This window comes from Lampris incognitus, chromosome 5, assembly GCF_029633865.1.
Source record: "Lampris incognitus isolate fLamInc1 chromosome 5, fLamInc1.hap2, whole genome shotgun sequence".
Lineage (NCBI taxonomy): Eukaryota > Metazoa > Chordata > Actinopteri > Lampriformes > Lampridae > Lampris > Lampris incognitus.
The window spans coordinates 27,206,541-27,278,096 of NC_079215.1; the positions used below are offsets into that span (position 1 = coordinate 27,206,541).

At 44.9% G+C, this 71,556-nt stretch overlaps 4 protein-coding genes across 4 annotated transcripts; 3 read left to right on the forward strand and 1 right to left on the reverse strand.

The window, feature by feature from the left end:
* Positions 1–6,013: 6,013 nt before the first annotated feature.
* On the forward strand, positions 6,014–6,721 carry LOC130112226 (uncharacterized protein K02A2.6-like; the record flags this gene model as incomplete). The annotated part of the gene is made up of 1 exon (XM_056279501.1): positions 6,014–6,721. A coding segment is annotated over exon 1 (645 nt), but the record flags the coding sequence as incomplete, so codon positions are not given.
* Positions 6,722–11,333: 4,612 nt separating this feature from the next.
* On the forward strand, positions 11,334–35,168 carry krt99 (keratin 99). Its single transcript, XM_056279678.1, has 9 exons — positions 11,334–11,618; positions 24,204–24,332; positions 31,252–31,334; positions 31,603–31,759; positions 32,174–32,332; positions 32,516–32,641; positions 32,983–33,206; positions 34,096–34,142; positions 34,601–35,168. Exons 1-9 carry the CDS (start codon positions 11,334–11,336, stop codon positions 34,705–34,707), a joined length of 1,317 nt encoding a protein of 438 aa, XP_056135653.1. The 3' UTR covers positions 34,708–35,168.
* An 11,379-nt stretch (positions 35,169–46,547) lies between these two features.
* krt15 (keratin 15) lies at positions 46,548–49,612 on the forward strand. Its single transcript, XM_056280043.1, has 7 exons — positions 46,548–47,126; positions 47,523–47,605; positions 47,803–47,959; positions 48,206–48,367; positions 48,552–48,677; positions 49,000–49,217; positions 49,394–49,612. The coding sequence occupies exons 1-7, from the start codon at positions 46,623–46,625 to the stop codon at positions 49,497–49,499; spliced, it is 1,356 nt and encodes a 451-aa protein (XP_056136018.1). The 5' UTR covers positions 46,548–46,622; the 3' UTR covers positions 49,500–49,612.
* A 1,749-nt stretch (positions 49,613–51,361) lies between these two features.
* Positions 51,362–56,211, reverse strand: krt98 (keratin 98). Its single transcript, XM_056280045.1, has 8 exons — positions 55,796–56,211; positions 55,203–55,285; positions 54,460–54,616; positions 53,250–53,411; positions 52,861–52,986; positions 51,933–52,153; positions 51,632–51,642; positions 51,362–51,508 (listed from the first exon to the last, which is right to left on the reverse strand). The coding sequence occupies exons 1-8, from the start codon at positions 56,138–56,140 to the stop codon at positions 51,408–51,410; spliced, it is 1,206 nt and encodes a 401-aa protein (XP_056136020.1). The 5' UTR covers positions 56,141–56,211; the 3' UTR covers positions 51,362–51,407.
* Positions 56,212–71,556: the final 15,345 nt, after the last annotated feature.

The following is a 71,556-nucleotide window of genomic DNA, read 5'->3' on the forward strand; positions in this document are numbered from 1 at the left end:
GACGGTTCTTGATTGCAAAGCCAACTCCATGAATGTGTTGACCGGGTATCCTTTCCAATAGAATGTATAGCCCTCTCCCATTTCATTGAGCGAGCCCTCTTCAAGGAGCCTGGTCTCACTGACTGCCACCACGTCCACACAATAGCGCTCCAGCTCGCTGGCAATAAGTGCTGTTCTGCATTGAGGTCAGTCTGTACCATGGCTGATGTCCAGGAGTGTCCTTATGTTCCATGCTGCAATTCTTAATGGTATAGTGAGTGTTTTTCAACTGCGTAGTGGAATGGCCCAGCAGGTGCAGTTTCCTGCCCAGGCACAGTGTTGAGTGGGCAATTTTTGAGCCACCTTTTCTACGCCATTCCCCAAATGGGGTGAGCAGTGCAATCTTTAAATAGGGCTGCTCAGACGCACAGGGGTCTGCCAGAAACAGATGCCACGCAATCCCAGCTGCTAACGACCCTTGCCCTGTGCCGCTGGCGTGCAGAGTTCCAGCTAAGAGCTCCCAGCTCATTCAGATCTGCTCCCGTCACTGGATACTTCATCGCCACCAGACTTTGTGAGGTCAGGAACTCAGGTAGCAGAAGAAGATACCTGCACAGAGATGGTTTTTAAAGTGGCATGGGGGGTGCGTTTCTCCCAATGCCACTGACTTGATTATAGAGGAGATGGTTCTGATGGCAAAGGGGACCCCTAGATGACCGGCACCTCCACACAACTGCAGGAGGCTGCCAGAAATTCAGTTTTTTGGAAACTGCCTCGAAGCATGCCGCCACAGCTTGCTTTTCTGTTGGAGTAAGCTCCCTAAGCCTTTTGTCTCCCCAGACTCACCCACAAGGCAGCAGGGCAGTGGTTTATAGGTGCCAGGGCATGTCCACTAGGGTGGGCCTGCACACCATATCTCTGGGGCCCCCGAGATCCCCTGCCAAGTTAGCCTGGGGCCGCAAGACCCCAGTTACCATGTGTGGCTGCGGGGAGGCCTGGCAGGAATGTTGTTGAAGGAGAGGCTATGTACTAGCAAGGGAAGGCTTGCACGCTAGGATGCTTCCCTATTTGCCACAAGGGCTAGCCAGTGGTAGTGAGCTAAAAGCAGGAGGGTTGCAAGCAGGTTTGAAGAACACATGCACCTTCCCTCCAACTACGTGCTGCTGCACTAGACATATCTCAGCACCCTGTGGGCAGCCACACTGCCCCCCCCACACACACACAGTAATTAACAATAAGCCTGGGAAAATAGGAAAGTTTTGAGTGTGCTTTTGAGCGTGGACACAGTCCTCAGGTCAGCAGGCAGCTTGTTCGAGAGAGCAGCACCACAGTAACTGAAGGCACCCTCACCAGACTTGCATCTAATTCTGGGTACAGCTAGAAAACCTGCCTGATGACCTGAGAGGCCTGATCAGGTTATAATCAGTGAGCAAGTCAGAAATGTATTTAGGAGCCACCCCATTAAGAGCTTTATAGACCATTAGCGGGATTTTGAAAGTGATTCTGTTTTGCATCAGGAGCAAATGAAGTGATTTCAGAACTGGAGTAATATCTTCAAATTTTCATGTATGTGTAAGGACTCTGGATGCTGCATTTTGAATGAGCTGACACTGTCCTGCTGATTGTTTGGATAATTCCGCAACTACAGCCTTACAGTAGTCTAACCTGCTTGAGATTAATGCATGAACCAGTTTCTCAGGGTCAGTTTGAGATATGAATACTCTTGAGTTTTGATATATGTTTTTAAGTGATAAAACACTCTTCTGGTGCCATTGGCAATGCGATTTTCAAAATTGAGATCAGTATCCAAAATAATGCCACAATTTTTGACTTTCTCACTGTATTTCAGAGGCAGTGGTGCCAAGTTTGAATAAATATCTTGTCTCTGACTTTTAGGACCAACTATGAGTATCTTGGTCTAGTATGCATTCAGCTGTAAAAGTTTTCTGGACATCCAGCAGTTAACATCATCAGTACAGTTCACTAATTTATTAATAGGACTGAGATCACCAGAGGAAAGGGAAATGCCCAACTGTGTGTCATCGGCATATGTGTTTGTTCGGCAGTGTGTTTACTTTAATCTACTACACTATTTTCCAATGAAAAATAGCTTATCCTCGGTTTAACTGGAATCCTGACTACAATAATTAACATCTGTCATGCCAAAAACTCACAGGGCAAAGCCACCATTGAGAAACAAGTTCGACAAGTGTATTTAATTCACTTGCACAACAAACTTTTTTTCTTGAGCTCCAGAAAATAATGCTTACATTAAGTTAAAAAAAAAAATTGCCTCCTGGCTGTCTACAAAACAAGTTTAAAATCAGAGAGAGTCAGTACGGACTAGAAAAATATGTTTAAAAAAAACAAGGGCTAGGGCAAATACAAAGAATAGATGTATAGATTTTTTTTAATGTACACCGGTACATAATGGATACGACAATAAATTAAATATTGAATCTTGAATGACTTAACAGGGTTGGGAGGGTGGTTACTTTATAAATATATTCTGTTAAAGTTAATAATTCCCTGTTGAAAAATGTATTCATCAACGTACTCTAAGTAACACAATATTAAAGTAATGTAATCTGGTTACTTTTGGATTACCTCAGTGCCCAATATGAAAAAAAGACAAAAGAAAAGATATCAATAACATGACTTTTACTTCAGCGCGTTTTGTAAGACAACAAAAGAATGTAACCTCAGAAAAGACAGTGGGGACACCAAGCTTTTAAGCATCAAAACATGTAGCAAAAAGGCAAACAGATAATGCTGTTTTAGTTTAGTACATAGATTAAAGGCACCCACACCCACCCTCTCTTTTAGGCCTGCTACATGAAGTGCTTTTAATCAACAAGTCAGGTGTCCACCTACTGAACTGTCAAAAAGTGTAATGTATTGGGACTTATGTTAATGCGCATGCTCTCTGGTTAGTCTTTGATGGGGTGCTCTCGCGAGACGAGACCAGGAAGTAATGTTAAGTATGAGCCGAACTGGAAGAAACGCAGATGTAGCCTGATGGCTGAGTATCCTAAATTTGCTAAGTTCTAAGTAAAGAGTTCATTACAACCAATGTCTCTCTCGTCTCTAAGTCGAATCTTACACTGGCGACGACGCGGATCCGAACTCCAACAGTTCTGAACAGTTGATTGATGGAAATCAGCAACCTCCGATATTCTACTACAGCTTCGAGGAATCTGTGAGTAGCCTGTGAGTAGCCTAACGACATCACCATGACCACGCTGGGTCGCATAGCCATAGGAGAGTTTGATGAAGGCTCCGACACTGCCATTGAGGAGTACTAGATTGAGAGACTGGAATGTTTTTTCCTGGCAAATGGAGTAGATGGGGAGGAGAAGAAACGCGCTATTTTGCTTAGCGTCTGTGGGGCTGCAACGTATTCTACACTACGTTCGGTGGTCGCTCCCGTCCTTCCTCCGGCCGTCACCTATGAAAACTTAGTATCGGCCTTGAAGCGCCACTACAGTCCTCCTCCATCACAAATTGTTCAGCGTTTTCAGTTTCACAATTGCAAACAAAAGCAAGGCCAAGGAATCTCCAGCTACATTGCTGAACTCCGTAAACTCTCAGTGCATTGCGCTTTTGGTGACCAACTGCAAGCCATGCTGCGTGACAGAATTGTCTGTGGGGTTGCTAGATGAAGCGCTGCAGCGCCACCTACTGGCTGAAAAGGAACTCACATTCAAAGCAGCAGAGGAGAAAGCCCTTGCAGCGGAAACAGCCACGTTAAATGCGCGAATACTACAACCAAACCAGCTGGGACCATCACAGCCAGCAGAAGTTCATCAAACTGCATAAAGTCAAACCGTTTTGAAAGTGAAACAAACAGTAGCAGAAGGTGGTGCAAAGCCATGTTTTCGTTGTGGAGGCACACACAACCAACAACATTGCAAATTTACCTCTGCTGTATGCCACTATTGCAAAAAAAGGGGGCACATTTCTCGTGTTTGTTTTAAAAAGAGCAGGGATGTCACATCAGCAGATTCTTCTGACATAGTTCCTCAAGCCGAACAACACACACACACTGTTAGGCAACAAGAAGAGGAATATGACATTTACACAATGGGCAGGCAGCTGTATGCTCACGTAAAAAAGCCATATCAAGCCACTGTGATCCTGAATAACAAAACACATGTAATGGAGGTGGACTCTGGAGCCGCATGCTCCTTGATCAGTGAGGGCAGTTACAACACCTTGTGGCCTGACCAGCCGCCTTTACTGCACAAGGACAGTAGTGTGCTTAGACAATGGTCACAAGCAGAACTACAAGTTAATGGGAAGATTTTTGTGGATGTGCAGTATCAAGGCAATCGCAAGACCTTGCCACTGATTATTGTTCGAGGTCAGGGGGCAAGTCTACTGGGCAGGGACTGGTTTGAGGCACTGGGCATTTCTGTAATGGGGGTGCGCCGAGTATGCTTACATTCTGTGGAGTCCATCTTAATGGAATATGCAGAAGTCTTCCAGGACCTCGGGGCTTCACGAACCCCTCCAATTGCTATTGATATTAATACGACAGCATCACCCAAGTTTTTTAAAGCACGTTCGGTGCCCTTTGCCCTTCGACCAAAGCTAGATGAGGAGCTTGACAAGCTAGTAGCTCAGGGTATTTTTGAACCCGTGAGACACTCAAGGTGGGCCACACCCATCGTACCAGTAGTTAAAAAGGATGGCAGCTTAAGAATTTGCGGTGACTATCACTGCACTGTGAATACAGTTGTGAAACCTGATGTATACCCCATTCCTACGGTGGCTGAACTGTTTTCCAGACTGGCAGAGGGGGTGCTTTTCAGTAAATTGGACCTCAAACAAGCTTACCAGCAGCTGGTGCTGGATGACGAAGCTGCAGAGCTTCTCACTATAAACACCCATCGCGGGCTGTTTCGGGCCCGCTGCCTGCAGTTTGGAGTATCGACAGCTGTGTCCATATTTCAGCGTTTCATGGATACACTCCTCGCCGGTATACCAGGCGTGCAACCGTACCTCGACGATGTCTTAATAGCGGGAAAGACTGTTGACCAGCACAATGACCGTCTTCGTGCAGTGGTGGAACGATTCGCAGAAGCAGGATTGCAGCTACAGAAGGAGAAGAGTGTGTTTGCTGCTGACCAAGCTGAATTTTTAGGTTTTCGTGTGGACAAGGATGGCGTGTGGCCGACTATGGAGAAAGTTGAGGCTATTCAGAAGGCGCCTTCACCCCGGAACAAAACGGAGCTTCAGTCATTCCTAGGCCTACTCAATTTTTACAGCTGTTTTTTGCCAAACAAGGCTACCATCTTAGAACCGCTGCACCGCCTCCTGGATCAGTCTGCACCCTGGCAGTGGACTGACGCACATAAAAAAGCTTACACTGCTGCAAAACAACTGCTTCAGGCTGATGGCGTGCTCACGCACTATGACGAAACAAAGCCATTAGCCGTTGTTTGTGACGCTTTGCCTTATGGCTTGGGGGCGCTGCTCTTCCATATGGAGTCTGATGGCCGGGAGGCTCCCATTGTCTTTGCCTCGAGGACACTATCCTCCACTGAAAGAAATTATGCTCAAATAGATAAGGAGGCCTTGGCGGTCATTTTTGCAGTCAAAAAATTTCACCAGTACCTTGCTGGTCGCCACTTTGTGGTTTTTACTGACCGCAAACCTCTTTTGGGCCTGCTACACCACTCAAAGCCCATGCCACCTGTCCTGTCCCCACGCATGCTACGCTGGAGTGTTCTTCTTGGGGCCTACGATTACGAATTGTGCTACTGCCCTGGCAAACAGCTAGCAAATGCTGATGCCCTCACGCTTACCACTGCCCGCTGGTATGCGTGAGACCCCTCCACCCATGGAGGTGCTCTTACTGGAAATGGCGCCTGAAGCCCCACTGAATGCAAAACACATTGCCGCCCTTACTCGGAAGGATCCAGTTCTGTCTTGGGTGCTGCACTGGGTCCTGCATGGCTGGCCAGTGGATACACCCGACAGCCGTTTCAAGCCGTTTTTCACCCGGCGCCATGAACTGTCCGCACACAAGGACTGCCTATTATGGGGGAGTCGTGTAGTTATTCCTAACCTGGCGAGGGAGGAGGTACTAGCCATGCTGCATGATGCACACCCAAGCATTGTGCATATGAAGGGCCTGGGGAGGAGTTATGCCTGGTGGCCAGGTATGGATTTAGCAATAGAACAGACAGTAAAATCCTGTGAAACCTGTCAGAGAACTCATCATGCACCACCAACAGCACAGCTGCACCCTTGGGTGTGGACAACTAAGAAATGGTCCCGGCTACACATTGACTTTGCTGGTCCATTCCAGGGGAAGACATTTCTCATAATTGTGGACTCACACTCTAAGTGGTTAGAGGTTGCCATGGTGAGTTCAATGTCCTGCTCTGCAGCGATCAGCACACTGAGGCTCCTCTTTGCAACTCACGGGTTACCAAATGTCATTGTTTCTGACAACGGTGCAGCCTTCACATCGGATGAATTCAAAGAGTTTGCCAGACGGAATGGCATCAGAGCAGTGACTACGGCCCCTTACCATCCTCGTTCAAATGGCCAAGCAGAACGTATGGTCCAGACAACCAAGGAGGCCCTATCTAGGATCACTATCGGTGACTGGCAGACATGCCTGGCGAGGTTTCTGCTGTCACAGCATGTGACTCCCAATTCAGCAACAGGAAAGAGCCCTGCCGAGCTTCTCATGAACTGGCGTCTTACCACGGCCTTTGATCACCTTCATCCTGACTATGAAAATGAGATGCACCTCAAGCAGGAAGTGAGTGCAGAAAAGCTGCAAGGCCCAAACAGATGTTTTAGGCCACAGGACACTGTGTACATGAGGAGCTACACTGGGGGACCCAAATGGGTCCCTGGTGTGATAGCCGATCCTACTGGCCCAGTTTCATATAGAGTGCAGACTCCTGATGGGCAAATGCATCGACGCCACGTGGATCAGGTGCGTGGTAGAGCGACTGCACGCACAGATGTGGTCGCTGGAGAATCCATTGTTCCCGGTGAGCAGTCACCTGAAGATGGGCCGCTTGAGTCTACCTCGTCGGAAAAGCCACGACCAGAGACCAGCGGGTCTGTTGAAGATCCCTCTGGTCCTGTGTCCATTCCTGTGCCCACTACCCCTCTACAGCATCCGGCAAGAGACCGGCACCCTCCACGCCACTTGGCGGATTTTGTTGACTGGGGGAAAGGGGTGTAATGTATTGGGACTTATGTTAATGCGCATGCTCTCTGGTTAGTCTTTGATGGGGGGCTCTCGCGAGACGAGACCAGGAAGTAATGTTAAGTATGAGCCGAACTGGAAGAAACTCAGATGTAGCCTGATGGCTGAGTATCCTAAATTTGCTAAGTTCTAAGTAAAGAGTTCGTTACAACCAATGTCTCTCTCGTCTCTAAGTCGAATCTTACAAAAAGAATATCATAAGATAAATGCAGTCAGTAGGCCTATAGATTCCACATTAAAGTATAGGCTTTATTTTCCAATGCAAACATACTATTTGTCCCATGTTTGGTTTGTTGGCATCTGGTCACCTTGCATGCAAGCCATAGTAAAAGAAGGTGCCACAGAGACAAATTTGGGCAGCCGTCAGTAGGGTTGCCACCTTAACCCTATCCCATCTCGGCTCTCACAACCACCACCTAACCAGGGCCCATGACCCCTACCTCAATGGAAAGGGTTGGGATTTTTTTAATTTATATATAATTTACCTGATTCTATGGATGCACACATGGTGTGGTATTAGTTCAGAAAGTGCCAGGCTTGAAAGGTTCATGTAAAGTGAAATATACAGTAGGCTAGACAACTGCCTACAGTAAGTAGACCAGTCAGAGTAATATGTCTGTAGAAATCAGACATGTAGCTACATAATGTTTCAGTTAAGTGCTTTATTAGCAAACAAAAGCAACACACAAAGTAAATTCAATGGTCATAACAATGCAGTATTGTACAAATGTACAACATACTTTTTTATTTCTTAATAAAACTATATTATTTGATTTAATAATAAATGTACAATTTTAGGACCTAGGCTATGTGCGCCTGGTACTCCGGGAAACTGCTCTGGTAAACCACCGCAATTTTCAGGTGACGGAGAAGGGAGAAATACAGAGGTACCGCCTGTGTATTTCTCCCTTCTCCAGTTGTGAGAATATGGAACAAATCACACTGTTTTGGTTCAGCAAGGAACATATTATTTCCTTCTAAAATACAGGACGATTCTGTATTTTAAGGGATGGGTGGCAATATAAACAAGCACAAAACTGTCCAGACCCACGGTGCACCCGTCAAGTGTGGAGTCAATTGGATGAACGGTTGCTGGCAAAATCAAAGGACAAACAGACAGACAGACAGACAGACAGACAGATAGACAGACAGAGACTTCTTCCATTTTAGTTAGATTATTATCATTCCGAGGAATTTTGGCACGTGCACAAGGCTGGGCTCAAATTGTCCGAGCAACAGCTCATTTGCCCTCTTTAGCTGAGCTGCCCCTCTGGAGGAAAAAAAATTGTTTTATTTTTGCTGTTGTGGCTGTATAAATACGAGTAGCCCATAATTGCTAAAGTTAGACCAAATTAAATCACCATATCATCCAAACTTATTACTTTTTGACAGGCATGCCTCCGTTGGACACAGAGATGGAGCGGCACAGAGCCGTTAAAAATAAAAATAAAAACACGTGGTGGGGTCTGGGTAGCTTGTGGTCTATTCTGTTGCCTACCAACACAGGGATTGCTGGTTCTAATCCCTGTGTTACCTCCGGCTTGGTTGGGCATCCCTACAGACACAATTGGCCATGCCTGCTGGTTTGACGCCAGATGTGGGTATGTGTCCTAGTCGCTTCCTCTGGTTGGTCGGGGCACCTGTTCAGGGGGGAGGGGGAACTGGGGGGAACCGTGATCCTCCCACATGCTGTTGGGTGAAAAGAAGTGGCTGGCGACTCCACATGTATTGGAGGAGGCATGTGGTAGTCTGCAGCCCTCTCCGGATCGGCAGAAGGGGTGGAGCAGTGACCGGGAGGGCTCAGAAGAGTGGGGTAATTGGATGGGTGCAATTGACAATTGGGGAGAAAAAGGGGGGACCCCCCCCCAAAAAAAACCATATAACGCAAAGCGATGCCTTATGACCCCTGTCATGTCACACTCTAGCATCGTTTGCTGATGTTGTGTGAGGGCTCTGGGTGAGTCTTTTGAAGTCGTGGAAATGATTAACGAAGAATGGTATAACCAATGGGGTTCCCTGTAATACAAATCTCCACAAATGCTTCCAAACAATGAGCAGCTTGTCACGTTGCGCAATATAGCCTTATATTATGCTATAGCACATGAACCAATCTTAGCTCGGACACACGGTGTTCGTTAGCTGACTGAACTCTGTTATCATTTGTAAGCCTTTACATTATAATATTTTATACAAAGCAAACATGATTTATGTTTAGTTCAAATAGTAATATGTTCCTGAAGGATAACATCTTGACTGCTACCACCTACAATTGTAGTCATTCTTGCAAAGTTCTGAGTTTTGCTCTTATTCTTATAGCAGAACCAAATATTTTCTTCTTTTTTTTAAGGCTGATTTCAGTTGCGAAACTTTGAGGAGCATGCACAGTCATTTGAAATATGAAACGGTTCATAGTTGTGTGGGTTGGGGGGGGGGTGCACAGCCACAAATGGGGTTTTCAGGCTGGAATACTTGGAGATGGTAAGAAAGCACACACAAACAGTCCTCATAATGTCATACACAAGTCATATCAATAGGCCTTGTTGTAATAGCCTTGCTATTGTTAGGGCTAATGTGTTGATCAATAACTTAATAAACAAATACAAAATTGAGGTATGAGCATAATGGAATGACATGATGATGGACGTATGACATGACATGAAATATTTGATTTTGTATTTTTGAACTTGTTTTGTATTGTTTGTTTTTTTGTATGAGATAAAGGGTAGGCATAATAAGCTAAAGCTTCAGCCTACACCTTTCGGTAAATAATGTTTCTTCGATATAATTTGTTATGATTTATCTATGTGCATGTGCATTCTTTTGTAATACTATTAGAATAAGGACTGAATATATAAATCGAATTCAAAATCAGATCAATTATTATCATAACTATAACTATTGATGATATTTATGAGGGTAGATGAGAGTGCTCTCGTAAATGGTAATAAATTGGTTGGTTCACTGCTATTTCCCACTATGCCAGAACTTCGTAATTAGTAGCTGTAAACATAAATTAATGAATGACGAACAGGGCACTTGAACGCTCTTCTAATACACTTGTTGATAAAATATAACCAATTCGTAAGGCTTGGAATATATATCTCGTGCCTTATTCTACTTTCATCTAACCTATTCCTAAAAGCACTTTGACTTTCTAGATCAAAATATTTGTCCTAACCTTGACCATTTCAGACTCATACTTAACCCTGTAATGCTATTATTAACATTTATCTAATAATTATAAGACAGTGATTGGTATTTGTAAAGTATCTGCTACTGTTAATAAGTGTGTTGGAGGAGCTTTTAAGTGCCAAATTATTCATTCACTAGGTACATAATATTTAAAGCTTGTCGTTGTAACACAACATCCAGAAACAACTGAAAAGTTGGAAAATTGTGACGACAGTGTGATATGTGTGTGTTGCTGATCTGTTCATCAATAGGTAAAGGTAAAGCAACGAGTACTGAAAATTGATTGCAACTTTCCTCTTTTTGTGTCTTTCAGGCAAGGCTTGCAGGAAAAAGTGGTTCAGTGTATCTTTTATCAAACATGCACAGACTTGCTTGGCAACATGATCCCTATTTTTAAGACTCATATCAACTGTTTTGCAGTGTTGAATTTCAAAATAATTTCATCAGAGGGGCCCCTCAAGACGGCTCTGTACCCTCTGTACTACTAGCCGACCTCACCGGTCAACCCAACACACAAAAACATTAAATTCAAAATGCCATGATTTGTAGACCTGTATCTTAAAGTCAGCCTGGAGGTTATTTCTCAGTTGTCAAATGTGTTAAACAGCCTATTCCTATTAGACCAGAAATTGGCAACAGACATATGCAAATTCAAAGGTGAAAACAATTACACTCGCTAAGTCCATTAATCATGTTGCTTGGCAGACAAGATAGTTCACCTGTTGAATGGGTAACCTTATCTTAAAGTATTTAACAGTATACACGCCCAAACCACAGACATGATTATCTTCATACCAGACATCACTCAGGCACTTTTCTTTGTACTCAAATCCTATAAAATGACAGTTGACAACAAGAAGGATACCTGCAGCCTCCAGTTCAAGGAAACACACTTTCATTTTAAAAGGTTTGACTATCCTTCACTATGTCTGTTGTCACTCGAAAGAGCAGCAGTGCACGCAGCATCAGCAATTCAAATGCTGCCAGTCTTACTGGCCGAATGCGGATCTCTGCAGGTGTGCGTAGCATGTCCTCCACCATGTCTGCCAGCCGTGCACAGAGCGTGCACGGGGTCGCAGGGGTCTACGGCACCCGTATCTCCAAGTCTACCCTCTCCCTGGATGCACCTTATGACCAGGTCGCCATTTGTGGGAATGAGAAGTTTGCCATGCAAAATCTCAATGACCGTCTGGCTTCATATCTGGAAAAGGTAAGAAAGAGATCATTAAAGGTTGTTACAGTTTTCATCAAATTGAAAAATCTAGAGTATTTACTTGAGGAGTAAGTATTTCTATGTGTGTTTGCTTATTCATTCATTGGTTTGTTTAGCACAAGGGAAAACATACAGCATCCAGAAGCCCAAAGGGAATTACCATAGGTAGGGCTTCCTCGGTGAATAACAGTAATGTCAAACAAAAAACAAAAAATAAAACAAAAGACAGACATGCGATGTTAAGAACAAGTTACTTAAAAGAGGTATACAAAAATGAAAGGAATCAAAAGCAAAATAAATATCCACTAACCGTACAATCGTACAAAGAAAACGTGTGTGTGTGTGTGTGTGTGCGCGCGCGCGTGCGCGCGCGCAAGTGCTCAAACAAGTTGAACACTCACGTGGCTTATAGCCCACCCTAATATTTCAAACTGAATTATAGGTTTGATTTTATTCACTTTAAATTAATTAAATCAAGTTTTGCTTAAAATGTCTTTATTATGGCAGCAAATGAGCAGGTAATCCACATCACCTGTCCTGCTGGAGGCTACCTTCTTAAATTTACATGAAATCCCTTGTGGTCTATATAGATATAGGGCCGCTGCTGGATCATTTTTCAAGTGTTTGTTGTTGTAATACTCATTTTGGCAACAAGAACTACAACAATAAATCAAAATAGCTAATAAAGATATTGGTATTTGTTCGGAGGGTGCGCCTTCATAGAAAATGCATTGACTAGGATATAACTCCTACATGGGAAACACTTGTACTATAGCAATAGCAATAGCTATTAGACCAAGCTTATTCTGTGGGTAACCTGTGCTCAGTTCCCTTATGGAACACACTATTTTGTTTTTATCAAGTAATGTAAGACACGAGTATAATTTATTGTATAAAAATAAAAATGTCAGTACTGCAAAAATTTCACTATTGCGAACGTCTTTTCAACAAAAAAAATGCTTACTGGGAGGACTAAAAACATTCATGTTTTCTTCCAGGTGTATTTTAATTTCTTTATTAGTTATTTTACATTAGTGTATAGAGCTGCTCCCACTTATAATGTCCTGGAAGCTTCTTGTTGGCAGCACACAGCCTATATATTTCCATATTTATGACATTTTATCTGAAACATTAAATGCGTTGAAATTACGCTTTCGTGTAGACCACATTTTGCCTACCAGTGCAAAATGACTTTGGAGAGATACCTTCATACTAATCAATATTGTCTCTCTTCCAACCTACAACTGAACAAATGATCAAAATACAATATAGACCTAGCCACAAAAAAACCCCGGCCATCCAGAAAACCAGGTGCTCACTCTATCAATCACAGAGGTCAGAGAAGCACTGCGCAGAGTGAACAAACGGAAGGCCGCTACTTTCAGGCCACTACTTTCAGTTTGTCCGAGCAAAAGAGAAGAACATTACTGTAAAGTGTACTTTATGTATTGCCGATGAGGAGCTATCTACTGCTAGAAATAGCACAAGCAACCTGAAGAAGCACCCGGAGAGAGTGCACATGAACGTGAAGCTAAAGAGAGTTGCTACTAACGACTGCAAGCAGAGTGACCGGGAGGATGGCGCGAGTACATCGAAACAAGTAAAGCTGGATTTTTCCAGACCCGGGTCAAAGTTGGTGGAGGCTGGTGTTGTGGAGGACATGCTGCCTCTTGCTACGGAGGAATCACCAGCCTTCCGAAAATTTGTATCCACGATCCCTGTCAGCTCAACTCACAAGGTAAAAACCGTGACGTTAGCTAGCTAACGTTAAGTTAGCTAGCTAGTCCCCCTAATGCATTGCTAAATAAGTCCTAATAAACATAGCCAAACGTTAGCTTAGCTAACTAGCTAGCTAGCTAATGTTACCCTTAATATTCAGACTTGGCTCAAATCAACTAGCTAACGTTAGCTAACCTAGCTGGCTAGCTAGAGGAGGGAATGAACTACTAGCTAACAACTATAGGGATTGCAAAACTGGTGTAAAGCGGTAGCTAGCTAGCTAACGTTAGCTTACTCTAACGTAACCAAACGTTCATGCTGTTTCCAAAGAAGCGGGAGTTGGGTTGAGGTGAGGAAGTTGCTAACGTTAGTTGGCTAACTTGCCCCAACCAACACAGCGTGCAATGGAACTAGCCTTGTTGTGCTAGGCTAGCCAACGTTAGCTAGCTAACTGTAGCTGAAGGCACGGAGTTCTTGGGAAACAAACAAAAAGGGTAACGTGTAGTGTTTGCCATCTTCTTATATTTCAGCATGTACTACCAGATCGAAAAACCTTTGCCAAGGATTTGGACAAGGCCTATGCAACGATGGAAAAACAGCTGAAGAATAAATTAGATGCCCAGGACTATGTGTCAGCAACAGCTGATATATGGAGCAGCAATAACAAGAGTTTCCTGGGAGTGACTGCTCACTGGATCGATGAAGGTACAGTCAATGTATTTGGTTGTGATGATATGTGCCCTTCCCCCTCTCCCACAGAGTTTTGAGCATCTTTTTGATGAAAAAGAGCTCTATAAATACTATACTGGTATTATTATTGTTGTTATATTATTATTAATATTTATGTTGATTGACAGGTTCATTGGTAAATAGCGTACTGTAGATAGTGATGTAGATACACAGCACGCATGCGAGTCAGTTCAACTAGACATTCAGGAGAGCAGTCACATGTTTGGTGTACAAGATGACTGGATTATCTTGATAAAGCAAACTCAACTATCTCTCCGTTTCTTATGACAGGTACCTTACAACGAGAAAAGGCAGCTATAGCTTGTAGAAGATTCAGGGGCCGACACATGTATGATGCATTTGCAACAGAGCTGGAGGACATTTTTTCCCAATATGGACTGACCAACAACAAAGTGACTGCATGTGTGACATACAATGGGAGTAATTTTGTAAAGGCGTTCAAGGAGTTTCAACAGCAGCAAGCACAGTCTGAGTCTGATGAGGAGGAGATGGAGGAAGGTGGTGAGGTGACCTTTACAGACCTGCACAGTGTGCTCTCCACCACCAATGAAAATGCTGAAAACAGTACATGTGAACTGCCTCCCCACTTTAGATGTGCAGCCCATACACTAAATCTAATTGCAACCAATGAGGTAGATAAACGGCTGTCATCTAATTCAGAATCCAAGGCTGTGTATCGTAGTGTTACAGGCAAATGTTCTGTTTTACAGACCTGCACAGTGTGCTCTCCACCACCAATGAAAATGCTGAAAACAGTACATGTGAACTGCCTCCCCACTTTAGATGTGCAGCCCAAATCTAATTGCAAACAATGAGGTAGATAAATGGCTGTCATCTAATTCAGAATCCAAGGCTGTGTATCGTAGTGTTACAGGCAAATGTTCTGTACTATGGACAAAGGCCAGCCGCTCTACAATAGCATCAGAGTACCTGGAAGAGGTCAGCAGTAAAAAGTTGATTGTTCCTACTGTAACCAGGTGGAACTCACTCTATGAGGGTTACCCCTGACTTACCACGTAGGGTTACCCTCACCTACCATGTAGAGTTACCTCACCTACCGTTTATGGTTACCCGTACCTGCCATTTAGGGTTACCCTCACCTACCGTTTACCTGTACCTTCACCCGAACACCTACAGCTCAGGCGGAACTTCTCCTTACTGGGTGACGTCATCCTTGTACTGGGATGAGGCTGTGTATCGTAGTACTAAAGGCAAATGTTCTGCACTATGGACAAAGGCCAGCCGCTCTACAATAGCATCAGAGTACCTGGAAGAGCTCAGCAGTAAAAAGTTGATTGTTCCTACTGTAACCAGGTGGAACTCATTCTATGAGGCATATGCCCGCATTACAGAAATGCCCCTCACTGTCATCAATAACCTCTGCACAAAGCTTCAGATTAAATGTATGAATGACAGGGAGTACCAGTTTCTAAAAGAATACTGTTCTATAATGAGACCTTTCACAGCTGCTTTAGACATTTTGCAGGGCGAGGAGAATTGTTTTTATGGAACACTTCAGCCAACATTAGAAATTCTTATGGCCAAAACCCTCGCAATTAAACATGACCTATCGCAGATGACCAGTGGACTGCCAGACATCATTGTGACTGCAATCAAAAGTCGGTTTGCAACAACTCTTGACTCCAAGGAGGCTTTGCTGGCTGCTGTCTCGCTCCCCAAGTTTAGGCTCCGAGGGTTGAAAGAGGAAACGAGAACAGACAACATTAAGCTGCTGCTCATTACAGAGTGCCGCTCCTTTACAGAGGAACCAGCAGCCCTGATGCCTAATCCTCATCCACCTGTTGCTGCCTCCAATGAGGATGACTTTTTTTCCTTTGATGCAGAGGCCAATGTAACCAGTGCAGCTATGTCAGTGGAAACAGAGGTGGTGGACTATCTCAAATCTGATCCTGTGATGGAAAGCCTGCACAAGTTTCCACGAATTAAAAAAGTGGCACTCTGCTATAACACAGCAACACCATCCAAGTGCACCAGTGGAAAGACTTTTCAGTCTTGGGGGACTTGTTCTCACTCCAAAGAGAAACCGTCTCAGTGAAGCACGCTTTCAGCGCCTACTCCTGCTGCGTTTTAACAAGTTCTTTAGCAGTATGTAGTAAAGCTTTAGGTCAAGGCCAATTGCCTTCTATAGTTTATTTTTATTTATCATTTATTATTACTATCAACCTTTATAAGGCTGTATGTTTCCCTTGCTTGTACTGCAGGTCTACCCTGTTTGGCTGTAGTGTTTTTGTTTTTGTTGTTGAAATAATAGCCTACACTACAAGCTATGCACTTGTTTATTTAATGAAGTTGAGGTTATGTATTATTTTTTTCTTCATCCAGGACCGAAATTAACCATATTTTATAATTAATGAATGATGCACTAATATTTGTTGCTGTTGGTCCCATACTATTTCAGGGATGGAAAAAATGAATGCCCTTCTGGTGGCTGTATGTTTAGTGACGCTCTAACATGAAGTTGTTGAAGTCCAAGCAATTAAAAAAAGCATAGAAAAATATATTTTGTGTCTTGTCATGTGTTTGTTTGTTGTGATGTAATTTTGTGTAATCAGCTCCAGTTAATCTGAGCTTCTGTACTTCCATTGTTCACCATGAAAGAAGTAGTATGTGCTTTGATTTTATAATGCCTAGGTTTCGGTGTTTAGGTTGGTGAAAGTAACTCAACGTAATATGTTATCAGTAACTAATTACTCTACACATAAAGTAATTTTGTAGTGTAACTTATTACATTTAAATTAAAGTAATGTGGTGACCCACATCTATATAACTAGAGACATTCACCTAAGAGGACGGTGTACCTTTAAGGGAAGAGGCGAGGGGTCAGATAATGCACTTCCGCTTCCTGTACACAGTTCAGTGACGTTGTCGAACGTATGAAATGCAAAGTTGGAGCTAGTAAACTACCTCGACTACGTCTACTCTCACGTCTCCTGTCTCGTTGTTTCCTAACTCCACATTGGTGACCCCGACGTGATCGAACTACTAATACGAGTATGTCTGACAACGACGACGCCGGTGCTAACAACATGGCTATTGCTAACGCTAGCATTTACACCGCTACTGTGAAGCTACCCGACTTTTGGCAGCATAATCCACGGCCGTGGTTTCAACATGTGGAAGCCCAGTTCCAGCTGAGAGGGATAACGCAGGATGCAACGCAGTACTTCCACGTAGTGGCGGCGTTAGACGCATCGACAACGGCGCGAGCAATGACACTGTTGGAAGCTCCGCCAGCTGCTGGCAAGTACGATGCTATAAAGATATTCCTCCTGAAACTATTTGAACTGTCGGAGCTGGAGAAAGCAGACCGTTTACTGTTCCTGAATGGCCTCGGCGACGGCAAACCGTCTGAGTTAATGGAAAACATGCTGTCTGTGCTGGGATCGGCTGATCTGGCCTTTCTTTTCACACACATTTTTCTGAGGCAGCTCCCCACACCTGTACGCACAGCACTGGCCAGTTCTCCTCTCGCCGCCTCCAAGGACTACCGTTCTCTGGCTGCTGAAGCAGACAGAGTTTTCCTGGCCAACCGGCAACAGTTTGTGCATGCCCTGCTACCCCACCAGACCGCCCCACCACCACCTGTGTACGACTATACGGACACCGCGGCTGCGGTGACAACCCGCCGCCAACCTGACGACGGGCTCTGTTATTACCATGCCAGGTTTGGGGCAAAAGCAAACCCTGCAGTTACAGGGTTCAGGGAAACGCCAAGGCCGGCGCTCGTTAACGGCTATGGGCGCCGGCCGTGACTGCAAGCTGTTGTTCATCAGAGACTCCTTGTCGGGCCGGCGGCTGCTGGTCGACTCTGGCGCTCAACGCAGCATACTACCAGCACAAGCTGTGGACACGATGACCGACAGTCACGGCCCCCAGATGGACGCCGCCAACGGCACGTCCATTCGGACGTACGGTATCAGACATGTGGACGTGTGTTTTGGCGGCCGACGTTTCGGCTGGGACTTTGTGATGGCTGCTGTATCCATCCCGCTCCTAGGTGCGGATTTCCTCTGTGCTTTCAACCTGCTGGTGGATGTTAAAAACTGTCGCGTGATTGATGCCGTCTCTTTTGCGTCATACCCCTGCATGCTTGGGGGGGCTGGAGCGCTGTGCCTCGCTAACACACTCTCCACCGGGGATCCATACCAACGCCTGCTCGCAAATTTCCCCGAGCTCACCACACCCACCTTCTCCTCGGCGGTGGCCAAGCACGGCGTGGAACATCATATCACCACAGTGGGCCCCCCAGTTTACGCCCGGGCCCGACGCCTCGACTCGGCCAAGCTCGCAATAGCCAGGGAGGAGTTTTCGACCATGGAGCGCCTCGGCATTGTCCGCCGTTCTGACAGCCCGTGGGCTTCCCCTCTTCACGTGGTTACTAAGGCCGACGGGGGTTGGCGCCCGTGCGGGGACTACTGTCGCCTAAACAATGCCACGACCCCCGACCGGTACCCCATACCGCACATACAAGATTTCTCTACCCACCTGGTGGGCGCTGCCATCTATTCCAAAATCGACTTAGTGCGGGGGTATCACCAAGTGCTGGTCCACCCACTGGATGTCCCAAAAACGGCTGTCATCACACCCTTTGGGCTCTTTGAGTTTTTACGTATGCCTTTCGGCCTTAAAGGGGCGGCGCAGACGTTTCAGCGCCTTATGGATTCTGTGCTCCGCGACATGCCATTTTTGTTTGTGTACTTAGACGACATCCTCGTGGCCAGCGCGTCGGCGGAGGAACACATGACACACCTCAGACAGCTGTTTGACAGGCTCAGCGAACACGGCCTCATCATCAACCCAGCTAAGTGTCAGTTCGGGGAGTCGTCCATCACCTTCCTCGGGCACCACATCACTCCACAGGGGGCCGTTCCCCTCCCTGCCAGGGTTGAGGCTGTCACCATGTTCCCCCGCCCCCGCACTGTACAGTCGCTGCAGGAATTCCTGGGCATGGTGAACTTTTATAACTGTTTCCTGCCCCGTGCCGCCCACATCATGCGTCCCCTGTATGAGGCCCTGCGGGGTAAGAAGTCTAAGGACGAGCTGGACTGGTCTTCGGGGATGGACGAGGCTTTTGTGGCTGCCAAGACCGCGCTGGCCAACGCTGCGCTGCTAGCTCACCCGTCGCCTGCCGCCCCCATAGCCCTTACAACGGATGCCTCCGACTACGCCGTGGGGGCCGTGTGTGAGCAGTGGGTGGGGGGGGGGGGGGCTGGCAGCCGTTGGCGTTCTTCAGTAAACAACTCCGTGAGAGCGAGCGCAAATACAGCACTTTTGATAGGGAACTACTGGGTCTCTTCCTCGCAACCAGACACTTTTTTCCTATTGGAGGGCCGACAGTTCACCGCTTTCATGGACCACAAACCGCTGACGTTCTGTATGGCCAAAACCTCAGAACCGTGGTCTGGGCGTCAGCAGCGCCATCTCGCGGCGGTTTCCGAGTTTACCACGGACATACAACACGTGTCGGGCAAGGATAACTTCGTCGCCGACTGCCTTTCACGGGCGGTTGTTAACGCCGTTCACTTGGGACTCGACTACGCCGCTATGGCAGCGGACCAAGCCAAGGACGTGACCGTTCAAGACTACCGGTCGACCCCTACGGCGCTACGGCTAGAGGACGTGACGTTCGACGCGGCCAACACCACCCTCCTCTGTGACATCTCCACCGGTCAACCGCGCCCCCTGGTGCCTACTTCCTGGCGGCGCCGAGTTTTCGACACCGTCCACGGCCTTTCCCACCCGGGAGTGAAGGCCTCGACCAAGCTGGTGAGCGTCAAGTTCGTTTGGCCTGGGCTCCGTAAGGATGTTAGAGCCTGGGCCGGCTCGTGTGTGGCGTGCCAACGCGCCAAGGTGCACCGCCATACCAAGGCCCCTTTGGCGCCGTTTGTGGTTCCAGAGAGGCGGTTTGACCACATCAATCTTGACCTGGTGGGTCCCCTGCCCCCCTCCCGTGGTTATACGTTCCTCCTCACTATTGTGGACAGGGCCACCAGGTGGCCAGAGGCTATTCCCTTGTCCTCCACGATGGCAGCAGAGGTAGCACGGGCGTTCATCGGCTGCTGGGTGGCCCGTTTCGGCACGCCGGGTGACATCACGAGCGACCGGGGCTCCCAGTTTACCTCGGAGCTCTGGACGGCGGTCGCTGAGCACCTGGGGGTGAAGATCCACCGCACTACGGCGTACAACCCGCAGAGCAACGGACTTTGTGAGCGGTTCCATCGGGACATGAAAGCCGCTCTGCGGGTAAGCCTCACTGGCTGCGACTGGATGGACCGGCTCCCGTGGGTCATGCTCGGCCTGCGTTCGGCCCCAAAGGAAGACCTCCAGACCTCCTCCGCTGAGCTCGTGTATGGCCAGCCCCTGTGGGTTCCGGGGGAGTTTCTTCCGGATGCTACGGCTCCCTGGTCAGCCGCCTTTCACCTCAGTCCGTCCCGGAGCGCTGCCGGTGCCTTTGCTCCCATTCCGATGTCTCAACACTGCCTGCCCCGGTCCTACGTCCCCAAGGATCTGCCATCGGCGAGGTACGTCTTCATTAGGCACGACAGCCATCGGTCCCCGCTGCAGCCCCCATACGACGGGCCCTTCCGCGTCCTGGAGGCGGGGGACAAGAACTTTGTGGTGGACATGGGGGGCAGGCCAGAGCGGGTCGCTATAGACCGTCTCAAGCCCGCTCACTTGGACATTGGGGAGCCAATGCAATTGGCCCTACCCCCGCGGCGGGGACGCCCTCCTAGGTCGGCCCTGGCACCTGCCTCTGTTCCTGCTTCGGCCCCGCCTATGGCCCGGGTTTCGGCCCCATCTGTTTCCCTTCCTGTGAAGCGCAGCCGTTATGGCCGCAGGGTCCGCCCCCCGACTCGTCACCTGTTTTCCCCGTGACTTTGCACTATGTCATTGACTGTTCTTTTGTAGAGTCTATTTTTATGTTCATGTCTTGCGCTTTTGCTGTTTTGCATTGTTTTGTGTAGGTGAATTCTGGGGGGGCCTGTGTGGTGACCCACATCTATATAACTAGAGACATTCACCTAAGAGGACGGTGTACCTTTAAGGGAAGAGGCGAGGGGTCAGATAATGCACTTCCGCTTCCGGTACACAGTTCAGTGTCGTTGTCGAACGTATGACATGCAAAGTTGGAGCTAGTAAACTACCTCGACTACGTCTACTCTCACGTCTCCTGTCTCGTTGTTTTCTAACTCCACAGTAACTAGTAATATGTAATATATTACATTTTGGAAGTAACTTGCCCAACTCTGTCTGCAATGAGTATGCTCAGGAACAGCAAAAGGAAACCATACTGCCGCACAAGCTACCCACAAGGCTTTGGCAGGTCGTCAGCATGGACTTATTCAGCCACAGACAAAAGGACTATCTTCTCATCGTTGATCACTACTCTGGAGATTGAACTGCTCCCAGACTTGTCTGCAGAGACCATCATAAAGCGCTTCAAGGCACAGTTTGCAAGGCATGGCCAGCCCGACAAGGTCATCATGGATAATGGGCCACAGTTTAACTTCCAGTTTAAACGTTTCAATACAGAATGGCAGTTTGACCACATGACCTCCTCTCCAAAGCACCCAAAGGCGAACGGCAAGGCAGAGTCGTCCGTCAAGATTGCTAAAAATCTGTTACGCAGGGCTGCATGTGATGGCAACGACACCTGGCAGACCATTTTACACTGGCGGAACACACCAAACAAACACATGGACAGCAGTCCAGCCTAGCGCCTCCTGTCAAGGCGTCTTAAGACTCTGATCTGCGTAGCCAATAAGCTACTTGAACCCTGCATCGTGGTTGGGGTCACAGACAAACTGCATCACAGGAAACAGCTTGCCAAGTGCTTCTATGACCAGACTGCTCATGACCTACCCGAGTACGTTTGAGGCAGGGCATGTGCCTACAAAAAGTCGCGCCACACTCTTACCTGGTGGACATCGATGGCTCCCTCTACCCCCGCAACAGGGTGGATCTGCACATAGCAGAGCAGACATCAAACCGGGACAACACACCACGCACTCACATGGATGAGACAGATCATAGTCCAGACCTGAAGGCAATGTACACAGAACTGAGGCATGAGCAAACTGGGGGTGAGTCTCCTTCTCCACCAAGCTCACCAGCTCACAGCCCTAACTGTACCCCTGCCAGAGCCCACACTTACTCTCGGGCGGGACGGCTGTGCAAGCCACCGGACAGGCTCAATTTGTAAGCAAGAACTGTTCTAAAATGTTGAATTGTTCTCTATTATGGGACTCAGACTTAAAAGAAAAAAAAGAAGAAAGAAAAGTTATATGACAACTTAAGGAACAGTTGTGTGGTTATGTTTGTGTTCAAGTTAGAATTGTTATGTCAGAATTTGTTTGTATTGTAAGAACGTTCTTCTAAGTGATGCTGTTGCGTTTGCACTTTCTATTGAAAAGGATGACGTTACGCGGTCTAGGTGATAGGTAATCGACTAGCCAGGCTGTCATACGCCGGAAGCAGTTAGGACGCTATCGACCCCGCACCTCAGACACTTGTATCTGTTCTAATATTGTTGCTTAACTTGACACCACGCGTCTGTCTTCATTCATTATGCTGAAACAGATCTAGCAGCACAATCATTATCATATGTCTTTGACACATCCATGCCATTCTTCTTCATCAATAGAATCCGAGAGCTAAACTTTGTGAATGGTATTTCTTCCACTACTATTATGTAGGCTGCGTTGAAATTTATTTTTAATTCCCTCATCTCTTTTTCTGCGACTTTATCAGTTGCACGTTGCACTGCGTTCACTATTGGGGAGGCACGAGGGGCAATCCGAGCAATGACACAATCCCTGGCGTTATGTTTTTTACTGTCACCACGCTTCTTCACGGTTTCTTTTCTTTTTAATTACTCGACCCGGTAATGAACTCCGTTTTACCAGCAATCTCTTATTCTACTTGAGCACAAAATGTGCAATACATTTTCCCCTTGTCATAACGTAACCAGGAGAACTCTTGTCGCCAAGCTGATTTAAACTGTCTTGTAGGGATGGGAACCGCAGGGACGGGAGAGGAAGACTTCACTCGCTGCGCTGCGCTGCGCTTGGTTATCCATCTATCCATCCATCCATTATCCAAACCGCTTATCCCGCTCTCTGCGTCGCGGGGATGCTGGAGCCCATCCCAGCAGTCATTGGGCGGCAGGTGGGGAGACACCCTGGCCAGGCCGCCAGGCAATAAACTGCACACAGACTGAATCGGGTGGGATGACTCAAATGTCACTTGAGAACTTACTGGTCGAGTTGGTCACGACGTCGTTGGCATCTGGTGTAGGGGAGGCTGGGTTTGGACGGGAAGGGAGTGAGAAAAAGTCTGATATTTTTCGTTTGCGCATTTCGTTTTCTTTCCAGCTGGCTAACGTTAGCTACTAACTACGCAGTTAGCTACATCTAACTTTGAAATTCAAACGTGAAGTCAAACTATCTTCAGCCACTGTTTCTGTTCATCTGGACAGCCGGCGCTTCGACCACCGCAGGACAGGAGCGCCGACAAATGAATGTGAAACCGTACACGCTCACGTTCACGCGATAGGTGTGCAGGTGCAAGAGGAGATTAGAGTTCAGTACACAAACAAAACGTAAGGTCATTTCTATTTTTATTTTTATTTATTTTTTTGCTTGTGGGTAATGGTGGCCGCTGGCAGAAAAACAATGGTCGCAAAATTTTAAAAAAAATTAGTCGCATTGGCGATCATTTTAGTCGCCATCTGGAACCCTGATTAGGCTGTTTTGGTGCCCCCTCCGGCAAGTGGTGCCCTACGCACAGCGCGTGATGCGCGAGTATGTAGCGGCAGCACTGTATAGATACCAATAAAAGTGTTCAGTTGAGTTTTGACCCATGCTTTCATAATGCTATGGTTTAAAGCAACACACGAGTATTCTAGCCATATTACTTTATAGCTCTCAATTTAACACAAAAAGCAATGTGCTTTCACTTCTAATCTGTGGAGAGCGGAGAGGAAGAGGATCGAAAAAAGGCACACTGCGCAATTCCCCTTTGCCAGATAGATGGGGCAGTGGTACATTGATTTCATTCTCAAATTGAGAATGAATGGCTTTGTGTTCACAGGTGCGCTCCCTAGAGTCCGCCAATCGAAAGCTGGAGCTTCAAATAAGGGAATTCTATGAGAAGAGGGCCCCGGTCCATAGCAAAGACCTCGCCGGCTTCTTCAGCACCATCTCTGACCTCCGGGCTCAGGTACTGTAATATACACTGTTTGTCTTGCCAGTGTTATGCTGTTTGTTCAACAACTTGTTTTGCTTTGATAATGTTGGTGTCATTAAGGCTCCAGGCTGTCAATTATAGTTTTAAGATTTTCCAAAAAAAAAAGGTTTCCCTTTGTGTTTGAAAAATAATTCTTAAAGCACCAGTTCAACTGAGCAAATTATGGAGTCTTATTGAAAAACTACAGGCAGGGCCCCACCCAGGCCACTCACCCACTACACACACACGCACACACACACACTACAACTCCAAAGTGACAAAACCCTTTAATTAGGATGGCATGGTGGTGCAGTGGTTAACGCTGATGCCTCACAGCGAGAAAGTCCTGAATTCAAACCCCGGGGTTATCCAACCTTGGGAATCATCCCAGGTCGTCCTCTGAGTGGAGTTTGCATGTTTTCCCCGTGTCTGTGGTGGGTTTTTTCCAGGTGCTCCGGTTTCCCCCACCATCAAAAAGACATACATGTTAGGGTTAGTACTCCTGTCTGTGCCCTTGACCAAGGCATGGCAAGACGAACTGGAGTTGGTCCTTGGGTGCTGCACAGCGGCTGCCCACTGCTCCTACCTACACAGCCAGGATGGGTTAAATGCAGAGTAATTTCCGTTCGGAATCATAAAGTATATCAAAATCAAAATCAAATAAAAAAATTAAGAGTTTGGTGTTTGGTTGTATTGTGGGAGTGCAGGAATGAGGAGACGGAGAGATAGAGTCGAGTAAATTCCGTTTACTCACCACACAAAACGACACCGATACAGCACAATCTCTCGTGGCAACCAGCTAACCGCTAGGCTGCTGCAAACCTGGCTCTCCGGAAACTCTAAGCAGTGTCTACGTCAGCACTCTGAATGTCTGCCTTAAAGGAGCAGCAGCCCCTGGTGAATCTACCCTCAATTGTGTATCACCACAGTATCAGTGTGGGTATGGACCCAACACACAGCGGAGACTGTGTATTCTCAAAGACCAATTGGCTGAAGCCTAGAGATGGTTATAATTTATCTAGGGATAACAACAGGAAAAAAAACAAAAAAACAATATAGCCGCAAGCGGCGATTAACGGGGACCAAGCAGTGTTGCAGCTGACAATTTTGCTGGCAGAAATGGGCGGGAATGGGTATGTTAGATTCGGGAGCTTTCAAGGAATCAGAGGAGAAAATAATTTCTCAAAAATTCCATACGGAGCCCGAGACCAAAACGTAAATGTGCTTATTGTAGAGCCGCCATGTGTCCGATCCGTTTCATATTTGGTAAATGGCTTCTGTGTGCCACAAAGAATACGCCTGTCAAGTTTCATGAAGATCAGCCATTATCACTAGCAAATATTAGCTACTGAATTTTGATTGCCTGTTTCGCGGCCATTTTGGTAACCCGGCCAATCGGCACTTTAGGCGATGTAGCCTAATGGGTTCAAGTATAAGTATATCAATTTCAGATTTTTAACTCGAGCGGTTTTTTTTTTTTTTTTATAAATTTATTTCTGATTTTTCCCTTTTTTCTCCCAATTTAGTGGCCAATTGATCCCTATTTTAATTCAAACACCCACCCTCGTATTGCATGCGTTCGCCAACTGCATCTCTCCGGCCGGCAGTCTCGAAGGAAAGCGCCTCCCCACTTTCGTGACAAGGCGAATCCAAGCCGAACCACTGTTTTTCCGACACACACAGAGACGCATTCACATGACGAACACAAGCCGACTCCACCCCCCTCCCGAAGACAGCGTTGCCAATGATTGCTGCTTCACCGAGTCCGGCCATAGTCGGATCTGACGAGACCGGGGCGCGAACCCCAGTCCCCAGTGGGCAACTGCATCGACACCAAGCCGATGCGTAGACCGCTACGCCACCGCGGACAACTCGAGCGGTTTTTGAGATATTGACATGTCAGTTGTAGCGCCCCCTATGAACGAAATTTCACAAAGTTTGGCGTGCTTCCAAAGAATGTTGTGATGATTGTGCGTGCAAAGTTTCGTTAAGTTTGGACCATCACATCACTAGATATAGGCAATAGAATCACTATGGGCCACACCTTAAATTTTGATTGAGATGTTACTTCAAAATGTAATGACATATCAAAATTCTTTCGACAACCTTTTATCAGCATTGTCTGGAGATGACGCATACCAAATGTCATGCGAATCGGACGAACTGCGTCAGACTAGTTCAAGCAGAATTGCAGCGGTTTTTGAGATAGACATGTCAGTTGTAGCCCCCCCTATGGACAAATTTCACAAAATGTTGCGTTCTTCCAAAGAATGTTGTGGCGACTGTGCGTGACAAGTTTCGTTGATTTGATTTTGATTTAATTTAAGTTTGGACAATCACATCACTAGAAATAGGCAATACAATCACTATGGGCCATACCATAAATTTTGATTGACATGTTACTTTGAAATGGAATGATATATCAAAATTCTTTCGACAAATTTTTATCAGCATTGTCTGCAGATGACGCATACCAAATGCCATGCGAATCGGATGAACAGCCTCAGACTAGTTCGTTTTACTTTCACGTCCGGTTTTTTGAAAATTGCGGGAAATTTGGCAGACGGACATTGGCGGGAACGGGTGCGTTCGGGAGCTTTCAAGGAATTAGAGGAAAAAATATTTTCTCAAAAATTCTATACAGAGCCCGAGATATGACCCAAAACGTAAATGTGCTTATTGTAGCATTTTGCAGAAACAACAACGATAACAACAACCACAACAATAATAATAATAATAATAATCCGTAGAAAAAAAATAGAGTTCCGCAGCTGTCGCTGCTTTGACCCCTAATTTAGGGATGCGCCGATACCGATACCAGTATCGGGTATCGGCCCGATACTGTCCTCATGTAAAACTGCTTTTGATACAACCGCACCCGGTACCCGACTAGACAAGTCCTGCTGATACTGTGAAAAGTGAGCAATGCCTTTTCTCACCATTGGCACGGGAAGAGGAGGAGATGGAGCCAGAAAGACAATGCGGTGTGACGGCCGAGAAGCGGACGAACATGTCGATGTGTCATTTGTCCAAATGAAGAGGTAAATGACAAAGTTCCAAGTGTGTGCAACTTGGATGAGAGTGCAGACAGCCCAGGCACGGACGCAGCGCGTCACGTGGGTGGGGCGGAGCGGTGTTTTTTGTTTTTTGTTTTTTTTACTTGCTACACCAACTGCGACTTGTTGCCTGTGGTTATGTGCCAGCCATGTTTTCTGCTTCACTTCTGCTTCATCAGGTAAAAAGTACATAGAACTATGTAAAAAAAACCACAACAAAAAACCAAGTACAATCTGTTTAAAAATTCTCAAAATAAATACCCCATTGTACCAGAGGTAATGCGACGCAGCAATGCAACCTTGTGGGTTTTTTTTTTCATTTCTACTACTACTACTACTTTCGGCTGCTCCCGTTAGGGGTCGCCACAGCGGATCATCCGTTTCCATTTCTTCCTGTCTTCTGCATCTTCCTCTGTAACACCAGCCGTCTGCATGTCCTCCCTCACCACATCCATAAACCTCCTCTTTGGCCTTCCTCTTTTCCTCTTCCCTGGCAGCTCCATATTCAGTATCCTTCTCCCAATATACCCAGCATCTCTCCTCCACACATGTCCAAGCCATCTCAATCTTGCCTCTCTTGCTTTGTCTCCAAACCGTCCAACTTGAGCAGTCCCTCTAATATAATCGTTCCTAATCCTGTCCTTCTTTGTCACTCCCAGGGAAAATCTAAGCATCTTCAACTCTGCCACCTCCAGCTCCACCTCCTGTCTTTTCGTCTGTGCCACTGTCTCCAAACCGTATAACATAGCTGGTCTCACAACCATCTTGTAAACCTTCCCTTTAACTCTTGCTGGTACCCTTCTGTCACAAATCACTCCTGACACTCTTCTCTATCCACTCCACCCTGCCTACACACTCTTCTTCACCTCTCTCCTGCACTCCCCGTTACTTTGGACAGTTGACCCCAAGTATTTAAACTCATATGCCTTTGTCACCTCCACTCCTTGCCTCCTGACCATTCCACTGTCCTCCCTCTCATTCACGCATAGGTATTCCGTCTTGCTCCTACTGACTTTCATTCCTCTTCTCTCCAGTGCATACCTCCACCTCTCCAGGCTCTCCTCAACCTGCACCCTACTCTCGCTACAGATCACAATGTCATCCGCGAACATCATCGTCCATGGAGACTCCTGCCTGATCTTGTCCATCAACCTGTCCATCACCATTGCAAACAAGAAAGGGCGAGCTGACCCTTGATGTAATCCCAACTCCACCTTGAACCCGTCTGTCATTCCAACCGCGCACCTCACCATTGTCACACTTCCCTCATACATATCCTGCACCACTCCTACATACTTCTCTGCCACTCCTGACTTCCTCATACAATACCACACCTCCTCTCTCGGCACCCTGTCATAAGCTTCCTCTACATCTACAAAGACACAATGCAACTCTTTCTGGCCTTCTCTATACTTCTCAATCAACATTCTCAAAGCAAACATCGCGTCTGTGGTGCTCTTTTGTGGCATGAAACCATACTGCTGCTCGCTAATCATCACCTCTCCTCTTAACCTAGCTTCTATTACTCTTTCCCATATCTTCATGCTGTGGCTGATCAACTTTATACCTCTGTAGTTGCTACAGTTCTGCACATCACCCTTGTTCTTGAAAATCAGTACCAGTATGCTTCTTCTCCACTCCTCTCCTCTCATTTTCCAAGATTGTGTTAAACAATCTAATTAAAAACCCCACTGCCATCTCTCCTAAACATATCCATACCTCCACAGGTATGTCATGAGGACCAACTACCTTTCCACTCTTCATCCTCTTCATAGCTGCCCTCTCTTCCTCTTTGCTAATCCACTGAACTTCCTGATTCACTATCCCTACATCATCCAACCTTCTCTCGCTCTCATTTTCTTAATTCATCAGCCCCTCAAAGTACTCCTTCCACCTTCTCAGCACACTCTCTTCACTTGTCAGCACATTTCCATCTCTATCCTTGATCGCCCTAACTTGCTGCACATCCTTCGCATCTCAGTCCCTCTGTCTAGCTAATCAGTACAAGTAATTTTCTCCTTCCTTAGTGTCTAACCTCTCATACAACTCACCATACGCCTTTTCCTTTGCCTTTGCCACCTCTCTCTTTGCTTTACGCTGCGTCTCCTTGTACTCCTGTCTACTTTCTTCATCTCTCCGACTATCCCTCTTCTTCTTTGCCAACCTCTTCCTCTGTATACTTTGCTGTACTTCCTCATTCCACCACCAAGTCTCCTTGTCTTCCTTCCTCTGTCCTGATGATACACCAAGTACTTTTCTAGCTGTCTCCCTCACTATTTCTGCAATGGTCGCCCAGCCATCCCACAACTCTTCACTACCACCCAGTGCCTGTCTTAACTCCTCCCTGAACTCCTCACAACCGTTATCCTTTTTCAACTTCCACCATTTGATCTTTGACTCTGCCTTCACTCGCTTCCTCTTCTTGGTCTCCAGAGTCATCCTACAGACCACCATCCGATGCTGCCTAGCTACGTTCTCCCCTGTCACTACCTTGCAGTCTCCAATCCCTTTTAGATCGTGCCTTCTACATAAGATATAGTCCACTTGTGTGCACTTTGCTCCACTCTTGTACGTCACCCTGTGTTCCTCCCTCTTCTTGAAATATGTATTCACCACAGCCATCTCCATCCTTTTTGCAAAATCCACCACCATCTATCCTTCCAAATGTCTCTCCTTGACACCATACCTACCCATCACCTCCTCATCACCCTTGTTCCCTTCACCAACATGTCCATTGAAGTCCGCTCCAATCACCACTTTCTCCTCCTTGGGTACCCTCTCCACCACGTCATCCAACTCACTCCAGAATTCTTCTTTCTCTTCCATCTCACACCCAACTTGCGGGGCATACGCGCTGATAACATTCAGCAATACACCTTCGATTTCCAGCTTCATACTCATCACTCTGTCTGACACTCTCTTCACCTCCAGCACACTCTTGACATGCTATTCTTTCAGAATTACCCCTACCCAATTTCTCCTCCCATTGGCACCATGGTAGAAGAGTTTGAACCCACCTCCGATACTCCTGGCCTTACCCCCCTTCCACCTGGTCTCTTGCACACACAGTGTGCCTACCTTTCTTCTTTCCATCATATCAGCCAGCTCTCTTCCCTTTACCAGTCATAGTGCCAACATTCAAAGTTCCAACTCTCACCTCCACACTCCTACCTTTCCTCCTCTCTAGCTGCCTCTGGACATGCGTTCCCCCTCTCCTTCTCCTTCACCCAACAGTAGCATAGTTTCCACCGGCAGCCTCTGGATAACAGTACCTGTGGCGGTCGTTGGTAACCCGGGCCTCGACCGATCCGATATGGAAATCTTATTATGAGCCGCATATTTGATTTAGCAAAGATTTTACGCCGGATGCCCTTCCTGATGCAACCTCCCCATTTGTCCGGGCTTGGGACCGGCACTAAGAATGCACTGACTTGTGCATCCTCAGTGGCTTGGTTGATTTTTTTTTTTCATTGCACATCAAAATAAATCGGTCAAATCAATGGGTATCAATCCACCAGTTAATATAGCCTTTGCTTTCAAACCCTGCATAACTAGCTGATCATTACAGTCAGAAAGTGATGAATGTCTGATGAAAATAAAACATGTATTCAAAGTTATTGTTAGAACTGTAATGTATTATGGTATTATTAAGTACTAATCAGTACTCGGTATCGGCAAGTACTTGGTCTGAAATATTTGGTATGAGGGTGACAACCACAAAAATGTGCAGTTCTTTTTTTCAACTGGACTAGTGTGAGGGTTTTGTCTTTAGTTGGAATGAATGACATCATCTTTGAAGTATTTAATGGGCAAAGATTAAATTGTTTGTCTGATGGTGGATTTTCTCTTACCTGTAGATAATGAAGAGAGTTTCAGAGAATCAGCAGATTAACCTGAATTTGGACAATGCCAGAATGGCTACTGATGACTTCAAACTGAAGTAGGTGCATCCTATAATTGCAATCCCTTTAAATTTCATTGCATGAAAATTCAAAATGTGTCATAGTAAATATCTGCAACATCTCATCCATCTCATTATGAAACATAACCAGATATTAGTGTCATTCTCAAGTGAGCCAAAAGGTGGAACCACAAATAACCATATTTGCGTTGCAGTTTTCAACCTTGCAAAGTACCATGAATTATAAAGAATACAACTAACATATTGACATTTAGCTCTAACTTGATCTGGCCTCATCACTTGGCAGGTATGAGACTGAGATGAACATGCGTACGATGACGGAGGCTGACCTGGCTCAACTCCGCGGGGTCTTTGACAGCCTCACTCTCACCCGTAGTGACCTGGAGCTCCAGTTGGAGGGTCTGAGAGACGATGTGGTGTGGATGAAGAGGAACCATGAGGAGGTGAAAATGCGAAATGTGTTTCCTAAAGGAGAAATGTCATTGCTGTCATATTTCACTTGTCACAGGTGGCTGTGACTGTGTTATACGCGATAACGCAGTCAACCACCAGGGGGAGCCAGAGCAAACACAAATCGATGTCTTACCTCTACTCACGTCTCATATCGCTGGGTGGTTGTTGGTAGTTACGAATATTTTACCTTCAATACGTTGAGTTTAAAGGTTGAAAGTGTCCCATTTAGGATAAAGTAGGATAAACTTTATAAAATCCCCGTTCAGAAATTGTACAGTGGACCAGTGATCAGACTGAACAACAGCGGTGTAAACTTCAACACAAGAAACAAAAAAAAAGCAATACAAATTGAAAAGTTGTGTACAAGCTAAACATAAAGGAATTTGTGTATATTCGTGTCACAGGAGTTGAAACTGCAGACCCAGCAGTCTGGCGCTGTGAATGTTGAGGTGGATTGTGCAGAGTCTGTTGACCTGACAAAGGTGCTGCAGGAGACCAGGAATCAGTATGAGGCCGTGGTGCAGAAGAACCATAGAGAGGCTGAGAAGTGGTTCCAAGATAAGGTGAGATGTCAACAGTCGAGGCTATATTGTACTTGCCTTGAGTTCCCTGAGCTTGGAAAAATATGCACATAATATGGTAATAAAAAAATGAGTAGGTAAGAATATGTGTAATTCATTTGACATCATTAAGGGTATATAACATGTATTCAAAATATACTATGCATGTGCATGTTCATGTGAAAGGTGGAGGTTTTGCAGACCCAAATCACCACCAGCACCACAGAGGTAAAGACCTCTAAAACTGAGCTTTTGGAAGTGAGGCGGCTCTACCAGAGTTTGGAGGTGGAGCTACAAGCCATGCTCTCTAAGGTAGGCCATATGATATCATACCTACAATATTATATCAGCTGTCATTAGTGTGTCAGGGTTCATAGCATTGCAAAGTTGTAGAACTTTGTAAAACATCATCGAGATACATGTTACTTTACACATCTATCCATCCTGTGGCAAAGTATCACTTTTCTTGAACACATTTTATGCAAGAAATTTATGATAAGACCGAGTTGCAGTTGTGTGTATTGTGCAGGTACATCAAGTCAATACTTTCAGTGTGAATATGAGACATTATGCTGATACACATTCTCACTTCATCTTTTCCTTTTTGTATAATGCGCACCGTACATTCTTATCAATCCAACTCTCTCCTTCAGAAACAATACCTGGAGCAGAACTTGTTAGAGGTGGGGGGTCGCTACAGCACCCAGCTCAGCCACTTCCAGATGCGCATTAACACACTGGAGACGGAGCTCCAGCAGCTGACTGGCAGCATCCAGCAAGAGGCCACACAGTATCAGCTGCTCCTGGACATCAAGATGAGGCTGGAACTGGAAATTGCTGAATACAGGAGGCTGCTGGAAGGACAGGCGCCGGGAAGGTGAGCAGGCATAGCCATAGACCACCGATAGGTGAGCTGTGAAATACTTGGGGGGGGGGTATCCCTAATATATGCTATCTCATAGATGGGTTTCTTGTTTAAAAACATGACTGGGTGCGCGCGCGTTCAGGGGGAAAAACCGCTTTGGTAGCCGGTAACAACATTGTAGTCAGCCATTGTAATAAAAGTAGATTTTACATTGTTTGTCACTAAGCTAAGACAAATTAAAAATGTTTACGACAAGGCTAGTTTAGAACCTGCCACGTTTGAAAGAAATTTCACAGCTACTGTAAACATACTACATGTCTTTGGACTGTGGGAGAACACTGGAGCACCTGGGGGAAACCCACACAGACATGGGGAGAACATGCAAACTCCACACAGAGAACGCCCCGGGATGACCCATAAGGTTGGACTACCCTGGGGCTCAAACCCAGGACCTTCTTGCTGTGAGGTGACCGTGCTAACCACTGTGTCACCGTGCTACCGTGTGTCTTTGGACACAGTCCAAAGACATGTAAGTCAGGTGAATCGGCCATACTAAATTGTCCCTAGGTGTGAATGTGTGTGTGTGTTGGCCCTGTGACGGTCTGGCGGCCTGTCCAGGGTGTCTCCCCGCATGCCGCCCAGTAACTGCTGGGATAGACTCCAGCATCCCCATGACCTTGAGTAAGGATAAGTGGTTTGGATAATGAATGAATGAATGTAAACATGGGTGTATGCCATGCATGGCAGCATAGATGATAAATAAACCTACTTTTGCTGCAATGTGCTTTCTTTGCTATATATATATATGCTGTGTATACCATGTAATGAAACTGTGACTCTGGATTACACTTGAACTGACATTTGTTTTTTGTTTTTGTGTGTGTGTTTGCTTTTTGCTCAGGGCTGTGGTTATCAGTGTGCAGACCAAGGAGGTGAAGGCAGTGGAGGGTAAGAAAATGGGACAATATACTTCTTTTTTTGGCTTGTTCCCTGTTTCCCAGGGGTCGCCACAGCGAATGTTATAGTTTCCATCGGTACCCTGTGGGGGGACAGCACCGATGGCAGTCTTGTCAATCCGCATAATGATTTGGCAAAATTTTACATCAGATGCCCTTCCTGACACAACCACTAACCCTATTGACAGGGGCACAGGCAAAGCGCTGGATGCCATTCCAGTATTCATGGACTTGCGCTCATGCCTGTCACCATGGATAATATACTGTAAATGAATAGTTAAAATATATTCAAACGTAGTTTTCAATATTCACGGTAAAAATATTCAGTCATCTAATCTCCATCCATCTATCCAGCCATCCATCCAATCTTTGAACAACCTCTCTTTGCAAGGGTGAGACTGCAGTAACCATATTTTCACAATCAACACTGCCTGTTTTCTATCTCCACAGAACATAAACCCCACATTGAGAGGCGTGTGAAGACCATTGTGGAGGAGATTGTCAATGGACAGGTGGTGTCCTCCACTGTTGATACCAAAGTGCAGGAAATTCAGTAATGCTGGAATCAGTTCTTACTCAGCTGGGACTCTGTTCTTTCTCTGTTTTGAATCGAGATGGGTCTGTGTTTATATAAATGTTACCAACAAAAAAAAAAGTAAATGATATGAAAAAAAAATAAGAATTAAGGGTTTCGAAGTTCAACTGTAATGGTTATAAAACCCCACAATACTCCTCTTCAATGCATGGTACAAATGTTCAGCTTCTGGATCTTTCACGTACACATATCTATAGATTATTGGCTAAATGCTATCAGTTTAGTCAATGATTAGGGAAACTTAAGGGAAATTGCAGAAACCTGGTAAACTTTTCCAAGTAGACATCAAAGTTTCAAGGTATCACTTGGATAAAATCATCTTCACAGTTGTATTTCTGTCTGTGTTTTTTTTGGTGCATAAGCCGGTGGTAGGATTTGTTTCATGTATTTTTCCATCTTAAATTCAGATCTGGAAACTCTGACAAAGACTGTTACAATATGCTGAGATATTAAAAATAATGCAACACTTCTAGATACAGAAGCATTGGAGATACTCTTGCATTATTTTAATTTTTTTGGGGGGGGGGTGTTTTCTTACCACCACCAGATGTCACATTTCTCCTTCCTTCAGTCCGTGGTGCTCTGACTCACTTTAGGAGAAATGCATGATCTCATTTTGCCTAAGCAGAGACAGATTGCTGTTGCATAAGGGACATTAGGAAACCTTATAAATGTAGCTTGAGTTCATGCACACAGGATCCCAAATCAGGTGAAATACTGAATTCTCTTGATACATTGTAAACCTTCCTAAATCCTCATAAAGGACTCCTTCATTATGTTGAAAAACGGACTTTATACAGTGCTGGAAACTACTTAACAGAGAAAGCCTTCTACGAAGTATGCTGAGTTCAGTGTTTTACATAATAGGCCCCTTGCATTTGCTGCTGTTGTGAGTGAAGTGCCTAGTGTGTATTGAAGCAGTGAATGCTTTCCATTGTGCAAAGACTTGCCTTTGTTGGCTCTGGAGCTTACACATCAGTCATCTGCTTTATCTGGGTGGGGTTTAATCAAGCAGAGACTTGCGACTTGCAAGAACTATGTTTCAGGAATTTAGATCGATTTGCCGAATTTGTTTGTTTTGCATAACGCATCTAGCCGTGACTCAGTTGATGAAAAAAAAGAATCTTCCAAATTCTTCATCCTGTTGCAACCCTTCATTTCAGTTAAACTATAGCAAATCCCTTTGAGGATTCATTAGTGTCAGCAATTCAGTAAATCTGCTGCAGCTCAGAGCCACGTCAAGTTCAGACAAGGAGTTAAAATGGATAATCTCATCTTCCAGTCTTGGAAAGAAAAGACAACAAAAATGCACATATACTAAAGTTATCCAGTTTTGCATTTTTCTGCATATAGAAAGACTAGTACATCTAAATTGGGCTCATACAATATATGTTTTAAAAGCACACAGTGCATGCACTCTAATGAGGATTTAAAGCAACTTCAGAATTTCAAAGATTTAAGTCATTTTCCAATACCATGCATTCTTATGTCTGTCCTGTGGTGCGCAGTACATTTTCTCTTGCCCACAGAACATTTTGAACCAAATCACACAAAGCACTAAAACCCCACTTCAAACTGAAAAGACGTTAAATTCCCCCTCCATGTGTCAAAATTCATGCTTGATCGCAAAAGTAAAATTTGTAACAGAAAACATAAACGTGTGCCTGGTAAACTACCTGCACCACAGATATTTTGAACCATGCACAAACGCACCCTGTCACACTGACTGCTTGTTTTAAAGCATGACAATGTTTTTCTTTTTTCTTTTTTTTTCAGAAATAGCAGATACAAAATTTGATATTACCACTGTGTGTGTGTGTGTGTGTGTGTGTGTGTGTGTGTGTGTGTGTGTGTGTGTGTGTGTGTGTGTGTGTCGCATGACGAAATGTGTTAGTTAAGCTTAAATTTGAAAACTGTTTACAGCAACTACGCCCATAATCAACATTTTCTAAAGATGCTAATTACAGTTTATATATTCCTCAGTGCAACAGGACTCTCTAAACATTATTATGTGAAACGTGAGTCATACTGACTATCAAAATGCTCATTAAAATCAATGTGGAGACAGTGAAGTAATTGAGGTTCAGCTTTCTAAATTATATTCGTTTCTAAATTATCAGTTCAAAATCATAAAATAAAAAAGTTTACTTTGAGCAACGCACAAAGCATATTCTTTCCTCTACTTTTCCAAATCTATCCATGCAACCTAAAACCACAGATATCCTTTGACTCACATGTTGCTGTAAAAGGTGGGGCCTCTAGCTGCAGGTTAGCACAAGATACAGCAAAAACCAGTCCGGGCCTGAGCAGGGAACACGTTGCATAAAGGAAGGGTGGTGTCAGTGACTCATTGTTGCTTGTGGGCTTTTTCTTTGCTATGGTGATAATAACAGAGATAAATAGTGTGTGTGAAAGAAAGTGAGTTCAGCATTACCTTCTTCTTCAGAATAAAGCCACTTTACAAACCCAGGTAACACTGCAGCTGATTGTCAAGTCACATAATAACATTTCAAATTTATTGTACTTTTTTCTCCATGTTTACACCACTTGTGCTGTTTTTTCTCAAATAAAATCAAATCAAATCAAACGTCTTTATTTCGAACATGCAAATAAAAGAAAAAATCACCAAGCATGAATAAAACAAACAACAAGTAAAAACAACAAATGATTAAAATAAAACCAAAAGAATTCAACAAAAATAATTCTCAATAGAGAATCCAACAAATATTTTATGTTCGAAAAGGAGCAGGAGGAAGTTACTACTTATAATTTCCTGCCCCCTCTCTAATGCTCAATTAATAAACCTAAATAATAAACCTAGTATTTTACACATCAGAGTATGTCATTCCCAAGCTCTATCTCAGAATGACTCAATAAAAAACAACTAAAGCTACAAAAAAAAACCCAAAAAACAATAACAATGATTTCTAAAAACAACATCCCTCCATTTCAGCTAGAGTCTTTGAACTTCAATAAGAGTGGTTCTGTTTTTGTCCCCAATTGTATCCGGCCAATTACCCTATTTTTTTCCGAGCCGTCCTGGTCACTGCTTCACCCCCTCTGCCGATCTGGGGAGGGCTGCAGACAACCACATGCCTCCTCCGATGCATGTGAAGTCGCCAGCCGCTTCTTTTCACCTGACAGTGAGGAGTTTCGCCAGGGGGGATGTAGCGCATGGGAGGATCACGCTATTCCCCCCAGTTCCCCCTTACCCCAGAACAGGCACCCCGAACCACCAGAGGAGGTGCTAGTGCAGCAACCAGGGCACATACCCACATCCGGCTTCCCACCCGCAGACACGGCCAATCGCGTCTGTGGGGATGCCCGACCAAGCTGGAGGTAACATGGGGTTTCAAACTGGTGAGCCCCGTGTTGGTAGGCAACGGAATAGACAGTCACCATTTCTCATTCGACTGAAAAATGGACGGCGTGTGCAAGATAGCTCTGATGCTTTAAAAACCTTATCTGAAAAGGCCTATAGAGTTATAATGTAGTGATATATATTAGTGCAACTTGTGCCTTGCTCTTGATAATGAGCATCATAACCATGATATGTCCATATCCAGAATATACGGGACATGAATTAGATGAATATGTTGACAGTAATGCATGGGGTGCTTACCTAAAGCCTGAATGCAGTTTTGAATTCTCTCACATGTCAAGGAGTGGCACATAACCCAGCCACCGAGGATGCACAAGCCAGTGCATTCTTAGTGCTGGCCCCAAACCTGGATAAATGGGGAGGGCTGCGTCAGGCAAGCCATCTGGTGTAAAACCTTTGCTAAATCAAATATGTGGATCAACTCATCTTCAGCCGCGTCTCTGGGGTCGGGCCGCGGTGGCAGCAAGCTAAGTAGGGCACTCCAGACGTCCCTCTCCCCAGCAACTCCCTCCAGCTCCTCCTGGGGGATCTTAAGGCGTTCCCAGGCCAGATTGGACATGTGGTCCCTCCAGCGCAATCTGGGTCTACCCTGGGGTCTCCTCCCAGTTGGCCGTGCCTGGTAAACCTCCAAAGGAAGGTGCCCAGGAGGAATCCTAATCAGATGCCCAAACCATCTCAACTGGCTCAGAAGAAGCAGCGGCTCTACTCAAATCTCACTCCGGATGTCCGAGCTCCTCACCCTATCTCTAAGGCTGAGCCCAGACACCCTATGGAGGAAACTCATTTCAGCCACTTGTATCCGCGATCTCACCCTTTCGGTCACTACCCAAAGTTCATGACCATAGGTGAGGATTGGAACGAAGACTGCTGGTAAATTTAGAGCTTTGCCTCCTGGCTCAGCTCCTTCTTCGCCACAATGGTCTGGTACAATGTTCACATTACTGCTGATGCTGCACCAATCCGCCTGTCAATCTCCTCCTCCATCCTACCCTCACTCGTGGACAAGACCCCGAGATACTTGAACTCCTTCACTTGAGGCAACACTCATCCCCAACCCGGAGGGCACAATCCACCATTTTCCGGTAGAGAACCATGACCTCAGACTTGGAAGTGCTGACTCTCATCCCAGCCATTTCACACTCAGCTGCACAGCGCCCCAGTGTGTGCCGGAGGTCGCGCTCTGATGAAGCCAACAAAACCACATCATCTGCGAAGAGCAGAGATGCAATTCTGAGGTTCCCAAAATGGACACACTCCTCACCTTGGCTGCACCTTGAGATCCTTTCCATGAATATCACAAACAGAATCGGAGACCAGCGACAACCTTAGCGGAGGCAAGTCCAACACCCACCGAAAATGTGTTTGACTTTGTGCAAAGAATGCGGACATAGCTCTCTCTTTGGTTATACAAGGACTGAATGGCTTGTAGCAACTGCTCCGGTACCCCATACTCCCGCAGTACCCCCCACAAAGTGCCACGGGGGACATGGTCATAAGCCTTCTCCAAGTCCACAAAACACATGTAGACTGGCAGGTCAAACTCTCATGCCCCCCTCAGCACTTCCGCAAGGGTAAAGAGTTGGTCCGTTGTTCCATGGCCAGGACAGAAACTGCATTGTTCCTCCTGGATCTGAGGTTCGACAATCGGTGGGAGCCTCCTTTCGTGCACCCTAGAGTATGTCTGTGAATGTTCTCATTCACCCAGGTCATGTTTATCCAAAGGAGTTGAATCAAGTGCAACTGGACTTGTTATATATTCGTGAAGACGTTTCGCCTCTCATCCAAGAGGCTTCCTCAGTTCGTGCCTTTCTGACTAGACCAAGCTAGTCTGACTGGCTGGTAATGAGACTCAGAGCTTATCCTCTAGGAGTCGTTGTCAGAGCTATTGATATGCGTGGCTCTTTGTGATCCGATGTTTACCAACGCCCGTTGCTAACAGAGCCATAGATATGAGTGGCTCTTTTGTGTACCGATGTTTGGCCGTACCCGTCGTTATTGGAGCTATTGATGCGGCTCTCCTGAGCACAGGAGAGCCATGGAGTCAGAAAGGCACAAACTGAGGAAGCCTCTTGGATGAGAGGCGAAATGTCTTCACGGATATATACAAAGTCCAGTTGCACTTGATTCAACTCCTTTGGACACCCTAGAGTAGACTTTCCCGGGGAGGCTGAGCAATGTGATGCCCCGTTAATTGGAGCACACCCTCCGGTCCCCCGTTTTGAATATGGGAACCACTACCTCAGTCTGCCACTCTACAGGTGCTGTCCCTGACCTCCATGTGACACTGAAGAGGCATGTCAACCAAGACAGCCCAAAAAATGTCCACAGCCTTCAGCATCTCAGGACGAATCTCATCCACACCCGGTGCCTTGCCACTGAGGAGCTTTTTAACTACCTCAGACACGTCTGCCAGAGATATGGGTGGGGCTTCCCCTGAGTCTTCAGATTCTACCTCCTCCACTGAGGATGTGTTAGTCGGGTTCAGGAGCGCCTCAAAGTGTTCTTTCCACCACTCGACAACATCCCCAGTCCGGGTCAACAGTTCCCCTCCCCGGCTGAACACAGCCTGAGTCAAGCCCTGCTTCCCCTTTCTGAGTCGCTGGATGGTTTGCCAGAACTTCCTTGAGGCCAACCGAAAGTCCTCCTCCATAGCCTCGCCAAACTCCTCCCACACCCGAGATTTTGTTTTCGCGACCGCCGAAGCGGCAGCCCTTCTGGCCTCCAGTGCCTGTCTGCTGCTTCAGTAGACCCCTGGGCCAACCAAGTCCGAAAGGCCTCCTTCTTCAGCCTGACGTCTTCCCTCGCCAACAGTGTCCACCAGCGGGTTCTTGGGTTGCCGCCTCGACAGGCACTGATGACCTTTTGACCACAGCTCCTGCCTGCCGCATCTATAATAGAGGCTTTGAACATGGCCCAATCAGACTCCATGTCCCCAGCCTCCCTCGGGATACACGAGAACTTCTTCCGAAGGTGGGAGTTGAAGACCTCACGGACAGGGGCCTCCACCAGATGTTCCCAGTTCACCCTCACTACACTTTTGGGTTTGCCAAGTCTGTCCGGCAGCCTTCCTCACCATCTGATCCAACTCACCACCAGGTGGTGATCAGTTGACAGCTCTGCTCCTCTCTTTACCTGAGTGTCTACAACATATGGCCACAGATCTGATGATACGACCACTAAGTCTATCATCGATCTTTGGCCTAAGGTGTTCTAGTACCACGTACACTTATGAACTACCTTATGTTCGAACGTGGTGTTTGTTATTGATTTATGATCCAAATATGTGGTTTATGATCCAAAATATCTGATTTATGATCCAAATATGTGGATCATAAATCAGATTTAGTAGTAGTAGTAGTAATGAGTAGCACATGTAGGTCCACGAACAAGCAGATTAGTTGAATTAGAAACTAAATTGCAATTTAATAAGTGAAAACATCCTATGATTGGTCACCTTAACCAGGATGTCTTTCAGCTTTGTATCCAATACGTATCGGAATAGGCTCCAGCCTTCTGTGACCCTGAATTGGATTAAGAGTTGATAGTGAATGAACAAATTTAGACAACATTTTTATGTGTTTATTGACTTGCTTTGATGAATGAATAGAAGTATTTGCAGTGGAGTATGAAATCCTAGGCTACACAAACTTGTACATGTCAATCAGAATCCCACCTTATGCCATTGCAATTTTTTTCAAGGGACATGACCGTGTCTTGTTGTCTTAAGAGATGAAAGACATGCTAACCCTGTCAGTCACTCGCCTCAGTCGAAACCAAACCTCTATTCACTTGTGTTCCATTGAAAGTGGTTCTCTTAAACATATATTGTCATAGAAAGAGTTTATTTGTTTTGTCAAAGGTCAAAGGCGATACCAACAGTGGCACTTGATACTGCAAAAATAGTTTGCCAAATCAAAAAACTTCTTAAAATGTAGTTTCATGACATTAACATGGGGCGTGGAATGTTGAAATCATTAAGACCTTTGCGAAAATAGCAGCCAATTCATAAAAGCATGTAAAGCCCAGTTTGTATCCTGTGAGGGGAAAATGAATGAACTACATGGGAGGATTCATGGGATGAACTAGAAGCTAGAGGCCATATTGGACACAGAAAAAATACACTTAAAGAGGAACTACTATATCTATGAATTTCCAACAAACTAGGTTTCCCTTTAAAAGCATGAAAAAACAACACTTGTACATAAATGTTGTTTTTCTTGCTGTTGTGAATTTGGAGTCATTGAATAAAGAACAGAATATTAGAAGTAAACTCATGGGATGAATGTGGGTTCTGCAATATGGAGCTGTAATTTAAGGCTGGGTCAGCAAATAAACGAGATTATCCACTCTGGTTTCTAAGGCTTATGCCAATTTCAGCACCTACTACAATTTCAGCAGATACAAGTGATGGCCCAATTCCTACATTTCTGCCATGGCTGTGGCCTCTGAACCAGATCAGAACTAGAAACCAGAGCTGGGTTTTGCAATGCTTACACCAGACCTGAGCCAGAGCCTCTCTTCAAGCTCTCTATATTTCTTCCACAGTGCACCAGATAATTCCTCCAGTATAGCTTATTAAAAGGAGGGTGTAACTGTTAATCGCCTGTTCCATCCATCCGTTCCATCCATTGAGTTAAGACCTCAGGACTCACTTCAGTCCTTGCTCTTAGTAGGTGCTTGTCTGTCTGCTTGACCTCTTTTGATGGGTTCTCCTTGTTTCCTTGCTTCAGTATACATGTAGCATCTGTGACAAATGGATTCTTGATGTATCCCTCAACCATTTTTATTCCATTGGGGTTAGTAATCTTGCCATGTCAGATGATGAGCCTGACACACTTATATAGATCGTCTGGATCAAGAAGCCGATTTCATCTGGTGATTTTCAGTATAGCTTGAGGTCGTCCATGTACATTAGGTGTTTTATCTTTCTTCCTGACTTTAGCTTGTTTTCTTGACCCGATGTACTAAGTGGCTGATTCGGGGGATCTAGTGCCACATAGAACAGTAGTGGGATGAGTGCATTGCCTTGGTGTATACCAGTATTGATTATAACTGACCCAAGTCCCAAGTTCCCTGCCAGCATTTGTCAGTTGAGTTCCCCAGGATTTCATAGACCTTTCAGTCTTCTGTGTTATCTTGAGTTTGATCTTTACAACTTTAGTGATTCTACAAAAACGCCTAGAAAAAAATCTTTCATTACCTCTGCAATCATCACCCTGAACAGATTAAAATTAGTACTGTACTCTGATCTGTTTAATAGTTTTTTTTAGTTTTAGTTTTACCAGTTTTAGTCCTATATGTATGTATATGTGTGTGCATGTTTTTAGATTTGTTTTAAATATGCATTATTTATTTACTGTTGAGCTGCGTCAAAGGAAGATTTCTGTTACTTTGTGAAAGACAATAGTTATCTTATCTTATCTTATCTTATCTCATCTCATCTCATCCCCTCTTATCTTATCTTATCTTATCTTATCTTATCTTATCTTATCTTATCTTATCTTATCTTATCTTATCTTATCTTATCTTATCTTATCTTATCGTCTATGATCCAGATTGGATAGAGGGTTGTCTTCGTCAGATTCAAGGTCAGGCTCAGATGAAACCATGGGTTCTTCATGTTCTATATATGTTGAAAGAGCATTATTCTTATTCTTATTTTTACTCTTATTCTGCAAAAGGAATGCAAAATAAATTAGAAAGTCAGCTAAAAACATGAAGTAGAACAACTCTCTAATATTTAGTGTTACCCGCAAAATCTGGCACATAAAACAATCATCTTTCTTCCATGGACTTCAATTTAGGCAAGACACAGGCAACCTTGGGGTGGCTTAGTGGTTAGCACTGTCACCTCATACCAAGAGCGTTCTGGGTTCAACTCCAGCCCATCCGTGTGGGCTGCGTATTCTTCCTGTGTATGTGTGGGTTTCCTCCAGGTATTGCAGTTTCTTCTCACAGTCTAAATAAGTGCATGTTAGGTGAACTGAAGTCCTTAAATTACACATGAGTGTGAATGGTGACTTTGTGTATGGGTCTTCCGAAAGATCAGTAACTTGTCCAGGGTGTCTCTTTACCTTACACCTAACATCTGCTGGGATAGGTTCCAGGTCCCTGAACTGGATTAAGCAGGTATAGATGATAGATGGACAGGCAGGCTTGCCTAACAGACACATATGCAGGTGTGTCCAAATTTCCAACCTCAGTGAAAGTCATGCAAACCTGTCAGTGAAATAAAAACAGATGAGGTCCCTTGAGAGTTATTTAGTCATTGTATAAACTAACTGCACCACCCTTGACACCATTGAGAAACTTCTTGAAACCTGCAGACCAGGTCCCACACCCCAGCTTTATTGTATTACAAGGATATCTGGGTAGTTTACTGTTTCTTTAAATGCTAAAATAGTATATTCTGCGCATTGTGTATTGTGCTGCACAGTATAACAAACATGCACACAGCACACAGGATGATATTTCTGCAAGGTAAGCGTTTAACTTGCAGCTTCTTGTGTTCAGAGGCAGGCAAAAAGTGCCTCACTTAACTTTGCTTATCCTTGGTTGAGACTTAGCTCAAACCTTTAGTGGCTGTAAAAAAATGGAGAAAAGCTGTGTGAGAGTGTGTGTGTGTTTGGGGGAGGGGGGGTTGTGCAACTATCGAGCCTTTTTTGCACTGCCATGCCATTTTTGAGAGCATGAAGTTTATCTACATTTATCTGTCGAACTCCTTGCAACGAAGAACAAAGTTCTTAAAGGAAACAAAGCGTACCTCTGTGGGTGATCAGAATAGTGGAACTTTTTAGACCGTGACCAAGCTCACAATGCTACCCACGTTACCAAACAGTGCATATCAGTATGTAATCATGTACACATGAGGTTGCAATGATGTGTTAGGATTACAATGCTATTTCCAGAGAGACAAAAAATATATTTGTTCATAAATTACTTGTGAGAGGCCAAATGGCAGGTTGGACAAAATTCATAGCCATTTAACTTATGCATAAGAAAAGTTTGCGAGCTCCTTAAGAAAAGGTGCAAGTAATAGTGTGTAGTGAGCACGGCTTCTACTTTGTGTAATTAAAATGACTGTGTGTGTCTTGATGCATGCTCAATAACCCAGGGAAGAAAATGAAAGAAAGCTGAATCAGTTCATCTGGATACAACGTTTCTTCAGTCTGAAGATGTCACTTAGTTGAGTGATGAAACGTGTCTGTCAATAAACGTTGTATTCAAATGAAATGATTCAACCTTCTTTGAATGACTGTGTGTGTGTGTGTGTGTGTGTGAGAGAGAGAGAGAGAGAGAGAGAGAGAGAGAGAGAGAGAGAGAGAGAGAGAGAGAGAGAGAGAGAGAGAGAGAGAGAGAGAGAGAGAGAGAGAGTGAGAGAGAGAGAGAGAGTGAGAGTTTGCTTGAGTTAGGGTGTGTAGATTGATTTCTTAGCAGTGGAACACTTCCACATTAGGTTAAAAACTCTGCAAATTTGGTTGAAAATCTATGAAAAGCACTACCAGACTGCAAAGCATTGTCTAGATACCTCCATATTTGTTAAATGAAAACTGCATTTTCCGTATATAAAACGTAAAGCTCTATTTCTCCGAGGCTTTAAAAAAAACCTGCAATAACAATTGAAGACATACTGGGGAAATGGAAAAAAGAAAACAAGCAAATGCTTGTTCATGTTTGGCTATGACTCAGAAGCCAAGGAGGATGCCAAGGGTAAAAAAACAAAAAAGAAAAAAAAGCTGCAGTGAAATCAATCTGTGGTGTGCTTTTGTGGTCTTCGATGCCCGTTCTTCAACAAAGCCAAGTTTTTGCACATCATAAACTAAACAAAAGTATATGCTTCTAACTGCAATTCTATTTGCAAGATGTATGTAATAGTACTAACAATAAAAAAAAAACGTTTTTTCCTGAAAGACTAAGCAATGGAAAGGCATGTTGGCAAAGTAAAAAATGAAACATTAGTCTGAACTAGTGATTCATTTTACAGCATTTCTAATACCTTTTGGCTTGGTAACATTAAAGCTACATGTTTGTGCAAGCCATCCATGCTCAAGAACCATGGCATGAATCTAATGTCATACGCGCGCGCGCGCGCGCGCACACACATACACACACACACACATATATATATATATATATTGCTGTTGTTACTGGAGCATTGTAATATCGACTGCAAAAAAAAAAGATTTTTTTTCAATGAGATTTTAAATACGATTTCAGTTAAACCTGAAAAAAAAAAGCTGTGACACACCGCTATCCCCCCCCCCCCCACCGCCTATCGGAAAAGATTTAGCCCTCAGGGAATGCAATGGGTGGAGGAGCTCTGCCTCACTTGAGTTAATGCTCCCTTCCGCTCCTCCTTTCTGCCTCACCCTAAACCAACCCCACCTCCACCACCTGCCTTGTGCAGGATAAAAAGGGGACAGAGGCAGGGACATGTACCACAATCTATCTCCTTCTCTCAGGCAGGTAGAGCACCCCTCTCACACCCGGCAACCATGTCCATGTCTTATTCCGCCCGATCTGTGAGCAGAGGCTCCTCCATCGGTGGAGGTGTTGGTAGCGGCGGCATCTCCTTGGGAGGTTTTGGAGGAGGCCGCATCTCAGCTGCACGGGCTGGTAGTGTGTATGGGGGTGCAGGTGGCAGTGGAACACGCATTTCCGTATCTTCCTATGGCTCCGGGGCTAGGGGTGGTGGTGGATGTGGCTTCGGTTTTGGCTCCGGCTCTGGCTTCAGCTCTGGCTCGGGATATGGTGGAGGTTTGGGGTTTGGCGGAGTTTGTGATGGGGGTGATGCAGAGTTTGCTATTGGGGCCAGTGAGAAGTCCACCATGCAAAACCTCAACGACCGTCTCGCCTCCTACTTGGATAAAGTGCGCTCTTTGGAAAAGGCCAATGCAGAGCTGGAGCTGAAGATCCGCCAGTTCTTGGACAGCAAGGCCTCCCCTGCTGCCCGTGACTACTCGGCTTTTGAGGTCACCATTGCTGACCTGCAGGGAAAGGTATGTAACCTGACCTCAGGCTCCTGAATGATGACAACGAAGCATGTCATAACATGCAGTAGCAATCCATGCACATAACAGATAAGCATGCTTAAACATTTTTGAACTTGTTGAATGTAATCCTGAAACTTTCCTGTGAGGCAAATTTTCTTAGACTGCAAAAAAATAATGCAACAAAATGGAATCATGAATGTTGAAGTAACAGTTTCAGTAAAGACACTGTACTTGTGACAATTTTCAAGTAATTGTAACAGGTACCGCCTGTGTCTTAAAAGAAATGCTATTGAAAAGAGCAGTTGACACTAACTGATATCAGTTTGTTACTAGAGATAATTTGTAGCGCGGGGAAAATATTTTTCTAATTTACTCACATGAAACATTTCCTTCATTTTTTAGATCCAAGATGCTACGCGTACCAATGGAGGCATCTACCTGGCCATTGACAATGCAAAATTGGCAGCAGACGATTTCAGAACCAAGTAAGAATAAGTAATAATAATTAATTAATATCCAGGAAGAAAACTGGATATTAATTAATCCCTTTCATGTTATTCATTTACATGATAACACACAATCCTCAAATTGTCCAGCACGACTCCAGCAGAACGTGTTAAGATTTTGCAGATGCATACATTGATGTTCAGCTGCAAGTTTTTGAATTCCTACTATCTCATAGGTATGAGAATGAGCTAGCCATGCGTCAGTCGGTGGAGGCAGACATCGCAGGGCTGAAGAGACTGCTGGACGAGTTGACCCTAGCCAGGTCAGACCTGGAAATGCGAATTGAGGGCCTGAGAGAGGAGCTCATCTTCCTCAAGAAGAACCACGAGGAGGTGGGTAGCATATAACAGAACAGTTGCAGCATCAGATTAAGCATCATCCCAGAGCATAATCATTACAATCTCATTAAGTCTGTAATGCCGAAATCTTAAATTGGCCTATATATATATATATATATGCACCCTTGGAGGTCAATCATAATATCTTTCACAGATGTTATATTTGTTACTAAAACTGGCCAAGGAGTCTTGCTGTACGTTAAACAATCATCTCTTTCAATACTGTTAATATCTTAACAGGAAATGGCAGTCCTGAGGAGCCAGATGAGCGGCCAGATTAATGTGGAGGTGGACGCAGCACCACAGGAAGACCTGACCCGTGTCTTGGCTGAGATCCGTGAGCAGTATGAGACTTCAGCTACCAAGAACCAGCGTGAGATGGAGAGCTGGTTCCAGACAAAGGTACAACCAGACCAAGGATTGAGAAAAATCCTTAGTGCAACCACACACATATCCTACATGTTAATAAACATAATGACAGCACTAGGCTGTACTTTAAACCAAGTCATCTCTCTTTGCTTAGAGTACTGTTTCAGTGCATAATTTGGTTAGCTGTTCTTCTAAAGTTCTCCCATGTCCGCTGCAGTCAGAGACAATCAACAAGGAGGTGGTAGCCAACACAGAGAGTCTTCAGACCTCCAAGTCAGAGATTTCTGAGATCCGTCGGACATTGCAGGGCCTGGAGATCGAACTGCAGTCCCAGCTCAGCATGGTAAAACTGAGATAATTTTCCAAGCTGGATTTTTTTTCTCTTTGTTAAATTGACTTTAATTAAGTTGATTTCAGTGGTAAATTGCTCTTGGAGCAACACAATCTGATCTTTTTTCTTGTGTACATTTGCCTTTACTATCCTTTAACGGGTCCAACATCTGTGTGTCAGATACAATGGACATTTGCCAAGCACAGATACAATGCACTTAATCTCAAAATGCTAAAAAAAAAAAAAACTTCAGATAATTCTCTGGCATACTTTTCTACCCTGTGTTTTTGTTTCTTCTCACTCTTTCATCTCTTCTGTTTGTGTGGGCCACCAGAAAGCTGCCATGGAGAGTACAGTAGCCGACACAGAGGCACGGTACTCAGCACAACTCCAAGGCCTACAGTTCCAGGTGACCAGCCTTGAGGAGCAGCTGACGCAGCTCCGTACAGACATGGAGCGCCATGGCCAAGAATACAGGATTCTGCTGGACATCAAGACACGGCTGGAGATGGAAATCGCTGAGTACAGGAGGCTGATGGATGGAGAAGCCAGGTAAGGGAGGAGGGAAAGAAGAATAGTACCAGCAAGGCGTTGAGAAGACAAGAAAACTTCCACTTATAAATTAAAGCTGTATCTCTTACAGCTTTCTGTTTCTCTTACTATTATATTGAGAAAAATTGTTGAGAATAGTTGTTTGCTAACACTGTCGTCCTCTTTTCACGCTACAGTATCAGTGATTTGGTCTCTGGCGGTGGATCCGGTCACAAGCTCTTAGTGCTCACCGAAGAGGTTGTGGACGGCAATGTGGTGTCCTCCATCACCACCACAAGATAACCTGTGTACACAGCATGCAGAGCAACATTTGATCTGGATATGTTGAGTGAACCAATCCAATCAACATTCAACCTTATGAATGCAATAAAAATGCAGACCACTGACTAAAACAATTTGTCCTGATTGTCCTTTTAAATTAGTCTTGTTTGAGTTTGTTCTGTTTTAGCTGCATAGTCACAAGCCCAAAATATTATATGGCTCTTTAAGAAACCACACATCATCATCCATCCTGATATCAACATCATTTGAGGTATTTACAAGATCAGAGACTGATTAGCTTGAAAGCCGTATAGGACTAGTGTCTCAATGAGTACATTTCCACTCTTCAGTAACTAGGTGGAGTCTTCAGTTCACGAATTGTGTCAGCCATTCCTTTATAAAACTTCTCTTAACAAGAAGCTCTGTGATTTGAAGCCCTTGAGAAAATCCTGGTGGAAGGTTACAATGAGTGAGACTCTTCTCTCTTACAATTGACTACTGGGATGCCGTCAAATTAATGCCGTCAAATTACAGTAACTGCCTGTTGTCCTAAATAAGAAGACTCAGTAGAGGATAATGGCTGCACAGCTCTCTATTCAGCTATGAATATAAGTGGCTGCATAAATGTGAAGAGAATAAAAAAATGTTAAGGAAGAGCATGCATGCTCAGCAAAATTCTTATTTGAACCAGTAAAGATAAACAATTTTAGGTTTGAAACACATGCTCAATGGAAGGGTAATTCTCTCAACAAAGCCACATCCATATTGTCATGTATTTGACTATAAAATACCATCAAAGTCTTATTACCAACCCTGCCCTGATATTTGTGCAGTAGCGGCTTCACTGAGATTAAAATAAGACTTATAATATTTCCATCAAGGAGTATGATACTGTGTACTGTAAGACTGTGGTGGGCAGGGTGTGGTTTGACTATTGGCTGGCAGTGAGTATCAGCGGTGGCCCATCTGGCCAATGAGGAGCACTTTTGCCCAATTACGCCCCTCTCTCTCTAAATAAGCCTCAGTGTGTGTGGATGTTTGAGCAGAGGGAAGAGTGTGTGAATTGTGTGATGTTGGACGGTTTGGATATGTAATGTTGAACTGTTGTTTGAAGCCTTAGAAACGGAGAATTGAAAAGTGACTGGATTTCACTTGTAAAGGGATCTGTAGTCTTAAGTGCTGGGCCTGTAATTTGACCAGTGTTGTTGATTGTAAAACTATACACTGTCCTTCCTTACATTGCTTAAACCCTGTCCCATGGGCCATTATAGAATATACTAGAAGAACCCCGCTACAATATAGCGGTTTGGTTATCCACCCATCTAAATCTCCCTCCTCTTCATCCTGCCAGCTAACCGCCTTCCCCCTGCCCCTAAACCCCCCCCCACTCCAACTCCCTCCCCCCAAATGCTCAGAATCATCTGAAATGCCGAGAAAAGTGGTTTTTAGCCATTTTTAGAAAATGCATATTTTGCATAGTTATGCATAATTATTATAATTATTTTAATTTGCTGCTATTTTTCTGGTCCTCTCTGGAACAATACCTACCACCTCCAAAAAAAATTAGGATCATCAAATTTTTATATAGGTGAAAAAAATGAAAGATGCTCAGAATCATCTGAAATGCCGAGAAAAGTGGTTTTTAGAAAAATGCGTATTTTGCATATTTATGCATAATTATGCATAATTTTAATTGTCTGGGATTTTTCCCGTACTCTCTGGAACAATACCTACCACCTCCAAAAAGAATTAGGATCATAAGTGCTTTAGTTTTCGATCCCGCTATCTACACTAACACACACACACTAACACCACACACACACACACACATTACGAAAATATATGAGTAGATACTCATGAGAAAATTACACCACACAAAAGAGTGATCTCACTGCATGACCTTTATTGATCTTTAATGATGCTGATACATTATGATTCAACTTCATCCACGTCCACATCAACGGTCTTGGTGCTCTCAACCACCCTTCCATCCACAACTGTCTCTACAACAGTAATGACCTTGGTGACCACTGGGCAAAAGAAAATAACCATGAGGGTTTCGTGGCACATCATGAATATATCTCATCAAATTTCCTCAATTCCCATGAACTGTACTTATTACAAGATATTCTGTGAGGAAAAAAAAGTCTTACCTTGTTTACTGCTGTTAATGGGACAAAATGAGAAACAAAAACATTAGTCACAAACGTTGCCCCCCAGGTTTTACAAGAGAATGTATACATCGTCCCTTTGAAATCTCTTTTCACTCTTTGTCTCCATGCCCGTCTCTCTCTGTCCTTTTCTTCTATCCTCCTTCTGTGGTCTCCTTTTAACCCGTCTCCCTCTTTCCAATCTTGCTCCTCACCCCGTTAACTATTTGCCGACCCGTTACGCTTCGCTCTCTCTCTCTGCTATTTCCCACCTCCCTTCCAACCTCCATTCACCGAGTCTTACCTGTCATCCTCCCCATCTAGCAGCCTTCTGTACTCGGCAATCTCCAGCTCCAGCCGGGTCTTTAGGTCTAGCAGCATGTCGTACTCCTGCTTATGGCAGGCAATGTTAGAGTGGATCTGAGACAGCTGAGATTCCAAGCTGGTCACCATGCTCTGGAGGCCTGTGAGCTGGGCAGCGTAGCGGGCCTGGGTCTCTGCCATGGTGCCCTCGAGGGCAGCTTTCTGTTATGGGTTGGGGGGTACAGTTGTTAGGGAACAGTGTCTTTGTTATTGGAAGCAGGTGGGTTTTCACTGCTTATGTTGCTTTTTTTGGAGGGGGGATTTCCCCCTTTTTCTCCCCAATTGTATCTGGCCAATTACCCCACTCTTCTGAGCCATCCCAGTCACTGCTCCACCCCCTCTGCCAATCCTGGGAGGGCTGCAGACTACCACATGCCTCCTCCGATACATGTGGAATTGCCAGCAGCTTCTTTTCACCTGGCAGTGAGGCGTTTTGCCAGGGGGGCATAGTGCATGGGAGGATCACACTATTCCCCCCAGTTCCCCCTCCCTCTCGAACAGGCTCCTCGACCGACCAGAGGAGGCGCTAGTGCAGTGACCAGGACACATACTCACATCCAGCTTACCACCCGCAGACACAGCCAATTGTGTCTGTAGGGACGCCCGACCAAGCCAGAGGTAACACAGGGATTTGAACCGGCGATCCCCGTGTTGGTAGGCAACGGAATAGGCCGCTCTGCTACCCAGACGCCCTGCTTATGTTGCTAATGTGACTGACAGTACATTTATGCAAGAACATTTTAGGTATACGTAAGGGCTGTCAGTGCGATTGTGTGTACATGGGTATACGTGCAGGCCTGTAAATGTATGTGTGGACAAAGTTTTTATGGACTGACATAAAAAATAAAACCACCACCGTGTTGACATACCATGCTGACATGGGACTGCAGTTCAACTTGAAGCCTCTGAAGGGTGCTCTTCAGTTCCTTTATCTCCGTGCGAGATGATGCTAGATGCTCAGTGTTTGTGATAACATCCTGCTGGACTATGGCAATCTAGTCAGGTTAAGAATAACAGAGTCGGAAATGTTTCCGTATCAGTTAAATAATGACATGATAAACAGAAGCAGTTTGCATCATCTAATGAAAATCATCATCCTAACATTCCCAAGATCATTATTGTTAATTTAATGGACATGAGCCTACCATGTGCATGTGTAACCCATAGATGTGTCTTACATGCATCCGAGGTCAATGTGAAGAGAAAAATACCCATTACTCTTAAAGGACATTTTTGTCTTATTGGCCAGCCGCCTCACCTTGTTCTGATACCAGGATTCAAGTTCCTTGCGGTTCTTTGCGATCAGCCCCTCGTAGTGTTCCCTGATTTCTGACATAGCTTGGTTCAGGTCTGGAGAGGGACACGCATCCACTGATACATTGACCTGGCCACCCACCTGGCTCCTTATCAGAGCTATTTCCTACAGGAGTCAAGGGACAACAACCAGACTGTGTTAAAAACCCAGTTGTTCATAATTATTGTTGGTAAGTCAAATGACCTTGTGCAGTAAAAAGTTTGTGAGCAATGAGTTTCTATCACTTAAGGATTATTGTTAAATAATGATGATTTCCAGTTTTGCTCTTGTTATATAGAGTGTTTCATGAAGCCAGAGTACACATGTGTAAACTACTGGCTCTTTGATCTTTTCTGTGTGTGTGTGTGTGTGTGTGTGTGTGTGTGTGTGTGTGTGTGTGTGTGTGTGTGTGTGTGTGTGTGTGTGTGTGTGTGTGTGTGTGTGTGTGTGTGTGTGTGTGTGACTGATAAAGAGAAGCAATGAGCTAATGGACAGAGAGGAGAATACTAGGAAGTGTGTCAGGACATAAGCAAGGAAGGACAAGTTCTCTTGTAAAAACATCAACGTACAAAGGAATTTCCCATGTGATTTTAGAGGTAAAGAAGAGGGTAAAGGGCAAAATGTCTGCTGTTTATCATACAAAAAGGCCACCATAGCACATTATGAGAAATGTTGACATCCTTTCCATACATTTAATAGCTACTGTGTTTTCAGCTCACTGCCACTGTAAAGATGGATGATGCCGAGCACTGATAGTAGCTAACCTATTCTTCTGTAAATGCAGACTTTCAGGTTCCCGCCATGCATAAAGTGGGAGTGTAGTTTCGGGACATATGCATATGCAAGTGTATCACAATGGCTGTATGACAGAGTTGTAAAAACCAGGTCCAGAAAGTAAATGTCCAAACCGTGTATTTGCTCCAACCATGTTACTAAACCAGCTGATTTCATTAGCTAGTTTTCCCTACCTAGTTGAGGAGTGGTGTTCACTAGAATCTGCTGGTGTAGTGCATGAGTGGAGCAAATACATGGTTTGGACTTTTACTTTCTGGACCTGGTTTTTACACCTCTGCTGTATGAGAACTTGTTAGTGGTTATAAACCTCTGTCTATAAATCTGGGAAGGTTTTGTACTGGCGCGCTGAAATTGGCTGTTGGCTATCTCTGGCCTTTACCTCTTCGTGGTTCCTTTTGAGCATAATGAGCTCATCCTTCAGGCCCTCATACTGATTCTCCAGGTCCATCCTGGCCAGGTTCATATCATCCAGCACCCTCCTCAGTCCAGTGATATCCGCCTCCACAGCCATCCTCATGGCAAGCTCGTTTTCATACCTGTGGGTTAGACAGAACAGCGGGTAAAGGTCAAGGGGCAGGAGGTTATGGTTAGAAGCTAGTCAGAAGTTTCCAGATGCATATAAGTTCACTCTTAGATGCAGATGTGAAATTGCACATATGTGGTAGACAAGAGAAATTGAAGAGTCTCAAATGCATCAGTATGTATGTAGTATTTGCTGCAGAAATGCTATTCATCAAGTCCAAAGGGACACTTTGGCTTCGGCCTCCGAAGCGTGTACAAGATTGTGTGCTGAAATTATTTGAAACCTTTTCACACTTTTCCCCGGTGTGAGATTGTCAGCAATTGGTCTACCATGTCACATGAGTGGTTGTGTTGCCCCATGATGAAGCATCTCCACGACCTGTTCCAGGTAATTTCTTTTGTTTGGCTACACATTCTTACATCTTGTGGCAAATAAACAATAAAAATCACAGTAAGTATACATGCATTTGCATCCAACAACATATTTGACTGTAGTTAAATGTTTAACTTGAACTTAATTTTTTCCCTAAAAATACACACACACACACACACACACACACACAAACACACACACACACAGAATACACTAGAATCACTCACTTCATCTTGAAATCATCAGCTGCCAGTTTGGCATTGTCAATGTCCAGGACAGTCTTGGCATTGATCCTGGAGGCAACATGGATCTAAGGAGAAAAAGTAAAGGACAAAACGTCATAGGAAAATGCGGGGTCGTGGTACACTTGGGTTGTATTATGCAATATTTTGTCATGTAGAAAGGAACATTGTGAGCTGCTTGTGATAAGCAGATGGAATGTACCTCAGCCTGATAAAAATCTGGCATGCTGGTTATCAAAAGTAGGATTCAAAAATATTTGCCATGGACGGGGTGTTCTAACGTCAAGGAAAACGGTGTCTTGCCTAAGTACTTGGTGTAAAGTGTTACAAACGGACATGTTTTTCCCTTAACATCACTTGCATTGCAAAAATGCTTATCAAACCACTGTGGTGATTTCCCCTTGGTGACATTTTTTTGTGAAATTGCAATGACAGAGTTATTAATTCCCAGTGACAAAGGTCAACTGTCATACCCCACCAAACATCCATCCACCAATCCACCCCACACTAACAAGAACAAAGGCAGACATCACTAATAACAGTAGACCCTCACATAGCATGTGTCTCCTTCCTCTTACCTTGTCCTTCAGGTCATTGATGATGGTAAAGTAACTGCAGTAGTCATGGCTTATGACAGTCCTCTTCTCGTACCACTCCCGGATCTGCTTATCCAGACGGTTGTTCTCCTTCTCCAGAGAACGAACCTTCTCCAAGTAGCTGGCCAAACGGTCGTTCAGGTTCTGCAGGGTGGCCTTCTCGTTGGCCCCTACGTGGAGGTCAAGGCCATCAGCCAGGTTGAAGCCTCCAGAGGAAGGCAGTGCGTAGCAGGCTTGGGGAGAGGAGATGCGGGTACCGTGGCCGCCCGCTCCCCCATAGACACTGAGGGTCTTGTGGGATCTGGAGGATCTGGAGCTGAAAGACATGGTGGAGGATCTTCTGGATTTGACTTGAGTAGGATCACTGGATGGTTGCTTGATCTGCAGTGAAGAGCATCACACAGGTCATCTTGGTTATATAGCTGCCCCAAACAAAAAAGTGGGATGGGCTAGAGGGTAATATTTTTCAGTAGAAAAATGTGGTAGACAATGTGCCCTCTTCATCCTCCTGCAAACTCACCATCAGCATATGGGTGTGGTAGCTGATAAGGGGCCCATTGCCCCATTTCAGGTGGAACCTGTGCTTCAACATTTCACTGTTTCTGAAAGAAAAAGGCATTCCTGGTATACCCCCTCTTGTCTTGGGATGCCTATGCATTTCAAAATGTGTAATAGCAGGTTTCCTTGCTTGATAGCATGTTTAAATACATGTTGACATACAGAACTAGTCTGCACACACTTCTGAGATGGCAAAATGATGGCATTTTGTGAAACACTCTGAGCATAATTGTTCATACAAGTGACAGAAATGCCACATACCAGTGAGAAGTTCACGTCAGCGAAAACTAAGTTGAGTTGAAGATATTTCTAATGGTAGTCCTAGTTATCTGCATGTTCCTCACATGCAAAGAAACCTACAGCCATCGATTAGATTTTGTTGAGCTTAATTTATTTATAAAATCAGTTTTGTACAGTAGCTTGTTCTTGACTGACTTTTTAAAAATTTTTTAATCAAAGTCCTATCCTGGATGCTTGGGTTATATTTCACCACGTCCTCTCTGTAGAGGAACATTTCAGAGCATAAAGGTGGCGTTGCATGTATGAATGTGAGTAGATGTCTACCACATAAGTTGTTAAAGGCTTTAGACAGTGGAGAAGGAGTTGGGATTTAGGACATTCTGGTCTTTACAAAATAACACTCACCTGATAATCTGGCTGCAGTAAAGATGATTCCATAGCCTTCATGAGAAAGGAGAAACTCGTTTAACAGTCTGTTCATATGATTTATGTACAATAATACAAAATAATTTGATTTATGTACAATAATAAAACATAAATAATGTGATTTACATAAAATAATAATAATTTAAAAAAAAAACAAATAACAGTAAATACTTCTCCAAGAGCTAGCTGAATGCCATAACACTGTTCATCACTATTGTGTTGCTGTAAAGCCCCTTGAGGCAAATTCGTAATTTGTGATATTGGGCTATACAAATAAAATTGATTTGACTTGACTTCAATATCTTTACAGTGTTTGCCATTCGTGATCACTGTAATGTAGTGAGGTGAAAATACTTAGTATATAACCAAAACATAAAAACATGCAGTCACTGCAGTAAGAGTATTTCAACACAACTGTTGACGAGTTAATGCTTTTGGATTATCACCCCCCCCCACCCCCGCTTTTTCTCTCTCTCTCTCTCTCTCTCTCTCTCTCTCTCTCTCTCTCTCTCTCTCTCTCTCTCTCTCTCTCTCTCTCTCTCTCTCTCTCTCTCTCTCTCTCTCTCTCTCTCTCTCTCTCTCTCTCTCTCTCTCTCTCTCTCTCTCTCTCTCTCTCTCTCTCTCTCTCTCTCTCTCTGAGCGGAAGTGCGAGTGAGTGTACGGAGCAGCAGCGTGTTGTTTCGGTGTGAGTGAGTTTCTGAATTTTGGACTTTTTTGTCTGGTCCCTTTCACGTGCTTTCTGTGGGTTTGTTGTTGTTTAGTTTTTAGTTCGTTTTTCTCGGTGGTAGGTTTAAGCGGAGTTTTATTTTCGGTAGCGCTGCCACCGGCCCGGCGGGGCAATATGGCCGCTGTGGGAGGTGGAGGAACGGCGTTCGAAAAGTTGACACGCCGGCACGCGATTAAAGTGGCTCCGGTGGTCAAATGCTCGGTGGAGGAGTGCTGCCTCGCGGTAGGTGAGCATGTGGGCTATGGAAGCATCAAATCGGCGTCCAGAATGAACGGTGCAGTAGTTATGTTTATTGACAGTATTGATAAGGTCAACCAGGTGGTGCAAAGTGGTGTGGGGATTAGGGACATGTTGACTCCCGGTCTGCCGCTGGTTAACCCAGCCAAGAGAATCACCTTTTGCAATGCTCCCCCGTTCATGAGTAATGCAGCTTTTGAGAAGGAGCTTGCAAGATACGGACAACTAGTGTCCCCCCATAAAAATGGTCTCCTCCGGTTGCCAGTCTCCTCACTTGAAACACGTTGTGTCCCATAGGAGGCAAGGGTTCATGATTTTGAAAAATAATGCAGAGGATTTGGATCTGAAGCTGAAATTCAGGATTGATTACTTTGATTATATTGTATTTGTTACTTCTGGTATGATGAAATGTTTTGGCTGTGGGTCAGAGGGGCATTTAGTAAGGTCTTGTCCCGAAAGGAGTGAGGGTAGGTCTGAGCCTCAAGGGCCGCCTTCGTCCACCGATGCCGCCGCGAACGGCGCTTCTCCGGCTGGAGACGGCGCGGCCGAGTCGGCACAGGGCAGACAGGAGGCTGGGGAGCGAGGGGTGGAAGAAACAGACCAGGTGGTGACACAGAAAAAGACCGAGGCTGGGGAACATGAGGAAAATGGACGGACTGAGCAGGCAGGAGAAGGAGGTGTGCAGGCTGAGCATATTAAAACCGTTGAGCACACTGAGGTGACAGAACTTGGGCAGGTCACAGCTGATGGCCAGGATGAGAAGGTAGCGGACGTTGAACAGAATGAAACGGAAGATGAAAACAGCGAGACCAGGGATAATAGCAAATTGGCTGGGCCAGATACGAGTGGTGGTCGGAGGACGCAAATACAGCAGACTGCTGTTAGAGTGGCAGAATCTGTACTCGAAGAAGAGGCAGAGATTATGTTGGACGATGAAATAAAATCAAAAAAGTCAATTAAAAGGAAGCCGACTGAAGGTAGACAGGAAAATGTAAAAGTGAAGAGGGCTTCAAAAGATAAAAAGCCATCCTCCTCTTTGTCTGATGAGAACACAGACGAAAGTGAGTGTGAGTTAGGTTCCTCTCCTCGTACACAGGTGGACACAGAAGGCAGCTATGCCTTTCTGAAGATCAGGACGTTTTTGCAGGTTACCAAGGGTGTGAGGGCGGTCAAGGTGGAAAATTATTTTCCAGACTTGCAGCTTTTTATTGAATCAGTTAAATGCTTTATGAAAAACACAGGGGACTTGGAGGCGAACACATTCACTGAGCAGGAAGTCTTCAGACTGAAAAAACTTGTACAGAAGGTAAAACTGCAACTTCCTGATGATGATTAAGACACGTTTGGGTATTGTTATCTTTTTGGTCAGTGTACGCTTGTTTCTGGCACAGTTCAGCCCCACTCTCCTCATGTGTAATATACAATTAGGCACTTTAAATCTGAATGGAGCAAGAGATGACATGAAAAGAGCTGCTGTGTTTAAACTGGTTGAGCTGAAGAAAATAGATGTCTTGCTTGTGCAAGAAACACATAGCACAGCAGATAATGAAACTGAATGGAAGAGGGATTGGACTGGAAAATTGATTCTCAGTCATAAATCCAATATTAGTGGTGGGGTCGGGATTCTTTTCTCAAGAGATTTTTGCCATGCTCCCTTGAGGTAGAGGAAGTAGTCGAAGGCCGGCTACTGAAAGTAAGGGCACAGTATGACAACGCAACACTGGTTTTTATAAATGTTTATGGTCCAACCCTTGGCCCTGAAAGAGTAGTTTTTCTGGATGTGTTATCTGATGTTATTAGTAAATGTGACAGTGAGGAGTATTTATTTCTGGGAGGGGACTTTAACTGTACAGAGAATTGCAAGTTGGACAGGAACCATCGGGAACCACATCCTGCATCTCTTAGTCGGCTCACACGCTTGGTTAATTCGTGTGAACTGACAGATGTTTGGAGAGCTTTTTATGGGACCCAGAGGCAGTATACATGGACACATCTAAAAGATAACGCACTATCCATGGCACGGCTTGATCGGTTTTATTGTTTTAAACATCATTTTAATGTGTTTAAACAATGTAACATGCTTCCAGTTTGTTTCTCTGACCACTCTCTTGTACAGTGCTCGGTTTTCATACGAAGTGTTAAAACAAATAGTGCTTTCTGGCATTTTAACACAGGCCTCCTAAATGATAACAACTTTAGAGATGCTTTTAAGTTTTTCTGGGGCCAATATAGGAGCCGAAGGTCTGAATTTATTTCTCTGCAGCAATCGTGGGACATTGGCAAGTGTCAGATAAAGCAGTTTTGCCAGCAGTACACTCGCAATGTCACCAGAGACATAGCCAGATCTATGAGAGATCTAGAGGATGAAATGGTGGAACTACAGAATTTGGCAGATTCCACAGGAGACAGAGGCCATGTAGAAGCTCTCAAATCCAGAAAGTCTGCTTTGGCTAGCCTGCTGGGTATTACAGCACAGGGGGCACTGGTCCGCTCACGCTTTCTGAACGCCACACATATGGATGCTCCTTCTCACTTTTTCTTTAGTCTAGAGCGCAAGAATGGGCAGAGAAAAACCATTCACTCTCTGCGTACTAACACTGGTGTGCAGCTGTCAGATTTTTCTGGAATTCTGAAATACGCAGCAGGGTTCTACAGTGACCTCTATAAGAGTGAACTCAGGCAGGATGTGCTGGGGGCTGAGTCATTCTATCATGGGCTAAAAAAGGTTGAGGTAGCGCTCAATACAGACCTCGAGGCTCAACTGTCCCCTGAAGAACTTCATGACGCCCTGCAAAGTCTGGAAAGTGGCAAGGCACCTGGTATAGACAGGTTACCTGTTGACTTCTATAAGTCTTTTTGGCCGGTGCTCGGAGGGGATTTGTTGACTGTACTGAGGAATAGTGCAACTGAGGGGCGATTGCCTCAGAGTTGCAGAAGGGCCGTCATTACTCTCTTGCCGAAGAAAGGGGATCTGCAGGACATTAAGAACTGGCGGCCAGTGTCCTTGCTCTGCACCGATTACAAGATCTTTTCTAAGGTGCTAGCAAACAGACTGAGAAAGGTGATGAAGGAGGTCATCCATGTTGACCAGACTTACTGTGTGCCCGGTAGGCTGATCACTGACAACATTGCATTAATTAGGGACGTTTTGGACATCTCTAGTTCATTGGGAGTTGAAACTGGTCTTATTTCCATAGATCAGGAAAAGGCTTTTGACCGGGTTGAACACCAGCACTTGTGGCAAACCATGAAAGCTTTCAGTCTCAGCCCAGGTTTTATAGCTACGATCAAGGTTTTGTACAGTGACATTGAGAGTGTACTTAAAATTAACGGTGGTTTGAGTGCTCCTTTTAAGGTTCAAAGGGGAATCAGGCAGGGATGTTCTTTGTCTGGAATGTTGTACTCCCTGGCCATTGAGCCCCTGTTGCATAAATTGAGGTGTGAGTTGTCTGGAGTTGCTTTTGCTGGTTGCGGCACAACTTTTAAGCTCTCTGCCTATGCCGATGATGTAGCTGTTTTTGTAAAGGACCAAAGAGATATTGATGTCTTAGTAAAAAATGTTATGAAGTTTGGTCAGATATCATCGGCTAGGGTAAACTGGGGAAAAAGTGAGGCACTGATGGTAGGAGAGGGACTGAACAGTAAACTCATGTTACCTGGGGGATTGACATGGAAAAGGGGAGGGATGAAATATCTGGGAGTGTTTGTGGGGAATGACACCTTCTCAAATAAGAATTGGGAGAATGTCTTGGAAAAAGTTGAAGGGCGTCTTAGGAAGTGGAAATGGATTCTACCACAACTGTCGTATAGGGGGCGCATGTTAGTAATCAACAACTTGGTGTCATCAACGCTATGGCATCGATTAACATGCGTTGATCCTCCAACCAACCTCCTGGCCAAGATTCAGGCTGTGCTGGTGAACTTTTTCTGGGACAACTTGCACTGGATCCCTCAGAGTGTGCTGTACCTTCCTAAAGATGAGGGGGGTCAAGGGCTAGTCCATCTGGCCAGCAGGGGTGCAGCCTTCCGCCTCCAGTTCATTCAAAGATTGCTCACTGGGCCTAGAGATCTAGTGTGGCGACCAGCAGCCTGTGCAATACTTCGACGGTGTTGTGGACTCGGAATAGACCTGCCCTTGTTCCTAATGGCTATTAAGAACTCAGACCTCAACGGATTGCCTGGATTTTATCGTGGGCTCATGAGAGTGTGGAATATGTTCAAGAAGGAGAGAATGGGCTGTTCTGACTCTCTGAGCTGGCTTCTAAAAGAGCCGGTGGTGTATGGTGGGCGTATGGACATGTTCTGCGACTTTGGACCCACGGTATCAAAGCTGTTCTGCCAGGCAAAGGTCGTCACATTGGGTCAGGTGGTGGAGCTGGCTGGGCCCAATCTTGACAACGCTGCCACTCTAGCATCTCACCTGGGAGTGAAATCTACGCGCCTCCTTAGTCGGGTACTACTTAAGTGGAACGGTCAGCTCACAGCAGTAGAACGGGGGCTTTTGACATCATACTGCAGTGGTTCTACTCATCCCAATTGTGAGGATCCATTTCCTGTTTTAAAGGTTGTTCCTGATCTGAAAAATTGTATGGGGCCGCTTTTGGATTTGGGAAATGCTCTTAATGAAAGGCTGAATGTACTTAAAGGTAAGACCATGTATAATGTGCTTGTAAAAGTCTTGAATAAAGATAAACTGAGTGGTCGGACTGATACACCCTGGAGGGCCCAGCTGGGCTTGGGGGAGAATGTGAAGCCAGTCTGGAGGGGCTTATACAAACCACCGTTAATTAAAAAGGCTGGTGATCTGCAGTGGAGGGTCTTGCATGGCATAGTGGCGGTCAATGCTTTTGTTTCTGTGCTAGATCCTAATGTGAATGACAGCTGTCCCTATTGTGCCCAGAGAGAAACAGTGTTTCATTGCTTCTCAGAATGTGTGAGGCTTACACCCCTGTTCCTGCTACTAGACCGCTTTAGATCATCTGGGGAAAGTTTCTGGAAACAGAATTTCATTTTTGGTTTCAAATATAGTCAACGTGTAAAATTTAAATGTCAACTCTTGAACTTTATTTCAGGGCAGGCAAAGATGGCTATCTATGTGAGCCGTAAAAAGATAATTAAAGAATGTATAGAATGTCATGTTGAACTGTTGTTCTGCAGGATGGTCAAGGCCAGGATAAAAGTAGACTTCAATTACTACAAGGCAATGAAAGACCTGGTCACATTCACAACCTTGTGGTGTTATAAAGGGCTGCTGTGTTCCACCATAAAAGATGAGCTGGTCTTTTCTAAAGAACTTGGATAAAAGAGGTCTTACCTGTTTTTTATTTTTTGAGTTGTCGGTGAATGATTGTTTTTTTGGGCTTGTAAAAAATGCTTATTGATTGTTTATACCTCGACAAGTATTGTTTATGTTCGGAGGGATTTCAAGTCTGCTTTTTGTCTAAATTTTTCTGTTAAATAAAGACTTGGTTTAAAATTCAATTCTCTCTCTCTTTCTCTCTCTCTCTCTCTCTCTCTCTCTCTCTCTCTCACACACACACACACACTGTCTCTCTCGCTCTGTCTCTGTCTCTGTGTCTCTCACAATCATAAAACCTATTAACATCAGTCAACATTAAAACATTTATCTAGAATTATTCCATAGGAAGACAATTTGCAAAGGTGAACATGACATCCAATTTAAAATTTGGAATCACCTGAAACAATATTCATAATGCCACAGAAAACATTCAAAGGCCATGGTAGATTTGAGAAATAATTTCTTTACCTGGGGGGGGGATGTCTGTGGTCAGTAACCATTACATACTAGTCAAGAATCTTAAATGTTAACTGACCTAATAAATATTAGCGAAAATCACACACATTCAAATCATAAGCTGTCCTCGCACTGTCCCATTACCAGGGACAAGAGAAGCAGATCTTTGTGATGTGTTTTGCCATAGTTTTAAATGAATGATCAGAAATATGTATGCAATGCTATATTGGAGAGGCAAAAAAGTGTGCAGTCGGTAAAGATATAGATTTTTCATAATCATATAGGGTCAGTCCAGTACTTTACCTGTACCCCCATCCATAGTGTTAGTGGTTGTGTCAAGAAGGGCAACCGACATAACATTTTTCCAAGTCATTATGCGGATTGACAAGACCACCATCACTGCTGTGCCCTCACAGGGTACCGATGGAAATGATCAAATCTGCTGTAGCAACCCCTGGGAAACAGGAAACAAGCCCAAAGAAGAAGAATATGGGTCATTTCCAGAAGCTGTTGGTAGTAGCAAATGTTTATGTCGTCTTATGTAAAGCACACTTGTAATCCTCAACCAGCCATCAGTCAGTGCGCGCTTGATTCAAAGTCACTCCCCTTGGATTTTTCTAAACTTTAAAACCTCCCTCTTCTCACATAGCTATACTATCCTTCCTCATATCTCAAGCTCTACACGTCCCTAGACCAGGTAACAACCCGATAAACAGGATTTGCCAGCAAAAATGCCTTCCTCATTTGGGCGTTTTCACATTAGTTACTGTGATGTTTTGTGCTTCTCATAACATCAGTAAATGGACAGACAACAACTAGAGTGAATGATTTTAGTGAAGTCTCACAGGATATATTTTACACATGGCAGGTGGGTTCCTGACTGCAAATAAGTTCTCGGCTACCTAGTTGGCTAACATATCCTAATCCTCCTATCAGCAAGGGACGTACTTAGACTAGAGCCCAGTCAGCTTGTGGACATTAATTACTCTTTTCTTTCTTTCTTTTTTTTTTTTTTGGAACAACTCAGTTTCAATTTCCGAAGTGCTACTGAAGTACCTTCCTTGTAAGCATTCTCAAATACCCATAATAAAAAACAAAAACCCACAATGGCCTTAACTTTGACCGTTATCCTTACTTGCAATAAATGCATGTGCTGTAGCTGTCCATAAAACAACAACTGAAGTCGATTTCTATAGTGCAACCAAAACAGTCCTTTACTTTGTGCTTTAAGCTTGCTTGTATAGAACAGTCCATGGAACAATACTCTTTGTTTGTAAAGTCTCAAAAATAACAACATTGTCAGTCCGTGAGCTAGAATAATCTCTCAGTCCGTAACAGTCAATATTGTTTCGTGAGACAACTCATACTCACAGAGGTAGGGGGGGGGACATCTGTTATGTCGAACAGGATATCTTGGCAGTGGTCTGGGGTATTTTGGGCCCTATACATAAGCAATCTCTGGGGGCCCCTTTCCTCTTTTTTCTCTCACGCATCACTTTTTTTTAGTTCTAACATACTGTATATTATTTATAATCACAGTACATTAATCTATTTTAACCTAACTTAACCTAACCTTACCCTAACTTAACTATCTTGCAGTGATTAGGTAGCTAGCTGCTACCAAGCTGTGGTAGTAGGAGTTAGCTAGCCACCTTTCTTTTAAAAGCTCGTAGTTCACCTTTCTTTTGGAAGAAATTACTCAACAGTTGTTTCAGAATATATTTAAAATATTCTAACATTTCAAATCACATTTCCTTCTTGAACAATTTTTATTTATTTATTTATTTATTTATTTTAATGAACATAGTTGGAGCGCGACTCTCAACACCAGCTCATCAGAAAGTCTTTGTACCTCTCAGGTGATAACTCAACCAGATAACCAGAATAACTCGCCCACTCCTGCTTTGAGCTGGCATTGACAAGGATGAGAGCTCGATGTCAGCACTCTCTGCTGTACCTGTGTCTGGTGTGTTGGTTTGCCCCTCATCTGTTAAGTCTGTTTCTGAATTCATCTGAGTGCGGGGTGGTGTTTTCCTCAGATGGCATCTGTTGCATCTGTAGTGCTGTCCTGAAGATGTCACTATGTCATAGGACCGTGGTTCACCCCTCTGTGCGGTGACTACAGCTGGACGCCAACCTTGTGCTGTCTCCGTGTGAACAGTACTACCTGGGTGCAGTTCTGGAAGCCACTTTGCTCCTCTGTTGCAGTACTGTTGCTGTCTTTTCTGTAGATTTTGGAGAGTTGAGTGTACATCTTTGTTCTTCCCGAGCTTCCCGAGCCCCCCCCCCCCCCCCCCCCACACACACACACACACTACGACGCCGCTGGCTGGTGGTGTGTGTTGACAACAGTCTCATCCCTATCGCCATCTGGCCCTGGTGGAATGCTCTGGAGCTCAGTAGGGACTTTCTTGAAAAAGGATGAGTTCCTTGTGATGGAGTGTCCATCCTTTGTTGCTGTGACCATTGAGTCTTTCATCTTTGACACAGTGTATGGTTCACTGTTGCAGGTGTGGTGATCTTGTTGTGCTTAGGCTGGCGGTGGAGCACGATGTCTCCTGGGGTGAGAGTACTTGGTATTGAGTGACGACGTTTGTCGGCATAAACTTTCATCTTAACTTTGGCTTCTCGATCTTTTGCTCGGATTCCATGATCTGAGCTTTTGGAAGTGGCATGGTGGACTGTGGGAATCTTTGTGTAGATCTTCCGTTGGAACAGAAGCTCCGCTGGTGAAGCATCTGTGGTACTGTGTGGTGTGGAACGATACTCTCGAAGGAATATGTTGAGGTGCTGCTTCTTGTGTTCCTGCAGCACAGATGGTCTTGCTTAGTGTGCGCATAAAACGTTCTGCGGTGGCGTTAGCCTGGGACCACTGGGGTGTGATTTTGCGGTGGTGAAACGCATGGTAGGTTGCGAACTGGGCAAACTGGTCACCAGTGGCGGCTGTTGCTAAACATTTGGGGGGGGCGCAGTTTACCTTGGCGCAGCACACCTGACAGCTGCTTTAATGTCCACACAGTCACAGACTTATTAAGAAGGACAGTGTAGCCTATAGACTTTATCAGGGTTCGTTGACGGAGGCGTCGTGGTGGATGTGAACATGATTGACAGCCATAAGAATTGTCCAATCACATTAGATCAAAAAAACATTAAAACAATATCAATTCGCTGCCAATAAAAGTGTGAGTGTCTGGGGCGCTCAGAACTGCACCCGGTGGAAAATCTGAAGAAACCAATTAGACACCAGCCTCAGATCACCTGCTCGCCAAAAGTTTAAGGGTTTACATAAGGTATCATTTGGCCGGCGCCCCCCACCCAGGAACTATATGTATTCAGACAGAAATCAACCAAATACCATTTGGAACCAACATTTAATATTTCAGCCTGTCAGCAGGCACTCACAGGCTGAAAAACACTTTTATTTCATAATTATTTGCATTATACAACTAAATTATATTTAACATGTTTAAGTAGGTGGCGCAGTGGTTAGCGCGGTTGCCTCACAGCAAGAAGGTCCTGGGTTGGAGCCCCGGGGTTGTCCAACCTTGGTGGGTCATCCCAGGTCGTCCTCTGTGTGGAGTTTGTGTCAAGTGTCCTGGCTCATAGTCAACTGTGTGAATATAAGTTGTGGTTATTATTATTGTAATGTGACTCTTAAGAATGGGTTTTATATGTTGCGGGGGTCTATCTGTGCTTATGGACTGTATGTGGATTCGCTGTGAGAGACTTTCTTGTAACTGAGAGTGAACACTGGACCGGGATAGGTTGCTTCCCTTCATAAAAGGAGCAGTATGACGAACGAGGGGGAGGAGCTACCGGCGGGGAGCTGTGATGCGGAAGCCGGACGGGGACAGTGGTGGGACCGGCGCCGAGAGAGCGAGTCGTCCTGATTGCTGGGTGTTGACCGTAGCCTACTGCCGAGGAGACCGGTGTTCATCAGACGTGCGCTACATCCGGGAAGTGGAACGAGGAGACGAGCGACGGGTGACCATTCTGTGCACAACGCTCTCGACTTGTCCAGATGAAGGGAAGTTGTATTTCCATTCTGTTAATATTATCCCATTGCTAGTTTTCGTCCTCTGCTCGGTGAGGCCGTGAAACAGCCCTGTTGTTGTGCTTCCTCTGTAGCTGGGGGCGGAGCCTCGAGCGACTACACTCACACTGAGGTGCCAGCTGGGGGCGTTCGACCTGATCGAGACGGCACCATTCCATTTACGCCCTAGAACGTGACGTCACCAGCCTAGATTGGGTGACTGTGGACTCTGTGGCGGGTATTAGTCTTATAGACAGTGGGTTGACTCTCCTCCTTTTTGTTGTGGCCAGTACATTGGACTGATTACCCCCCCCCCTTGTGGTGTGGAGTAGATGCACTGCTGTATAAGTGGGATGAATTTGCTGTTTCCAGATTGATGTGTTTTAACTTAAGATGTGCCCTGTGTTATTTGTGCCTTGTATGAATAAACTCTGTGTAATAATTTATTAGTGTTCTTGCGTGTTGCCTGTGTATTGGGTGGATCTGGTTATTGTGGTGTGGGAAGTAGCCCTCGGTCGTGACATTTGCATGTTCTCCCCATGTCTGTGGGTTTCCTCCAGGGGCTCCGATTTCCTCCCACAGTCCAAAGACATGTTGGTCAGGTGAATCGGCCATACTAAAAGTTGTCCCTAGGTATGAATGTGTGTGTGTGTGTGTGTGTGTGTGTGTGTGTGTGTGTGTGTGTGTGTGTGTGTGTGTGTGTGTGTGTGCCCTGTGATGGCCTGGCAGCCTGTCAAGGGTGACTCCCCGCCTACCGCCCAATGACTATTGAGATAGACTCCAGCATCCCCGCCACCCTGAGAGCAGGATAAGCGGTTCAGAGAATGGATGGATGTTTAAGTAGATTTTCGTCTCTTGATATTTGAAGGGGGCAGCGCCCCAGCACCCTATACTGGCCAGCCGCCGCTGCTGGTCACCATTAAACGGAGGGCCATTGTCTGTTTTGAGCATTGTGGGGATTCCAAACATGGAGAATACTTTGTCTATAACTGGTATGACTGTGTTAGCTGAAGTTGACTTAACAGCCTCAGCTATTGGGTACCATGTGTATTCATCCACAATGACAAGTAGATACTCTCCAGTGGGGAGAGTCCATAGAAGTCTGCGCTTGTGCTATGCCAGGGGGCTTCTGGTAACTCAGACATCTGCAGTGGCTCTGAGTGTGTGACTGGTGTGTTTTCCTGGCATGCTATACAGTTTTTGACTGTAGCTTCTGCTTGCTGGTCCATGTTTGGAAACCAAACTTTTGACCTGAGGAGTGTTTTTGTCTTAACTGCCCTGGTGTCCCTCGTGGGTGGGCTTGTAGGACTCTCTATTCTGTAGGGCTGTGCAGATGACGATTCTCGTGTTTCTTAATATGACCTCGTCCGTGGGTGACACTGTTAGTTGACTGCTAATTTGTTAGAACTGCTTCAGAATGGCGGTGTGTTGTGTGTCATGTGTGACCTTGTATCACGTATTGTTTCTGATATGTGCACAGACCTTTTATAGAATCTGGTCTTTCAGAGTCTCCTCTTTAATGTCTGTGAGAGTCATTGCTTTGAGTGTAGCGTGATCTGTCATGAAGTTGACGTATTCCTCTGCTACTTTTGCTGCCCATGTGCTGTCACCTGTCTGTGTGGGTATGGGATAACGGGACATGTAATTGGCTGGGTTGTCAGTGCCTTGCTCCACTTTGTAGTTATATGGCTGAAGCCTCAGTCCCCCATCTCTTGATTCTGGCAGGTAGTTTTGATCTGGGATTGTTCCAGATTATCTCAAGGGCCTTGTGATCAGTCACTAGTGTGAATGGCTGTCCGTAGATGTGTAAGTGGAAATACTTGCAGCTCCAGACAACAGCCAGTGCTTCTCACTCTGTCTGTGAGTAGCACTTTTCCACATCACTGAGAGCATGGCTTGCATATGCTATGGTGTGTCTTTCACCTTTCTCCTTTTGATAAAGGATGGTGCCGAGCCCTAGAGGGCTGGCGTTAATGATCAGCTCTGTTTCTTTTTTTGGCTCAAAGTATGACATGGTGGTATCACTGGTGAGATGGTCTTTGATGGCCAAGAACACATGAACTGTACTCGTGACCACCTTTTCAAGTGGACCCCTGTGCCCGGGTACGGTACACAGTGTTCACACTTACTATAAAACGAACTGGACTTAACTGGATTCAAGGGTTAAGTGTTCTCGGATCTGGGCCCGGTTCCCTAGTGTGAAAGCACCCAGAATCTTGGTGATGTTGATGGCTTCATCTACCCTCTGATAACATGCAAACCACACTCCAGAACTATTGCTAGTTATAATCAGATTATAGGATTGGCCATATGTCTTCGAGAGAAGAAAAAACATGTGAATGAGGCACTGCATATGTAGTATCCAGAGCACCCCTGTCTCACTGTCAATATCTTCAACCAGTGCAATAAACACCGATCATCCAAAACATTAAAACCACCTGCCTAATATTGTGTAGGTCCCCCTCATGCTGCCAAAATAGCTGTGACCCGTCGAGGTATGGACTCCAAAAGACCTCTGATGGTGTCCTCTGGTATCTGGCACTAAGACATTAGCAGCAGATCCTTTAAGTCCTCTAATTTGCAAGGTGGGGACTCCATGGGTTGGACTTGTTTTTCCAGCACATCCCACAGATACTTGACTGGATTGAGATCTGGGGAATTTGGCAGCCAAGGCAACACCTAGAACTCTGTCATGTTCCTCAAACCATTCCTGAACAATTTTTGCAATGTGGCAGGAAACATTATCCTACTGATAGAGGCCACTGCTATTAGGGAATATTGTTGCCATGAAGGGGTGGACCTGGTCTGCAGTGATGTGTAGGTAGGTAGCATGTATCAAAGCAACATCCACATGAATGCAAAGACCCAAGGTTTCCCAGCAGAACATTCCTAGACTAGAGCATCACAATCCTTGGCTTGCCTTATCCCCATAGTGCATCCTGGTGCCATTTCTTCCCAAGGTAAACAATGCATACACACCCGACTGGCCACATGATGTAAAAGAAAATGTGATTCATCAGACAAGGCCACCTTCTTTCACTGCTCCATTATCCAGTTCTGATGCTCACATGCCCATTGTAGGTGCTTTCGGCAGTGGACAAGGGTCATCATGGACACTCTGACCGGTCTGTGGCTACACATACACAGCAAGCCGCAATGCACTGTGTGTTCTGACACCTGTCTATCATAGCCAGCATTAACTTTTTCAGCAGCTTGAGCTACAGTAGCACTTCTATGGGATTGGACTAGTTGAGCTTCACTCCCCACATGCGTTAGTGAGACTTGGGTGCCCATGACCCTGTTGCTGGTTCACTGGTTGTCCTTGCTTGGACCACTTTTGATAGGTACTGACTACTGCATACCGGGAACACCCCACAAGGCCTGTTGTTTTGGAGATGCTCTGACCCAATCGTCTAGCCATCACAATTAGGGCCTTGTCAAAGTTGCTCAGAACCTTACACTTGCCCATTTTTTATGCTTCCAATACAACAACTTCAAGAACTGACTATTCACTCACTGCTTAATATATTCCACCCCTTGACAGGTGCCATTGTAATGAGATAATGTTATTCACTTAGCTGTCAGTGGTTTCAATGTTTTGGCTGATTGGTGTAATTTACTTGTCTGGGTTTAGGCTGATCAGTGTAATTTACTTGTGTGGTGTCAAGAGCAAGGCAGAATAAATGTCCTCCAGTTAAACTTGGAGTGTACAATTTGTTCACACTTTGGGTGAGATCGTATCACTTGAAACTGTTTAGCTGTCGGCA

Bases quoted from the DNA above. Each gene is read 5' to 3' on its own strand.
- krt99 (XM_056279678.1), top strand. From the start codon at position 11,334: ATGTCTGTTGTCACTCGAAAGAGCAGCAGTGCACGCAGCATCAGCAAT. The intron at 24,333-31,251 runs GTACTGTAATAT...TCTTACCTGTAG, and splicing joins TCTCTGACCTCCGGGCTCAG to ATAATGAAGAGAGTTTCAGA. The intron at 33,207-34,095 runs GTGAGCAGGCAT...CTTTTTGCTCAG, and splicing joins GAAGGACAGGCGCCGGGAAG to GGCTGTGGTTATCAGTGTGC.
- krt98 (XM_056280045.1), bottom strand. From the start codon at position 56,140: ATGTCTTTCAGCTCCAGATCCTCCAGATCCCACAAGACCCTCAGTGTC. The intron at 53,412-54,459 runs GTAAAGGCCAGA...TGACTCCTGTAG, and splicing joins TCAAAAGGAACCACGAAGAG to GAAATAGCTCTGATAAGGAG. The intron at 52,987-53,249 runs GTGAGGCGGCTG...TAACCTGACTAG, and splicing joins AATCCTGGTATCAGAACAAG to ATTGCCATAGTCCAGCAGGA.
- krt15 (XM_056280043.1), top strand. From the start codon at position 46,623: ATGTCCATGTCTTATTCCGCCCGATCTGTGAGCAGAGGCTCCTCCATC. The intron at 47,960-48,205 runs GTGGGTAGCATA...ATATCTTAACAG, and splicing joins TCAAGAAGAACCACGAGGAG to GAAATGGCAGTCCTGAGGAG. The intron at 48,678-48,999 runs GTAAAACTGAGA...GTGGGCCACCAG, and splicing joins TGCAGTCCCAGCTCAGCATG to AAAGCTGCCATGGAGAGTAC.